This window comes from Diorhabda carinulata, chromosome Y (assembly GCF_026250575.1).
Source record: "Diorhabda carinulata isolate Delta chromosome Y, icDioCari1.1, whole genome shotgun sequence".
Taxonomy (NCBI): Eukaryota; Metazoa; Arthropoda; class Insecta; order Coleoptera; family Chrysomelidae; genus Diorhabda; species Diorhabda carinulata.
In genome coordinates, this window is record NC_079473.1 from 2,736,697 (window position 1) to 2,808,785 (window position 72,089).

Below are 72,089 nucleotides of genomic sequence, written 5' to 3' on the forward strand. Positions count from 1 at the left end.
TCTTAGCAAACTGTGTTTCACAATGACGCAACGGAGAGAGGAAAATCCATAAACGCTCACTTATGACATTGTTTTTTCCTCAAAAAACTAATCAAAAAGTGGGAGAGAATTGTTAGATTTCGAAACGAAGAACAGGAGATGGAGTTCGGTAGGAAATTTGGAAAGGCGTTATATAATTCCGACGATGCCACGTTTCGTGGAAAAAGTCAAGTTTCCGATACTTTGTCATTGAATGTCACCTCCGTAATAATATAATCTGCGGAAAGTGTGTTTCACAATGACGCAACGGAGAGAGGAAAATCCATAAACGCTCACTTATGACCTTGTTTTTTCCTCAAAAAATCTAATCAAAAAGTGGGAGAGAATTGTTAGATTTCGAAAAAAGAAGAGGAGATGGAGTTCGGTAGGGAATTTAGAAACGCGTTATGTAATTCCGACGATGCCACGTTTCGTGAAAAATGTCAAGTCTTCGATGCTTTGTCAATGAATGTCACCTCCGTAATAATATAATCTTCGATAAGTGTGTTTCACAATAACGCAACGGAAAGAGGAAAATCCATAAACGCTCACTTATGACCTTGTTTTTTCCTCAAAAAATCTAATCAAAAAGTGGGAGAGAATTGTTAGATTTCGAAAAAAGAAGAGGAGATGGAGTTCGGTAGGGAATTTAGAAACGCGTTATGTAATTCCGACGATGCCACGTTTCGTGAAAAATGTCAAGTCTTCGATGCTTTGTCAATGAATGTCACCTCCTTAATAATATAGTCATCGGAAAGAGTGTTTCACAATAACGCAACGGAGAGAGGAAAATCCATAAACGCTCACTCATGACTTTGTTTTTTCTTTAGAAAAACTAATCAAAAAGTGGAGGAGAATTCTTAGATTTCGAAACGAAGAAGAGGAGATGGAGTTCGGTAGGAAATTCAGAAACGCGTTATGTAATTCCGACGATGCCACGTTTCATAAAAAAGTCAAGTATTTAATGCTTTGTCATTGAATTTCACCCCAGTAATAATATAATCTTCGGAAAGAGTGTTTCACAATGACGCAACGGAAAGAGGAAAATCCATAAACGCTCACTCATGACCTTGTTTTTTCTTCAAAAAATCTAATCAAAAAGTGGGAGAGAATTTCGAAACAAAGAAGAGGAGATGGAGTTCGGTAGGAAATTTAGAAACGCGTTATGTAATTCCGACGATGCCACGTTTCGTGAAAAATGTCAAGTCTTCGATGCTTTGTCAATGGATGTCACCTCCTTAATAATATAGTCTTCGGAAAGAGTGTTTCACAATAACGCAACGGAGAGAGGAAAATCCATAAACGCTCACTCATGACTTTGTTTTTTCTTTAGAAAAACTAATCAAAAAGTGGAGGAGAATTGTTAGATTTCGAAACGAAGAAGAGGAGATGGAGTTCGGTAGGAAATTTAGAAACGCGTTATGTAATTCCGACGATGCCACGTTTCGTAAAAAAGTCAAGTATTCAATGCTTTGTCATTGAATTTCACCCCAGTAATAATATAATCTTCGGAAAGAGTGTTTCACAATGACGCAACGGAAAGAGGAAAATCCATAAACGCTCACTCATGACCTTGTTTTTTCTTCAAAAAATCTAATCAAAAAGTGGGAGAGAATTTCGAAACAAAGAAGAGGAGATGGAGTTCGGTAGGGAATTTAGAAACGCGTTATGTAATTCCGACGATGCCACGTTTCGTGAAAAATGTCAAGTCTTCGATGCTTTGTCAATGGATGTCACCTCCTTAATAATATAGTCTTCGGAAAGAGTGTTTCACAATAACGCAACGGATAGAGGAAAATCCATAAACGCTCACTCATGACTTTGTTTTTTCTTTAGAAAAACTAATCAAAAAGTGGAGGAGAATTGTTAGATTTCGAAACGAAGAAGAGGAGATGGAGTTCGGTAGGAAATTTAGAAACGCGTTATGTAATTCCGACGATGCCACGTTTCGTAAAAAAGTTAAGTATTTAATGCTTTGTCATTGAATTTCACCCCAGTAATAATATAATCTTCGGAAAGAGTGTTTCACAATGACGCAACGGAAAGAGGAAAATCCATAAACGCTCACTCATGACCTTGTTCTTTCTTCAAAAAATCTAATCAAAAAGTGGGAGAGAATTTCGAAACAAAGAAGAGGAGATGGAGTTCGGTAGGAAATTTAGAAACGCGTTATGTAATTCCGACGATGCCACGTTTCGTCAAAAATGTCAAGTCTTCGATGCTTTGTCATTGAATGTCACCTCCATAATAATATAGTCTTCGGAAAAAGTGTTTCACAATAACGCAACGGAGAGAGGAAAATCCATAAACGCTCACTCATGACCTTGTTTTTTCCTTAGAAAAAATAATCAAAAAGTGGAGGAGAATTGTTAGATTTCGAAACGAAGAAGAGGAGATGGAGTTCGGTAGGAAATTTGAAAATGCGTTATGTAAGTCCGACGATGCCACGTTTCGAAAAAAGTCAAGTATTCGATGCTTTGTCATTGAATTTCACCCCAGTAATAATATAATCTTCGGAAAGTGTGTTTCACAATGACGCAACGGAGAGAGGAAAATCCATAAACACTCACTTATGACATTGTTTTTTCCTCAAAAAACTGATCAAAAAGTGGGAGAGAATTGTTAGATTTCGAAACGAAGAAGAGGAGCTGGTGTTCGGTAGGAAATTTAGAAACTCGTTATGTAATTCCGACGATGCCACGTTTCGTAAAAAAAGTCAAGTCTTCGATGATTTGTCATTGAATGTCACCCACGTAATAATATAATCTTCGATAAGTGTGTTACACAATGGAGCAACGCAGAGAGGAAAATCCATAAACGCTCACTTATGACCTTGTTTTTTCCTCGAAAAATCTAATCGAAAAGTGGGAGAGAATTGTTAGATTTCGGAACGAAGAAGAGGAGATGGAGTTCGGTAGGAAATTTAGAAACTCGTTATGTAATTCCGACGATACCACGTTTCGTAAAAAAAGTCAAGGCTTCGTTGTTTTGTCATTGAATGTCACCACCGTAATAATATAATCTTCGGAAAGTGTGTTTCACAATGACGCAACGGAGAGAGCAAAATCCATAAACACTCACTTATGACATTGTTTTTTCCTCGAAAAATCTAATCGAAAAGTGGGGGAGAATTGTTAGATTTCGGAACGAAGAAGAGGAGATGGAGTTCGGTAGGAAATTTAGAAACGCGTTATGTAATTCCGACGATGCCACGTTTCGTAAAAAAATTCAAGTTTTCGATACTTTGTCATTGAATGTCACCTCCGTAATAATATAATCTTCGATAAGTGTGTTTCACAATAACGCAACGGAAAGAGGAAAATCCATAAACGCTCACTTATGACCTTGTTTTTTCCTCAAAAAATCTAATCAAAAAGTGGGAGAGAATTGTTAGATTTCGAAAAAAGAAGAGGAGATGGAGTTCGGTAGGGAATTTAGAAACGCGTTATGTAATTCCGACGATGCCACGTTTCGTGAAAAATGTCAAGTCTTCGATGCTTTGTCAATGAATGTCACCTCCTTAATAATATAGTCTTCGGAAAGAGTGTTTCACAATAACGCAACGGAGAGAGGAAAATCCATAAACGCTCACTCATGACTTTGTTTTTTCTTTAGAAAAACTAATCAAAAAGTGGAGGAGAATTGTTAGATTTCGAAACGAAGAAGAGGAGATGGAGTTCGGTAGGAAATTCAGAAACGCGTTATGTAATTCCGACGATGCCACGTTTCATAAAAAAGTCAAGTATTTAATGCTTTGTCATTGAATTTCACCCCAGTAATAATATAATCTTCGGAAAGAGTGTTTCACAATGACGCAACGGAAAGAGGAAAATCCATAAACGCTCACTCATGACCTTGTTTTTTCTTCAAAAAATCTAATCAAAAAGTGGGAGAGAATTTCGAAACAAAGAAGAGGAGATGGAGTTCGGTAGGAAATTTAGAAACGCGTTATGTAATTCCGACGATGCCACGTTTCGTGAAAAATGTCAAGTCTTCGATGCTTTGTCATTGAATGTCACCTCCATAATAATATAGTCTTCGGAAAAAGTGTTTCACAATAACGCAACGGAGAGAGGAAAATCCATAAACGCTCACTCATGACCTTGTTTTTTCCTTAGAAAAACTAATCAAAAAGTGGAGGAGAATTGTTAGATTTCGAAACGAAGAAGAGGAGATGGAGTTCGGTAGGAAATTTGAAAATGCGTTATGTAAGTCCGACGATGCCACGTTTCGTAAGAAAAGTCAATTATTCGATGCATTGTCATTGAATTTCACCCAGTAATAATATAATCTTCGATAAGTGTGTTTCACAATAACGCAACGGAGAGAGGAAAATCCATAAACGCTCACTCATGACCTTGTTTTTTCCTCAACAAAACTAATCCAAAAGTGGGAGAGAATTGTTAGATTTCGAAACGAAGAAGAGGAGATGGAGTTCGGTAGAAAATTAAAAAACGCCGTTATGTAATTCCGACGATGCCACGTTTCGTAAAAAAGTCAAGTTTTCGATACTTGACAATGAATGTCACCTCCGTAATAATATAATCTTCGGAAAGAGTGTTTCACAATGACGCAACGGAGAGAGGAAAATCCATAAACACTCACTTATGACATTGTTTTTTCCTCGAAAAATCTAATCGAAAAGTGGGGGAGAATTGTTAGATTTCGGAACGAAGAAGAGGAGATGGAGTTCGGTAGGAAATTTAGAAACGCGTTATGTAATTCCGACGATGCCACGTTTCGTAAAAAAATTCAAGTTTTCGATACTTTGTCATTGAATGTCACCTCCGTAATAATATAATCTTCGATAAGTGTGTTTCACAATAACGCAACGGAAAGAGGAAAATCCATAAACGCTCACTTATGACCTTGTTTTTTCCTCAAAAAATCTAATCAAAAAGTGGGAGAGAATTGTTAGATTTCGAAAAAAGAAGAGGAGATGGAGTTCGGTAGGAAATTTAGAATTTAGAAACGCGTTATGTAATTCCAACGATGCCGTGTTTCGTGAAAAATGTCAAGTCTTCGATGCTTTGTCATTGAATGTCACCTCCTTAATAATATAGTCTTCGGAAAGAGTGTTTCACAATAACGCAACGGAGAGAGGAAAACCCATAAACGCTCACTCATGACCTTGTTTTTTCTTTAGAAAAACTAATCAAAAAGTGGAGGAGAATTGTTAGATTTCGAAACGAAGAAGAGGAGATGGAGTTCGGTAGGAAATTTAGAAACGCGTTATGTAATTCCGACGATGCCACGTTTCGTAAAAAAGTCAAATATTTAATGCTTTGTCATTGAATTTCACCCCAGTAATAATATAATCTTCGATAAGTGTGTTCCACAATGACGCAACCGTGAGAGTAAAATCCATAAACGCTCACTTATGACATTGTTTTTTCCTCAAAAAATCTATTCAAAAAGTGGGAGAGAATTGTTAGATTTCGAAACAAAGAAGAGAAGATGGAATTCGGTAGGAAATTTAGAAACGCGTTATGTAATTCCGACGATGCCACGTTTCGTAAAAAATGTCAAGTTTTCGATACTTGTCATTGAATGTCACCTCCGTAATAATATAATCTTCGGAAAGAGTGTTTCACAATGACGCAACGGAAAGAGGAAAATCCATAAACGCTCACACATGACCTTGTTTTTTCTTCAAAAAATCTAATCAAAAAGTGAGAGAGAATTTCGAAACAAAGAAGAGGAGATGGAGTTCGGTAGGAAATTTAGAAACGCGTTATGTAATTCCGACGATGCCACGTTTCGTGAATAATGTCAAGTCTTCGATGCTTTGTCATTGAATTTCACCCCAGTAATAATATAATCTTCGGAAAGTGTGTTTCACAATGACGCAACGGAGAGAGGAAAATCCATAAACACTCACTTATGACATTGTTTTTTCCTCAAAAAACTGATCAAAAAGTGGGAGAGAATTGTTAGATTTCGAAAAAAGAAGAGGAGATGGAGTTCGGTAGAGAATTTAGAAACGCGTTATGTAATTCCGACGATGCCACGTTTCGTGAAAAATGTCAAGTCTTCGATGCTTTGTCAATGAATGTCACCTCCTTAATAATATAGTCTTCGGAAAGAGTGTTTCACAATAACGCAACGGAGAGAGGAAAATCCATAAACGCTCACTCATGACTTTGTTTTTTCTTTAGAAAAACTAATCAAAAAGTGGAGGAGAATTGTTAGATTTCGAAACGAAGAAGAAGAGATGGAGTTCGGTAGGAAATTTGAAAATGCGTTATGTAATTCCGACGATGCCACGTTTCGAAAAAAGTCAAGTATTCGATGCTTTGTCATTGAATTTCACCCCAATAATAATATAATCTTCGGAAAGTGTGTTTCACAATGACGCAACGGAGAGAGGAAAATCCATAAACACTCACTTATGACATTGTTTTTTCCTCAAAAAACTGATCAAAAAGTGGGAGAGAATTGTTAGATTTCGAAACGAAGAAGAGGAGCTGGTGTTCGGTAGGAAATTTAGAAACGCGTTATGTAATTCCGACGATGCCACGTTTCGTAGAAAAAGTCAAGTCTTCGATGATTTGTCATTGAATGTCACCCACGTAATAATATAATCTTCGATAAGTGTGTTACACAATGGAGCAACGCAGAGAGGAAAATCCATAAACGCTCATTTATGACCTTGTTTTTTCCTCGAAAAATCTAATCGAAAAGTGGGAGAGAATTGTTAGATTTCGGAACGAAGAAGAGGAGATGGAGTTCGGTAGGAAATTTAGAAACTCGTTATGTAATTCCGACGATGCCACGTTTCGTAAAAAAAGTCAAGGCTTCGATGCTTTGTCATTGAATGTCACCACCGTAATAATATAATCTTTGATAAGAGTGTTTCACAATAACGCAACGGAGAGAGGAAAATCCATAAACGCTCACTCATGACCTTGTTTTTTCCTCAAAAAATCTAATCAAAAAGTGGAAGAGAATTGTTACATTTCGAAACGAAGAAGAGGAGATGGAGTTCGGTAGGAAATTTAGAAACGCGTTATGTAATTCCGACGATGCCACGTTTCGTGAAAAATGTCAAGTCTTCGATGCTTTGTCATTGAGTGTCACCTCCATAATAATATAGTCTTCGGAAAGAGTGTTTCACAATAACGCAACGGAGAGAGGAAAATCCATAAACGCTCACTCATGACCTTGTTTTTTCCTTAGAAAAACTAATCAAAAAGTGGAGGAGAATTGTTAGATTTCGAAACGAAGAAGAGGAGATGGAGTTCGGTAGGAAATTTAGAAACGCGTTATGTAATTCCGACGATGCCACGTTTCGTGAAAAATGTCAAGTCTTCGATGCTTTGTCATTGAGTGTCACCTCCATAATAATATAGTCTTCGGAAAGTGTGTTTCACAATGACGCAACGAAGAGAGGAAAATCCATAAACGCTCACTTATGACATTGTTTTTTCCTCAACAAAACTAATAAGAAGTGGGAGAGAATTGTTAGATTTCGAAACAAAGAAGAGGAGATGGAGTTCGGTAGAAAATATAGAAACGCGTTATATAATTCTGACGATGCCACGTTTCGTAAAAAAGTCAAGTATTCGATACTTTGTCAATGAATTTCAACCCAGCAATTATATAATCTTAGCAAACTGTGTTTCACAATGACGCAACGGAGAGAGGAAAATCCATAAACGCTCACTTATGACATTGTTTTTTCCTCAAAAAACTAATCAAAAAGTGGGAGAGAATTGTTAGATTTCGAAACGAAGAACAGGAGATGGAGTTCGGTAGGAAATTTGGAAAGGCGTTATATAATTCCGACGATGCCACGTTTCGTGGAAAAAGTCAAGTTTCCGATACTTTGTCATTGAATGTCACCTCCGTAATAATATAATCTGCGGAAAGTGTGTTTCACAATGACGCAACGGAGAGAGGAAAATCCATAAACGCTCACTTATGACATTGTTTTTTCCTCAAAAAACTAATCAAAAAGTGGGAGAGAATTGTTAGATTTCGAAACGAAGAAGAGGATATCGAGTTCGGTAGGAAATTAAGAAACGCGTTATGTAATTCCGACGATACCACGTTTCGTAAAAATAGTCATGTCTTCGATGCTTTGTCATTGAATTTCACCCCAGTAATAATATAATCTTCGGAGAGTGTGTTTCACAATGTCGCAACGGAGAGAGATAAATCCATAAACTTTCAATTATACTATTGTTTTCTCCTGAAAAAAACTAATCAAAAAGTGGGAGAGAATTGTTAAATTTCGAAACGAAGAAGAGGAGATCGAGTTCGGTAGGAAATTTAGAAACGCGTTATGTAATTCCGACAATGCCACGTTTCGTGAAAAATTTCAAGTCTTCGATGCTTTGTCATTGAATTTCACCCCAGTAATAATATAGTCCTCGGAAAGAGTGTTTCACAATGACGCAACGGAGAGAGGAAAATCCATAAACGCTCACTTATGACATTGTTTTTTCTTCAAAAAAACTAATCAAAAAGTGGGGGAGAATTGTTAGATTTCGAAACGAAGAAGAGGAGATGGAGTTCGGTAGGAAATTTAGAAACGCGTTATGTTATTCCGACAATGCTACGTTTCGTAACAAAAGTCAAGTATTCGATGATTTGTCATTGAATGTCACCCCCGTAATAATATAATCTTCGATAGATGTGTTTCACAATGACGCAACAGAGAGAGGAAAATCCATAAACGCTCACTTATGACATTATTTTTTCTTCAAAAAAACTGATCAAAATTAGGGGAGAATTGTTAGATTTCGAAACGAAGAAGGGGAGATGGAATTCGGTAGGACATTTAGAAACGCGTTATGTAATTCCAACAATGCCACATTTCGAAAAATAAGTCAAATCTTCGATGTTTTGGCGCTGAATGTGTTACATTCTCAATAATATAGTCTTCGGAAAGTGTGTTACACAATGACGCAACGTAGAGAGGAAAATCTATAAACGCTCACTCATGACCTTGTTTTTTCCTCAACAAAACTAATAAAAAGTGGGAGAGAATTGTTAGATTTCGAAACAAAGAAAAGGAGATGGAGTTCGGTAGGAAATTTGGAAAGACGTTATACAATTCCGACGATGCCACGTTTCGTGAAAAATTTCAAGTCTTCGATGCTTTGTCATTGAATTTCACCCCAGTAATAATATAGTCTTCGGAAAGAGTGTTTCACAATGACGCAACGGAGAGAGGAAAATCCATAAACGCTCACTTATGACATAGTTTTTTCTTCAAAAAAACTAATCAAAAAGTGGGGGAGAATTGTTAGATTTCGAAACGAAGAAGAGGAGATGGAGTTCGGTAGGAAATTTAGAAACGCGTTATGTTATTCCGACGATGCCACGTTTCGTAACAAAAGTCAAGTATTCGATGATTTGTCATTGAATGTCACCCCCGTAATAATATAATCTTCGATAGATGTGTTTCACAATGACGCAACAGAGAGAGGAAAATCCATAAACGCTCACTTATGACATTATTTTTTCTTCAAAAAAACTGATCAAAATTAGGGGAGAATTGTTAGATTTCGAAACGAAGAAGGGGAGATGGAATTCGGTAGGACATTTAGAAACGCGTTATGTAATTTCAACAATGCCACATTTCGAAAAATAAGTCAAATCTTCGATGTTTTGGCGCTGAATGTGTTACATTCTCAATAATATAGTCTTCGGAAAGTGTGTTACACAATGACGCAACGTAGAGAGGAAAATCTATAAACGCTCACTCATGACCTTGTTTTTTCCTCAACAAAACTAATAAAAAGTGGGAGAGAATTGTTAGATTTCGAAACAAAGAGAAGGAGATGGAGTTCGGTAGGAAATTTGGAAAGGCGTTATACAATTCCGACGATGCCACGTTTCGTGAAAAAAGTCAAGTTTTCGATACTTTGTCATTGAATGTCACCCCAGTAATAATATAATCTGCGGAAAGTGTGTTTCACAATGACGCAACGGAGAGAGGAAAATCCATAAACGCTCACTTATGACATTGTTTTTTCCTCAACAAAATTAATAAAAAGTGGGAGAGAATTGTTAGATTTCGAAACAAAGAAGAGGAGATGGAGTTCGATAGGAAATTTTTGAACGCGTTATGTAATTCCGACGATGCCAGGTTTCGTAAAAAATGTCAAGTCTTCGATGCTTTGTCATTGAATGTCACCTCCGTAATAATATAGTCTTCGGAAAGAGTGTTTCACAATGACGCAACGGAGAGAGGAAAATGCATAAACGCTCACTTATGACATTGTTTTTTCCTCAAAAAACTAATCAAAAAGTGGGAGAGAATTGTTAGATTTCGGAACGAAGAAGAGGAGATGGAGTTCGGTAGGAAATTTAGAAACTCGTTATGTAATTCCGACGATGCCACGTTTCGTAAAAAAAGTCAAGGCTTCGATGCTTTGTCATTGAATGTCACCACCGTAATAATATAATCTTCGATAAGTGTGTTTCACAATAACGCAACGGAGAGAGGAAAATCCATAAACGCTCACTCATGACCTTGTTTTTTCCTCAACAAAACTAATCCAAAAGTGGGAGAGAATTGTTAGATTTCGAAACGAAGAAGAGGAGATGGAGTTCGGTAGGAAATTTAGAAACGCGTTATGTAATTCCGACGATGCCACGTTTCGTGAAAAATGTCAAGTCTTCGATGCTTTGTCATTGAGTGTCACCTCCATAATAATATAGTCTTCGGAAAGAGTGTTTCACAATAACGCAACGGAGAGAGGAAAATCCATAAACGCTCACTCATGACCTTGTTTTTTCCTTAGAAAAACTAATCAAAAAGTGGAAGAGAATTGTTAGATTTCGAAACGAAGAAGAGGAGATGGAGTTCGGTAGGAAATTTAGAAACGCGTTATGTAATTCCGACGATGCCACGTTTCGTGAAAAAAGTCAAGTTTCCGATACTTTGTTATTGAATGTCACCTCCGTAATAATATAATCTGCGGAAAGTGTGTTTCACAATGACGCAACGGAGAGAGGAAAATCCATAAACGCTCACTTATGACATTGTTTTTTCCTCAACAAAATTAATAAAAAGTGGGAGAGAATTGTTAGATTTCGAAACAAAGAAGAGGAGATGGAGTTCGGTAGAAAATATAGAAACGCGTTATGTAATTCTGACGATACCACGTTTCGTAGAAAAAGTCATGTCTTCGATGATTTGTCATTGAATGTCACCCACGTAATAATATAATCTTCGATAAGTGTGTTACACAATGGAGCAACGCAGAGAGGAAAATCCATGAACGCTCATTTATGACCTTGTTTTTTCCTCGAAAAATCTAATCGAAAAGTGGGAGAGAATTGTTAGATTTCGGAACGAAGAAGAGGAGATGGATTTCGGTAGGAAATTTAGAAACTCGTTATGTAATTCCGACGATGCCACGTTTCGTAAAAAAAGTCAAGGCTTTGATGCTTTGTCATTGAATGTCACCACCGTAATAATATAATCTTCGATAAGTGTGTTTCACAATAACGCAACGGAGAGAGGAAAATCCATAAACGCTCACTCATGACCTTGTTTTTTCCTCAACAAAACTAATCCAAAAGTGGGAGAGAATTGTTAGATTTCGAAACGAAGAAGAGGAGATGGAGTTCGGTAGAAAATTAAAAAACGCCGTTATGTAATTCCGACGATGCCACGTTTCGTAAAAAAGTCAAGTTTTCGATACTTGACATTGAATGTCACCTCCGTAATAATATAATCTTCGGAAAGAGTGTTTCACAATGACGCAACGGAGAGAGGAAAATCTATAAACGCTCACTCATGACCTTGTTTTTTCCTCAACAAAACTAATAAAAAGTGGGAGAGAATTGTTAGATTTCGAAACAAAGAGAAGGAGATGGAGTTCGGTAGGAAATTTGGAAAGGCGTTATATAATTCCGACGATGCCACGTTTCGTGAAAAAAGTCAAGTTTCCGATACTTTGTTATTGAATGTCACCTCCGTAATAATATAATCTGCGGAAAGTGTGTTTCACAATGACGCAACGGAGAGAGGAAAATCCATAAACGCTCACTTATGACATTGTTTTTTCCTCAACAAAACTAATAAGAAGTGGGAGAGAATTGTTAGATTTCGAAACAAAGAAGAGGAGATGGAGTTCGGTAGAAAATATAGAAACGCGTTATATAATTCTGACGATGCCACGTTTCGTAAAAAAGTCAAGTATTCGATACTTTGTCAATGAATTTCAACCTAGCAATAATATAATCTTAGCAAACTGTGTTTCACAATGACGCAACGGAGAGAGGAAAATCCATAAACGCTCACTTATGACATTGTTTTTTCCTCAAAAAACTAATCAAAAAGTGGGAGAGAATTGTTAGATTTCGAAACGAAGAACAGGAGATGGAGTTCGGTAGGAAATTTGGAAAGGCGTTATATAATTCCGACGATGCCACGTTTCGTGAAAAAAGTCAAGTTTCCGATACTTTGTCATTGAATGTCACCTCCGTAATAATATCTGCGGAAAGTGTGTTTCACAATGACGCAACGGAGAGAGGAAAATCCATAAACGCTCACTTATGACATTGTTTTTTTCTCAAAAAACTAATCAAAAAGTGGGAGAGAATTGTTAGATTTCGAAACGAAGAAGAGGATATCGAGTTCGGTAGGAAATTAAGAAACGCGTTATGTAATTCCGACGATACCACGTTTCGTAAAAATAGTCATGTCTTCGATGCTTTGTCATTGAATTTCACCCCAGTAATAATATAATCTTCGGAGAGTGTGTTTCACAATGTCGCAACGGAGAGAGATAAATCCATAAACGCTCAATTATACTATTGTTTTCTCCTGAAAAAAACTAATCAAAAAGTGGGAGAGAATTGTTAAATTTCGAAACGAAGAAGAGGAGATCGAGTTCGGTAGGAAATTTAGAAACGCGTTATGTAATTCCGACAATGCCACGTTCCGTGAAAAATTTCAAGTCTTCGATTCTTTGTCATTGAATTTCACCCCAGTAATAATATAGTCTTCGGAAAGAGTGTTTCACAATGACGCAACGGAGAGAGGAAAATCCATAAACGCTCACTTATGACATTGTTTTTTCTTCAAAAAAACTAATCAAAAAGTGGGGGAGAATTGTTAGATTTCGAAACGAAGAAGAGGAGATGGAGTTCGGTAGGAAATTTAGAAACGCGTTATGTTATTCCGACGATGCCACGTTTCGTAACAAAAGTCAAGTATTCGATGATTTGTCATTGAATGTCACCCCCGTAATAATATAATCTTAGCAAACTGTGTTTCACAATGACGCAACGGAGAGAGGAAAATGCATAAACGCTCACTTATGACATTGTTTTTTCCTCAAAAAACTAATCAAAAAGTGGGAGAGAATTGTTAGATTTCGAAACGAAGAAGGGGAGATGGAATTCGGTAGGACATTTAGAAACGCGTTATGTAATTCCAACAATGCCACATTTCGAAAAATAAGTCAAATCTTCGATGTTTTGGCGCTGAATGTGTTACATTCTCAATAATATAGTCTTCGGAAAGTGTGTTACACAATGACGCAACGTAGAGAGAAAAATCTATAAACGCTCACTCATGACCTTGTTTTTTCCTCAACAAAACTAATAAAAAGTGGGAGAGAATTGTTAGATTTCGAAACAAAGAAAAGGAGATGGAGTTCGGTAGGAAATTTGGAAAGGCGTTATACAATTCCGACGATGCCACGTTTCGTGAAAAAAGTCAAGTTTTCGATACTTTGTCATTGAATGTCACCCCAGTAATAATATAATCTGCGGAAAGTGTGTTTCACAATGACGCAACGGAGAGAGGAAAATCCATAAACGCTCACTTATGACATTGTTTTTTCCTCAACAAAATTAATAAAAAGTGGGAGAGAATTGTTAGATTTCGAAACAAAGAAGAGGAGATTGAGTTCGGTAGAAAATATAGAAACGCGTTATGTAATTCTGACGATGCCACGTTTCGTAGAAAAAGTCATGTCTTCGATGATTTGTCATTGAATGTCACCCACGTAATAATATAATCTTCGATAAGTGTGTTACACAATGGAGCAACGCAGAGAGGAAAGTCCATGAACGCTCATTTATGACCTTGTTTTTTCCTCGAAAAATCTAATCGAAAAGTGGGAGAGAATTGTTAGATTTCGGAACGAAGAAGAGGAGATGGAGTTCGGTAGGAAATTTAGAAACTCGTTATGTAATTCCGACGATGCCACGTTTCGTGAAAAAAGCAAGTTTCCGATACTTTGTCATTGAATGTCACCTCCGTAATAATATAATCTGCGGAAAGTGTGTTTCACAATGACGCAACGGAGAGAGGAAAATCCATAAACGCTCACTTATGACATTGTTTTTTCCTCAAAAAACTAATCAAAAAGTGGGAGAGAATTGTTAGATTTCGAAACGAAGAAGAGGATATCGAGTTCGGTAGGAAATTAAGAAACGCGTTATGTAATTCCGACGATACCACGTTTCGTAAAAATAGTCATGTCTTCGATGCTTTGTCATTGAATTTCACCCCAGTAATAATATAATCTTCGGAGAGTGTGTTTCACAATGTCGCAACGGAGAGAGATAAATCCATAAACGCTCAATTATACTATTTTTTTCTCCTGAAAAAAACTAATCAAAAAGTGGGAGAGAATTGTTAAATTTCGAAACGAAGAAGAGGAGATCGAGTTCGGTAGGAAATTTAGAAACGCGTTATGTAATTCCGACAATGCCACGTTTCGTGAAAAATTTCAAGTCTTCGATGCTTTGTCATTGAATTTCACCCCAGTAATAATATAGTCTTCGGAAAGAGTGTTTCACAATGACGCAACGGAGAGAGGAAAATCCATAAACGCTCACTTATGACATTGTTTTTTCTTCAAAAAAACTAATCAAAAAGTGGGGGAGAATTGTTAGATTTCGAAACGAAGAAGAGGAGATGGAGTTCGGTAGGAAATTTAGAAACGCGTTATGTTATTCCGACGATGCCACGTTTCGTAACAAAAGTCAAGTATTCGATGATTTGTCATTGAATGTCACCCCCGTAATAATATAATCTTCGATAGATGTGTTTCACAATGACGCAACAGAGAGAGGAAAATCCATAAACGCTCACTTATGACATTATTTTTTCTTCAAAAAAACTGATCAAAATTAGGGGAGAATTGTTAGATTTCGAAACGAAGAAGGGGAGATGGAATTCGGTAGGACATTTAGAAACGCGTTATGTAATTTCAACAATGCCACATTTTGACAAATAAGTCAAATCTTCGATGTTTTGGCGCTGAATGTGTTACATTCTCAATAATATAGTCTTCGGAAAGTGTGTTACACAATGACGCAACGTAGAGAGGAAAATCTATAAACGCTCACTCATGACCTTGTTTTATCCTCAACAAAACTAATAAAAAGTGGGAGAGAATTGTTAGATTTCGAAACAAAGAAAAGGAGATGGAGTTCGGTAGGAAATTTGGAAAGGCGTTATACAATTCCGACGATGCCACGTTTCGTGAAAAAAGTCAAGTTTTCGATACTTTGTCATTGAATGTCACCCCAGTAATAATATAATCTGCGGAAAGTGTGTTTCACAATGACGCAACGGAGAGAGGAAAATCCATAAACGCTCACTCATGACCTTGTTTTTTCCTTAGAAAAACTAATCAAAAAGTGGAGGAGAATTGTTAGATTTCGAAACGAAGAAGAGGAGATGGAGTTCGGTAGGAAATTTAGAAACGCGTTATGTAATTCCGACGATGCCACGTTTCGTGAAAAATGTCAAGTCTTCGATGCTTTGTCATTGAGTGTCACCTCCATAATAATATAGTCTTCGGAAAGAGTGTTTCACAATAACGCAACGGAGAGAGGAAAATCCATAAACGCTCACTCATGACATTGTTTTTTCCTCAAAAAACTAATCAAAAAGTGGGAGAGAATTGTTAGATTTCGAAACAAAGAAGAGGAGATGGAGTTCGGTAGGAAATTTGGAAAGGCGTTATATAATTCCGACGATGCCACGTTTCGTGAAAAAAGTCAAGTTTCCGATACTTTGTTATTGAATGTCACCTCCGTAATAATATAATCTGCGGAAAGTGTGTTTCACAATGACGCAACGAAGAGAGGAAAATACATAAACGCTCACTTATGACATTGTTTTTTCCTCAACAAAACTAATAAGAAGTGGGAGAGAATTGTTAGATTTCGAAACAAAGAAGAGGAGATGGAGTTCGGTAGAAAATATAGAAACGCGTTATATAATTCTGACGATGCCACGTTTCGTAAAAAAGTCAAGTATTCGATACTTTGTCAATGAATTTCAACCTAGCAATAATATAATCTTAGCAAACTGTGTTTCACAATGACGCAACGAAGAGAGGAAAATCCATAAACGCTCACTTATGACATTGGTTTTTCCTCAAAAAACTAATCAAAAAGTGGGAGAGAATTGTTAGATTTCGAAACGAAGAAGAGGATATCGAGTTCGGTAGGAAATTAAGAAACGCGTTATGTAATTCCGACGATACCACGTTTCGTAAAAATAGTCATGTTTTCGATGCTTTGTCATTGAATTTCACCCCAGTAATAATATAATCTTCGGAGAGTGTGTTTCACAATGTCGCAACGGAGAGAGATAAATCCATAAACGCTCAATTATACTATTGTTTTCTCCTGAAAAAAACTAATCAAAAAGTGGGAGAGAATTGTTAAATTTCGAAACGAAGAAGAGGAGATCGAGTTCGGTAGGAAATTTAGAAACGCGTTATGTAATTCCGACAATGCCACGTTTCGTGAAAAATTTCAAGTCTTCGATGCTTTGTCATTGAATTTCACCCCAGTAATAATATAGTCTTCGGAAAGAGTGTTTCACAATGACGCAACGGAGAGAGGAAAATCCATAAACGCTCACTTATGAGCTTGTTTTTTCCTTAGAAAAACTAATCAAAAAGTGGGAGAGAATTGTTAGATTTCGAAACAAAGAAGAGGAGATGGAGTTCGGTAGGAAATTTAGAAACGCGTTATGTTATTTCGACGATGCCACGTTTCGTAACAAAAGTCAAGTATTCGATGATTTGTCATTGAATGTCACCCCCGTAATAATATAATCTTCGATAGATGTGTTTCACAATGACGCAACAGAGAGAGGAAAATCCATAAACGCTCACTTATGACATTATTTTTTCTTCAAAAAAACTGATCAAAATTAGGGGAGAATTGTTAGATTTCGAAACGAAGAAGGGGAGATGGAATTTGATAGGACATTTAGAAACGCGTTATGTAATTTCAACAATGCCACATTTCGAAAAATAAGTCAAATCTTCGATGTTTTGGCGCTGAATGTGTTACATTCTCAATAATATAGTCTTCGGAAAGTGTGTTACACAATGACGCAACGTAGAGAGGAAAATCTATAAACGCTCACTCATGACCTTGTTTTTTCCTCAACAAAACTAATAAAAAGTGGGAGAGAATTGTTAGATTTCGAAACAAAGAAAAGGAGATGGAGTTCGGTAGGAAATTTGGAAAGGCGTTATACAATTCCGACGATGCCACGTTTCGTGAAAAAAGTCAAGTTTTCGATACTTTGTCATTGAATGTCACCCCAGTAATAATATAATCTGCGGAAAGTGTGTTTCACAATGACGCAACGGAGAGAGGAAAATCCATAAACGCTCACTTATGACATTGTTTTTTCCTCAACAAAATTAATAAAAAGTGGGAGAGAATTGTTAGATTTCGAAACAAAGAAGAGGAGATGGAGTTCGGTAGAAAATATAGAAACGCGTTATGTTATTCTGACGATGCCACGTTTCGTAAAAAAAGTCAAGTATTCGATGCTTTGTCATTGAATTTCACCCCAGCAATAATATAATCTTAGCAAACTGTGTTTCACAATGACGCAACGGAGAGAGAAAAATGCATAAACGCTCACTTATGACATTGTTTTTTCCTCAAAAAACTAATCAAAAAGTGGGAGAGAATTGTTAGATTTCGAAACGAAGAAGGGGAGATGGAATTCGGTAGGACATTTAGAAACGCGTTATGTAATTCCAACAATGCCACATTTCGAAAAATAAGTCAAATCTTCGATGTTTTGGCGCTGAATGTATTACATTCTCAATAATATAGTCTTCGGAAAGTGTGTTACACAATGACGCAACGTAGAGAGAAAAATCTATAAACGCTCACTCATGACCTTGTTTTTTCCTCAACAAAACTAATAAAAATTGGGAGAGAATTGTTAGATTTCGAAACAAAGAAAAGGAGATGGAGTTCGGTAGGAAATTTGGAAAGGCGTTATACAATTCCGACGATGCCACGTTTCGTAAAAAAAGTCAAGTATTCGATGCTTTGTCATTGAATTTCACCCCAGCAATAATATAATCTTAGCAAACTGTGCCTCACAATGACGCAACGGTGAGAGGAAAATGCATAAACGCTCACTTATGACATTGTTTTTTTCTCAAAAAACTAATCAAAAAGTGGGAGAGAATTGTTAGATTTCGAAACGAAGAAGAGGATATGGAGTTCGGTAGGAAATTAAGAAACGCGTTATGTAATTCCGACGATACCACGTTTCGTAAAAATAGTCATGTCTTCGATGCTTTGTCATTGAATTTCACCCCAGTAATAATATAGTCTTCGGAAAGAGTGTTTCACAATGACGCAACGGAGAGAGGAAAATCCATAAACGCTCACTCATGACCTTGTTGTTTCCTCAACAAAACTAATCAAAAAGTGGGAGAGAATTTTCAGATTTCGAAACGAAGAAGAGGATATGGAGTTCGGTAGAAAATTAAGAAACGCGTTATGTAATTCCGACGATACCACGTTTCGTAAAAATAGTCATGTCTTCGATGCTTTGTCATTGAATTTCACCCCAGTAATAATATAGTCTTCGGAAAGAGTGTTTCACAATGACGCAACGGAGAGAGGAAAATCCATAAACGCTCACTTATGACATTGTTTTTTCTGCAACAAAACTAATCAAAAAGTGGGAGAGAATTGTTAGATTTCGAAACGAAGAAGAGGAGATAGAGTTCAGTAGGAATTTAGAAACGCGTTATGTAATTCCGACGATGCCACGTTTCGTAAAAAAAGTCAAGTCTTCGATGCTTTGTCATTGAATGTCACCTCCGTAATAATATTCTTCGGAAAGATTGTTTCACAATGACGCAACAGAGAGAGGAAAATCCATGAACGCTCACATATGACATTGTTTTTTCCTTAGAAAAACTAATCAAAAAGTGGGTTAGAATTGTTAGATTTCGAAACGAAGAAAAGGAGATGGAGTTCGGTAGAAAATAAAGAAACGCGTTATGTAATTCCGACGATGCCAGGTTTCGTAAAAAAAGTCAAGTCTTCGATGCTTTGTCATTGAAAGTCACCTCCGTAATAATATAGTCTTCGGAAAGAGTGTTTCACAATGACGCAACGGAGAGAGGAAAATCCATGAACACTCACTCATGACCTTCTTTTTTCCTCAACAAAACTAATCAAAAAGTGGGAGAGAATTGTAAGATTTCGAAACGAAGAAGAGGAGATGGAGTTCGGTAGAAAATTTAGAAACGAGTTATGTAATTCCAACAATGCCACATTTCGAAAAATAAGTCAAATCTTCGATGCTTTGATGCTGAATGTGTTACATTCTCAATAATATCGTCTTCGGAAAGTGTGTTTCACAATGACGCAACGTAAAGAGGAAAATTTATGAACGCTCACTTATGACATTGATTTTCCTCAAAAAAACTAATCAAAAAGTGAGAGAATTGTTAGATTTCGAAACGAAGAACAGGAGATGGAGTTCGGTGGGAAATTTAGAAACGCGTTATGTAATTCCGACGATGCCACGTTTCGTAAAAAAAGTCAAGTCTTCGATGATTTGTCATAGAATGTCACCTCCGTAATAATATAGTCTTCGGAAAGATTGTTTCACAATGACGCAACAGAGAGAGGAAAATCCATAAACGCTCACATATGACCTTGTTTTTTCCTTAGACAAACTAATCAAAAAGTGGGGTAGAAATGTTAGATTTCGAAACGAAGAAAAGGAGATGGAATTCGGTAGAAAATATAGAAACGCTTTATGTAATTCCGACGATGCCACGTTTCGTAAATAAATTCAAGGCTTCGATGCTTTGTCATCGCATTTTACCCTAGTAATAATATAATCTTCGGAAAGTGTGTTTCACAATGACGCAACGGAAAGAGGAAAATCCATTAACGCTCACTTATGACCTTGTTTTTTCCTTGGAAAAACTAATTAAAAATTGGGTTAGAATTGTTAGATTTCGAAACGAAGGAGAGGAGATGGAGTTCGGTGGGAAATTTAAAAACGCGTTATGTAATTCCGACGATGCCACGTTTCGTAAGAAAAGTCAAGTATTCGATGCTTTGTCATTGAATTTCACCCAGTAATAATATAATCTTCGGAAAGTGTGTTTCACAATGACGGAACGGAGAGAGGAAAATCCATAAACGCTCACTCATGACTTTGTTTTTTCCTTAGAAAAACTAATCAAAAAGTGGGGGAGAATTGTTAGATTTCGAAACGAAGAAGAGGAGATTAAGTTCGGTAGGAAATTTAGAAACGCGTTATGTAATTCCGACGATGCCAGGTTTCGTAAAAAAAGTCAAGTCTTCAATGCTTTGTCATAGAATGTCACCCCCGTAATAATATAATCTTCAATAAGTGTGTTTCGTAATGACAAACGGAGAGAGGAAAATCCATAAACGCTCACTCATGACCTTGTTATTTCCTAAACAAAACTAATCAAAACGTGGGAGAGGATTGTTAGATTTCGAAACACAGAAAAGGAAATGAAGTTCGGTAGGAAATATAGAAACGCGTTATGTAATTCTGACGATGCCACGTTTCATGAAATGAGGCAAGTTTTCGATGCTTTGTCATTGAAAGTCACCTCCGTAATAATATAGTCCTTGGGAAGAGTGTTTCACAATGACGCAACGAAGAGAGGAAAATTCATAGCCGCTCACTCATGACCTTGTTTTTTCCTCAAAAAATATAATCAAAAAGTGGGAGACAATTGTTAGGATTCGAAACGAAGAAGAGGAGATGGATTTTGGTAGGAAATTTAGAAACGCGTTATGTAATTCCGACGATGCCAGGTTTCGTAAAAAAAGTCTAGTCTTCAATGCTTTGTCATAGAATGTCACCCCCGTAATAATATAATCTTCGATAAGTGTTTCTCACAATGACGCAACGGAGAGAGGAAAATCCATAAACGTTCACTCATGACCTTGTTTTTTCTCCAAAAAATATAATCAAAAAGTGGGAGAGAATTGTTAGATTTCGAAACGAAGAAGAGGAGATGGAGTTCGGTAGAAATTATAGAAACGCGTTATGTAATTCCGACGATGCCACGTTTCGTAAGAAAAGTCAAGTATTCGATGCTTTGTCATTGAATTTCACCCAGTAATAATATAATCTTCGGAAAGTGTGTTTCACAATGACGGAACGGAGAGAGGAAAATCCATAAACGCTCACTCATGACCTTGTTTTTTCTCCAAAAAATCTAATCAAAAAGTGGGAGAGAATTGTTAGATTTCGAAACGAAGAAGAGGAGATGGAGTTCGGTAGAAAATTTAGAAACGAGTTATGTAATTCCAACAATGCCACATTTCGAAAAATAAGTCAAATCTTCGATGCTTTGATGCTGAATGTGTTACATTCTCAATAATATCGTCTTCGGAAAGTGTTTCACAATGACGCAACGTAAAGAGGAAAATCTATAAAAGCTCATTTATGACATTGACAAAAAAACTAATCAAAAAGTGAGAGAATTGTTAGATTTCGAAACGAAGAAGAGGAGATGGCGTTCGGTAGAAATTATAGAAACGCGTTATGTAATTCCGACGATGCCACGTTTCGTAAAAAAAGTCAAGTCTTCGATGATTTGTCATAGAATGTCACCCCCGTAATAATATAATCTTCGATAAGTATGTTTCACAATGACGCAACGGAGAGGGGAAAATCCATAAACGCTCACTTATGACATTGTTTTTTCCTCAAAAAACTAATCAAAAAGTGGGAGAGAATTGTTAGATTTCGAAACGGTGAAGGGGAGATGGAGTTCAGTAGGAATTTAGAAATGCATTATGTGATTTCGACGATGCCACGTTTCGTAAAAAAAGTCAAGTCTTCGATGCTTTGTCATTGAATGTCACCTCCGTAATAATATAGTCTTCGGAAAGATTGTTTCACAATGACGCAACAGAGAGAGAAAAATCCATAAACGCTCACATATGTCCTCGTTTTTTCCTTAGACAAACTAATCAAAAAGTGGGGGAGAATTGTTAGATTTCGAAACGAAGAAATGGAGATGGAATTTGGTAGGAAATATAGAAACGCGTTATGTAATTCCGACGATGCTACGTTTCGTAAATAAATTCAAGGCTTCGATGCTTTGTCATCGCATTTTACCTCAGTAATAATATAATCTTCGGAAAGTGTGTTTCACAATGATGCAACGGAGAGAAGAAAATCCATAAACGCTCACTCATGACCTTGTTTTTTCCTTAGAAAAACTAATCAAAAAATGGGGGAGAATTGTTAGATTTCGAAACGAAGAAGAGCAGATTGAGTTCGGTAGGAAATTTAGAAATGCGTTATGTAATTCCGACTAAGCCACGTTTCATTAAAAAAGTCAAGTATTCGATGCTTTGTCATTGAATTTCACGCCAGTAATAATATAATCTTCGGAAAGTGTGTTTCACAATGACGGAACGGAGAGAGGAAAATCCATAAACGCTCCCTCATGACCTTGTTTTTTCCTCAAAAAACTATTCATAAAGTGAGAGAATTGTTGGATTTCGAAACGAAGAAGAGGAGATTGAGTTCGGTAGGAAATTTAGAAACGCGTTATGTAATCCCGACGATGCCACGTTTCGTAAGAAAAGTCAATTATTCGATGCATTGTCATTGAATTTCACCCAGTAATAATATAATCTTCGGAAAGTGTGTTTCACAATGACGGAACGGAGAGAGGAAAATCCATAAACGCTCCCTCATGACCTTGTTTTTTCCTCAACAAAACTAATTAAAAAGTGGGAGAGAATTGCTAGATTTCGAAACGAAGAAGAGGAGATGATGTTCGGTAGAAAATTTAGAAACGAGTTATGTAATTCCAACAATGACACATTTCGGAAAATAAGTCAAATCTTCGATGATTTGATGCTGAATGTGTTACATTCTCAATAATATCGTCTTCGGAAAGTGTGTTTCACAATGACGCAACGTAAAGAGGATAATATATAAACGCTCACTTATGACATTGATTTTCCTCAAAAAAACTAATCAAAAAGTGAGAGAATTGTTAGATTTCGAAACAAAGAAGAGGAGATGGCGTTCGGTAGAAATTATAGAAACGCGTTATGTAATTCCGACGATGCCACGTTTCGTAAAAAATTCAAGGATTCGATGCTTTGTCATAGAATTTCACCCCGGTAATAATATAATCTTCGGAAAGTGTGTTTCACAATGACGCAATGGGGAGAGGAATATCCATAAACGCTCACTCATGACTTTGTTTTTTCCTCAACAAAACTAATCAAAAAGTGGGAGAGAATTATTAGATTTCGAAACGAAGAAGAGGAGATGGAGTTCGGTAGAAAATTTAGAAACGAGTTATGTAATTTCGACAATGCCACATTTCGAAAAATAAGTCAAATCTCCGATGCTTTGATGCTGAATGTGTTACATTCTCAATAATATCGTCTTCGGAAAGTGTGTTTCAAAATGACGCAACGTAGAGAGGAAAATCTATAAACGCTCACTTATGACATTGATTTTCCTCAAAAAAACTAATCAAAAAGTGAGAGAATTGTTAGATTTCGAAACGAAGAACAGGAGATGGAGTTCGGTGGGAAATTTAGAAACGCGTTATGTAATTCCGACGTTGCCACGTTTCGTAAAAAAAGTCAAGTCTTCGATGATTTGTCATAGAATGTCACCCCCGTAATAATATAATCTTCGATAAGTATGTTTCACAATGACGCAACGGAGAGAGGAAAATCCATAAACGCTCACTCATGACCTCGTTTTTTCCCCATAAAAACTAATCAAAAAATGGGGAAGAATTGTTAGATTTCGAAACGAAGAAGAGGAGATGGAGTTCGGTGGGAAATTTAGAAACGCGTTATGTAATTCCGACGATGCCAGGTTCCGTAAAAAAGTCAAGTCTTCGATGCTTTGTCATTGAATGTCACCTCCGTAATAATATAGTCTTCGGAAAGAGTGTTTCACAATGACGCAACGGAGAGAGGAAAATCCATAAACGCTCACTCATGACCTCGTTTTTTCCTTAGAAAAACTAATCAAAAGATGGGGGAGAATTGTTAGATTTCGAAACGAAGAAGAGGAGATGATGTTCGGTAGAAAATTTAGAAACGAGTTATGTAATTCCAACAATGACACATTTCGGAAAATAAGTCAAATCTTCGATGATTTGATGCTGAATGTGTTACATTCTCAATAATATCGTCTTCGGAAAGTGTGTTTCACAATGACGCAACGTAAAGAGGATAATATATAAACGCTCACTTATGACATTGATTTTCCTCAAAAAAACTAATCAAAAAGTGAGAGAATTGTTAGATTTCGAAACAAAGAAGAGGAGATGGCGTTTGGTAGAAATTATAGAAACGCGTTATGTAATTCCGACGATGCCACGTTTCGTAAAAAATTCAAGGATTCGATGCTTTGTCATAGAATTTCACCCCGGTAATAATATAATTTTCGGAAAGTGTGTTTCACAATGACGCAATGGGGAGAGGAATATCCATAAACGCTCACTCATGACTTTGTTTTTTCCTCAACAAAACTAATCAAAAAGTGGGAGAGAATTATTAGATTTCGAAACGAAGAAGAGGAGATGGAGTTCGGTAGAAAATTTAGAAACGAGTTATGTAATTTCGACAATGCCACATTTCGAAAAATAAGTCAAATCTCCGATGCTTTGATGCTGAATGTGTTACATTCTCAATAATATCGTCTTCGGAAAGTGTGTTTCAAAATGACGCAACGTAGAGAGGAAAATCTATAAACGCTCACTTATGACATTGATTTTCCTCAAAAAAACTAATCAAAAAGTGAGAGAATTGTTAGATTTCGAAACGAAGAACAGGAGATGGAGTTCGGTGGGAAATTTAGAAACGCGTTATGTAATTCCGACGATGCCACGTTTCGTAAAAAAAGTCAAGTCTTCGATGATTTGTCATAGAATGTCACCCCCGTAATAATATAATCTTCGATAAGTATGTTTCACAATGACGCAACGGAGAGAGGAAAATCCATAAACGCTCACTCATGACCTCGTTTTTTCCTCATAAAAACTAATCAAAAAATGGGGGAGAATTGTTAGATTTCGAAACGAAGAAGAGAAGATGGAGTTCGGTGGGAAATTTAGAAACGCGTTATGTAATTCCGACGATGCCAGGTTCCGTAAAAAAGTCAAGTCTTCGATGCTTTGTCATTGAATGTCACCTCCGTAATAATATAGTCTTCGGAAAGAGTGTTTCACAATGACGCAACGGAGAGAGGAAAATCCATAAACGCTCACTCATGACCTCGTTTTTTCCTTAGAAAAACTAATCAAAAGATGGGGGAGAATTGTTAGATTTCGAAACGAAGAAGAGGAGATGGAGTTCGATAGGAAATTTTTAAACGCGTTATGTAATTCCGACGATGCCAGGTTTCGTAAAAAATGTCAAGTCTTCGATGCTTTGTTATTGAATGTCACCTCCGTAATAATATAGTCTTCGGAAAGAGTGTTTCGCAATGATGCAACGGAGAGAGGAAAATTCATAAACGCTCACTCATGACCTCGTTTTTTCCTTAGAAAAACTAATCAAAAAATGGGGGAGAATTGTTAGACTTCGAAACGAAGAAGAGGAGATGGAGTTCGATAGGAAATTTTTAAACGCGTTATGTAATTCCGACGATGCCAGGTTTCGTAAAAAAAGTCAAGTCTTCGATGCTTTGTCATTGAAAGTCACCTCCGTAATAATATAGTCTTCGGAAAGAGTGTTTCACAATGACGCAACGGAGAGAGGAAAATCCATAAACGCTCACTCATGACCTCGTTTTTTCCTTGGAAAAACTAATCAAAAAATGGGGGAGAATTGTTAGATTTCGAAACGAAGAAGAGGAGATGGAGTTCGATAGGAAATTTTCAAACGCGTTATGTAATTCCGACAATGCCAGGTTTCGTAAAAAAGTCAAGTCTTCGATGCTTTGTCATAGAATGTCACCTCCGTAATAATATAGTCTTCGGAAAGAGTGTTTCACAATGACGCAACGGAGAGAGGAAAATCCATAAACGCTCACTTATGACATTAATTTTTCTCAAAAAACTAATCAAAAAGTGAGAGAATTGTTAGAATTCGAAACGAAGAAGAGGAGATTGAGTCGGTGGGAAATTTAGGAACGCGTTATGTAATTCCGACGATGCCAGGTTCCGTAAAAAAGTCAAGTCTTCAATGCTTTGTCATGGAATGTCACCTCCGTAATAATATAGTCTTCGGAAAGAGTGTTTCACAATGACGCAACGGAGAGAGGAAAATCGATAAACGCTCTTTCATGACATTGATTTTTCTCAAAAAACTAATCAAAAAGTGGGGGAGAATTGCTAGATTTCGAAACGAAGAAGAGGAGATGGAGTTCGGTAGAAAATTTAGAAACGAGTTATGTAATTCCAACAATGCCACATTTCGAGAAATAAGTCAAATCTTCGATGCTTTGGTGCTGAATGGGTTACATTTTCAATAATATAGTCTTCGGAAAGTGTGTTTCACAATGACGCAACGGAGAGAGGAAAATCCATAAACGCTCACTCATGACCTTGTTTTTTCTTTAGAAAAACTAATCAAAAAATGGGGGAGAATTGTTAGATTTCGAAACGAAGAAGAGGAGATTGAGTTCGGTGGGAAATTTAGAAACGCGTTATGTATTTTCGACGATGCCAGGTTTCGTAAAAAAAGTCAAGTCGTCGATGCTTTGTCATAGAATGTCACCCCCGTAATAATATAATCTTCGATAAGTGTGTTTCACAATGACGCAACGGAGAGAGGAAAATCTATAAACGCTCACTCGTGACCTTGTTTTTTCTTTAGAAAAACTAATCAAAAAATGGGGGAGATTTGTTAGATTTCGAAACGAAGAAGAGGAGATGGAGTTCGGTGGGAAATTTAGAAACGCGTTATGTAATTCCGACGATGCCAGGTTTCGTAAAAAATGTCAAGTCTTCGATGCTTTGTCATTGAATGTCACCTCCGTAATAATATAGTCTTCGGAAAGAGTGTTTCACAATGACGCAACGGAGAGAGAAAAATCCATAAACGCTCACTTATGACATTGATTTTTCTCAGAAAACTAATCAAAAAGTGAGAGAATTGTTAGAATTCGAAACGAGTTCGGTGGGAAATTTAGAAACGCGTTATGTAATTCCGACGATGCCAGGTTCCGTAAAAAAGTCAAGTCTTCAATGCTTTGTCATTGAATGTAACCTCCGTAATAATATAGTCTTCTAAAAGAGTGTTTCACAATGACGCAACGGAGAGAGGAAAATCCATAAACGCTCACTCATGACATTGATTTTTCTCAAAAAACTAATCAAAAAGTGGGGGAGAATTGCTAGATTTCGAAACGAAGAAGAGGAGATGGAGTTCGGTAGAAAATTTAGAAACGAGTTATGTAATTCCAACAATGCCACATTTCGAGAAATAAGTCAAATCTTCGATGCTTTGGTGCTGAATGGGTTACATTTTCAATAATATAGTCTTCGGAAAGTGTGTTTCACAATGACGCAACGTAGAGAGGAAAATCTATAAACGCTCACTTAAGACATTGATTTTCTTCAAAAAACTAATCAAAAAGTGAGAAATTTGACAAAGCCACGTTTCATTAAAAACCCGTTATGTAATTCCAACGATGCCACGTTTCGTAAAAAAAGTCAAGGCCTCGATGCTTTGTCATTGAATGTCACCCCCGTGATAATATAATCTTCGATAAGTGTGTTTCACAATGACGCAACGGAGAGAAGAAAATCCATAAACGCTCACTCATTACCTTGTTTTAACCTCAAAAGAACTAATCAGAAAGTGGGAGAGAATTGTTAGATTTCGAAACGAAGAAGAGGAGATTGATTTCGGTAGGAAATTTAGAAACGCGTTATGTAATTCCGACGATGCCACGTTTCGTAAGAAAAGTCCAGGCTTCGATGCTTTGTCATAGAATGTCACCCCCGTAATAATATAGTCTTCGGAAAGAGTGTTACACAATGACGCAACGGAGAGAGGAAAATCCATAAACGCTCACTTATGACATTGATTTTTCTCAAAAAACTAATCAAAAAATGGAGGAGAATTGTTAGATTTCGAAACGAAGAAGAGGAGATGGAGTTCGATAGGAAATTTTTAAACGCGTTATGTAATTCCGACGATGCCAGGTTTCGTAAAAAATGTCAAGTCTTCGATGCTTTGTCATTGAATGTCACCTCCGTAATAATATAGACTTCGGAAAGAGTGTTTTACAACGACGCAACGGAGAGAGAAAAATCCATAAACGCTCACTCATGACCTCGTTTTTTCCTTAGAAAAACTAATCAAAAAATGGGGGAGAATTGTTAGATTTCGAAACGAAGAAGAGGAGATTGATTTCGGTGGGAAATTTATAAACGCGTTATGTAATTCCGACGATGCCAGGTTTCGTAAAAAAAGTCAAGTCTTCGATGCTTTGTCATTGAATGTCACCTCCGTAATAATATAGTCTTCGGAAAGAGTGTTTCACAATGACTCAACGGAGAGAGGAAAATCCATAAACGCTCACTCATGACCTCGTTTTTTCCTTGGAAAAACTAATCAAAAAATACGGGAGAATTGTTAGATTTCGAAACGAAGAAGAGGAGATTGAGTTCGGTGGGAAATTTATAAACGCGTTATGTAATTCCGACGATGCCAGGTTTCGTAAAAAAAGTCAAGTCTTCGATGCTTTGTCATTGAATGTCACCTCCGTAATAATATAGTCTTCGGAAAGAGTGTTTCACAATGACGCAACGGAGAGAGGAAAATCCATAAACGCTCACTCATGACCTCGTTTTTTTGCTCATAAAAACTAATCAAAAAATGGGGGAGAATTGTTAGATTTCGAAACGAAGAAGAGGAGATTGAGTTTGGTAGGAAATTTAGAAACGCGTTATGTAATTCCGACGATGCCAGGTTTCGTAAAAAAAGTCAAGTCTTCGATGCTTTGTCATTGAATGTCACCTCCGTATTAATATAGTCTTCGGAAAGAGTGTTTCACAATGACGCAACGGAGAGAGGAAAATCCATAAACGCTCACTTATGACATTGATTTTTCTCAAAAACTAATCAAAAAGTGAGAGAATTGTTAGATTTCGAAACGAAGAAGAGGAGATGGAGTTCGATAGGAAATTTTTAAACGCGTTATGTAATTCCGACGATGCCAGGTTCCGTAAAAAAGTCAAGTCTTCAATGCTTTGTCATTGAATGTCACCTCCGTAATAATATAGTCTTCGGAAAGAGTGTTTCACAATGACGCAAAGGAGAGAGGAAAATCCATAAACGCTCACTCATGACCTCGTTTTTTCCTTAGAAAAACTAATCAAAAGATGGGGGAGAATTGTTAGATTTCGAAACGAAGAAGATTGAGATGGAGTTCGATAGGAAATTTTTAAACGCGTTATGTAATTCCGACGATGCCAGGTTTCGTAAAAAATGTCAAGTCTTCAATGCTTTGTTATTGAATGTCACCTCCGTAATAATATAGTCTTCGGAAAGAGTGTTTCACAATGATGCAACGGAGAGAGGAAAATCCATAAACGCTCACTCATGACCTCGTTTTTTCCTTAGAAAAACTAATCAAAAAATGGGGGAGAATTGTTAGATTTCGAAACGAAGAAGAGGAGATGGAGTTCGATAGGAAATTTTTAAACGCGTTATGTAATTCCGACGATGCCAGGTTTCGTAAAAAAAGTCAAGTCTTCGATGCTTTGTCATTGAATGTCTCCTCCGTAATAATATAGACTTCGGAAAGAGTGTTTTACAACGACGCAATGGAGAGAGAAAAATCCATAAACGCTCACTCATGACCTTGTTTTTTCCTTAGAAAAACTAATCAAAAAATGGGGGAGAATTGTTAGATTTCGAAACGAAGAAGAGGAGATTGAGTTCGGTGGGAAATTTAGAAACGCGTTATGTATTTTCGACGATGCCAGGTTTCGTAAAAAAAGTCAAGTCTTCGATGCTTTGTCATAGAATGTCACCCCCGTAATAATATAGTCTTCGGAAAGAGTGTTTCACAATGACGCAACGGAGAGAGGAAAATCCATAAACGCTCACTTATGACATTGATTTTTCTCAAAAAACTAATCAAAAAGTGAGAGAATTGTTAGAATTCGAAACGAAGAAGAGGAGATTGAGTTCGGTGGGAAATTTAGAAACGCGTTATGTAATTCCGACGATGCCAGGTTTCGTAAAAAAAGTCAAGTCGTCGATGCTTTGTCATAGAATGTCACCCCCGTAATAATATAATCTTCGATAAGTGTGTTTCACAATGACGCAACGGAGAGAGGAAAATCTATAAACGCTCACTCGTGACCTTGTTTTTTCTTTAGAAAAACTAATCAAAAAATGGGGGAGATTTGTTAGATTTCGAAACGAAGAAGAGGAGATGGAGTTCGGTGGGAAATTTAGAAACGCGTTATGTAATTCCGACGATGCCAGGTTTCGTAAAAAATGTCAAGTCTTCGATGCTTTGTCATTGAATGTCACCTCCGTAATAATATAGTCTTCGGAAAGAGTGTTTCACAATGACGCAACGGAGAGAGAAAAATCCATAAACGCTCACTTATGACATTGATTTTTCTCAGAAAACTAATCAAAAAGTGAGAGAATTGTTAGAATTCGAAACGAGTTCGGTGGGAAATTTAGAAACGCGTTATGTAATTCCGACGATGCCAGGTTCCGTAAAAAAGTCAAGTCTTCAATGCTTTGTCATTGAATGTAACCTCCGTAATAATATAGTCTTCGAAAAGAGTGTTTCACAATGACGCAACGGAGAGAGGAAAATCCATAAACGCTCACTCATGACATTGATTTTTCTCAAAAAACTAATCAAAAAGTGGGGGAGAATTGCTAGATTTCGAAACGAAGAAGAGGAGATGGAGTTCGGTAGAAAATTTAGAAACGAGTTATGTAATTCCAACAATGCCACATTTCGAGAAATAAGTCAAATCTTCGATGCTTTGGTGCTGAATGGGTTACATTTTCAATAATATAGTCTTCGGAAAGTGTGTTTCACAATGACGCAACGTAGAGAGGAAAATCTATAAACGCTCACTTAAGACATTGATTTTCTTCAAAAAACTAATCAAAAAGTGAGAAATTTGACAAAGCCACGTTTCATTAAAAACCCGTTATGTAATTCCAACGATGCCACGTTTCGTAAAAAAAGTCAAGGCCTCGATGCTTTGTCATTGAATGTCACCCCCGTAATAATATAATCTTCGATAAGTGTGTTTCACAATGACGCAACGGAGAGAAGAAAATCCATAAACGCTCACTCATTACCTTGTTTTAACCTCAAAAGAACTAATCAGAAAGTGGGAGAGAATTGTTAGATTTCGAAACGAAGAAGAGGAGATTGATTTCGGTAGGAAATTTAGAAACGCGTTATGTAATTCCGACGATGCCACGTTTCGTAAGAAAAGTCCAGGCTTCGATGCTTTGTCATAGAATGTCACCCCCGTAATAATATAGTCTTCGGAAAGAGTGTTACACAATGACGCAACGGAGAGAGGAAAATCCATAAACGCTCACTTATGACATTGATTTTTCTCAAAAAACTAATCAAAAAATGGAGGAGAATTGTTAGATTTCGAAACGAAGAAGAGGAGATGGAGTTCGATAGGAAATTTTTAAACGCGTTATGTAATTCCGACGATGCCAGGTTTCGTAAAAAATGTCAAGTCTTCGATGCTTTGTCATTGAATGTCACCTCCGTAATAATATAGACTTCGGAAAGAGTGTTTTACAACGACGCAACGGAGAGAGAAAAATCCATAAACGCTCACTCATGACCTCGTTTTTTCCTTAGAAAAACTAATCAAAAAATGGGGGAGAATTGTTAGATTTCGAAACGAAGAAGAGGAGATTGATTTCGGTGGGAAATTTATAAACGCGTTATGTAATTCCGACGATGCCAGGTTTCGTAAAAAAAGTCAAGTCTTCGATGCTTTGTCATTGAATGTCACCTCCGTAATAATATAGTCTTCGGAAAGAGTGTTTCACAATGACTCAACGGAGAGAGGAAAATCCATAAACGCTCACTCATGACCTCGTTTTTTCCTTGGAAAACTAATCAAAAAATACGGGAGAATTGTTAGATTTCGAAACGAAGAAGAGGAGATTGAGTTCGGTGGGAAATTTATAAACGCGTTATGTAATTCCGACGATGCCAGGTTTCGTAAAAAAAGTCAAGTCTTCGATGCTTTGTCATTGAATGTCACCTCCGTAATAATATAGTCTTCGGAAAGAGTGTTTCACAATGACGCAACGGAGAGAGGAAAATCCATAAACGCTCACTCATGACCTCGTTTTTTTGCTCATAAAAACTAATCAAAAAATGGGGGAGAATTGTTAGATTTCGAAACGAAGAAGAGGAGATTGAGTTTGGTAGGAAATTTAGAAACGCGTTATGTAATTCCGACGATGCCAGGTTTCGTAAAAAAAGTCAAGTCTTCGATGCTTTGTCATTGAATGTCACCTCCGTATTAATATAGTCTTCGGAAAGAGTGTTTCACAATGACGCAACGGAGAGAGGAAAATCCATAAACGCTCACTTATGACATTGATTTTTCTCAAAAACTAATCAAAAAGTGAGAGAATTGTTAGATTTCGAAACGAAGAAGAGGAGATGGAGTTCGATAGGAAATTTTTAAACGCGTTATGTAATTCCGACGATGCCAGGTTCCGTAAAAAAGTCAAGTCTTCAATGCTTTGTCATTGAATGTCACCTCCGTAATAATATAGTCTTCGGAAAGAGTGTTTCACAATGACGCAAAGGAGAGAGGAAAATCCATAAACGCTCACTCATGACCTCGTTTTTTCCTTAGAAAAACTAATCAAAAGATGGGGGAGAATTGTTAGATTTCGAAACGAAGAAGATTGAGATGGAGTTCGATAGGAAATTTTTAAACGCGTTATGTAATTCCGACGATGCCAGGTTTCGTAAAAAATGTCAAGTCTTCAATGCTTTGTTATTGAATGTCACCTCCGTAATAATATAGTCTTCGGAAAGAGTGTTTCACAATGATGCAACGGAGAGAGGAAAATCCATAAACGCTCACTCATGACCTCGTTTTTTCCTTAGAAAAACTAATCAAAAAATGGGGGAGAATTGTTAGATTTCGAAACGAAGAAGAGGAGATGGAGTTCGATAGGAAATTTTTAAACGCGTTATGTAATTCCGACGATGCCAGGTTTCGTAAAAAAAGTCAAGTCTTCGATGCTTTGTCATTGAATGTCTCCTCCGTAATAATATAGACTTCGGAAAGAGTGTTTTACAACGACGCAATGGAGAGAGAAAAATCCATAAACGCTCACTCATGACCTTGTTTTTTCCTTAGAAAAACTAATCAAAAAATGGGGGAGAATTGTTAGATTTCGAAACGAAGAAGAGGAGATTGAGTTCGGTGGGAAATTTAGAAACGCGTTATGTATTTTCGACGATGCCAGGTTTCGTAAAAAAAGTCAAGTCTTCGATGCTTTGTCATAGAATGTCACCCCCGTAATAATATAGTCTTCGGAAAGAGTGTTTCACAATGACGCAACGGAGAGAGGAAAATCCATAAACGCTCACTTATGACATTGATTTTTCTCAAAAAACTAATCAAAAAGTGAGAGAATTGTTAGAATTCGAAACGAAGAAGAGGAGATTGAGTTCGGTGGGAAATTTAGAAACGCGTTATGTAATTCCGACGATGCCAGGTTTCGTAAAAAAAGTCAAGTCGTCGATGCTTTGTCATAGAATGTCACCCCCGTAATAATATAATCTTCGATAAGTGTGTTTCACAATGACGCAACGGAGAGAGGAAAATCCATAAACGCTCACTCATGACCTTGTTTTTTCTTTAGAAAAACTAATCAAAAAATGGGGGAGAATTGTTAGATTTCGAAACGAAGAAGAGGAGATGGAGTTCGGTAGAAAATTTAGAAACGAGTTATGTAATTCCAACAATGCCACATTTCGAGAAATAAGTCAAATCTTCGATGCTTTGGTGCTGAATGGGTTACATTTTCAATAATATAGTCTTCGGAAAGTGTGTTTCACAATGACGCAACGTAGAGAGGAAAATCTATAAACGCTCACTTAAGACATTGCTTTTCCTCAAAAAACTAATCAAAAAGTGAGAAAATTGACAAAGCCACGTTTCATTAAAAAAGTCAAGTCTTCGATGCTTTGTCATTGAATGTCACCTCCGTAATAATATAGTCTTCGGAAAGAGTGTTTCACAATGACGCAACGGAGAGAGGAAAATCCATAAACGCTCACTCATGACCTCGTTTTGTCCTTAGAAAAACTAATCAAAAAATGGGGGAGAATTGTTAGATTTCGAAACGAAGAAGAGGAGATTGATTTCGGTGGGAAATTTATAAACACGTTATGTAATTCCGACGATGCCAGGTTTCGTAAAAAAAGTCAAGTCTTCGATGCTTTGTCATTGAATGTCACCTCCGTAATAATATAGTCTTCGAAAAGAGTGTTTCACAATGACTCAACGGAGAGAGGAAAATCCATAAACGCTCACTCATGACCTCGTTTTTTCCTTGGAAAAACTAATCAAAAAATACGGGAGAATTGTTAGATTTCGAAACGAAGAAGAGGAGATTGAGTTCGGTGGGAAATTTATAAACGCGTTATGTAATTCCGACGATGCCAGGTTTCGTAAAAAAAGTCAAGTCTTCGATGCTTTGTCATTGAATGTCACCTCCGTAATAATATAGTCTTCGGAAAGAGTGTTTCACAATGACGCAACGGAGAGAGGAAAATCCATAAACGCTCACTCATGACCTCGTTTTTTCCTCATAAAAACTAATCAAAAAATGGGGGAGAATTGTTAGATTTCGAAACGAAGAAGAGGAGATTGAGTTTGGTAGGAAATTTAGAAACGCGTTATGTAATTCCGACAAAGCCACGTTTCATTAAAAAAGTCAAGTATTCTATGCTTTGGTGCTGAATGGGTTACTTTCTCAATAATATAGTCTTTGGAAAGTGTGTTTCATAATGACGCAACGTAGAGAGGAAAATCTATAAACGCTCACTTAAGACATTGATTTTCCTCAAAAAACTGATCAAAAAGTGGGAGAGAATTGTTAGATTTCGAAACGAAGAGGAGATGGAGTTCGGTAGAAAATATAGAAACCCGTTATGTAATTCCAACGATGCCACGTTTCGTAAAAAAAGTCAAGGCCTCGATGCTTTGTCATTGAATGTCACCCCCGTAATAATATAATCTTCGAAAAGTGTGTTTCACAATGACGCAACGGAGAGAAGAAAATCCATAAACGCTCACTCATTACCTTGTTTTAACCTCAAAAGAACTAATCAGAAAGTGGGAGAGAATTGTTAGATTTCGAAACGAAGAAGAGGAGATTGATTTCGGTAGGAAATTTAGAAACGCGTTATGTAATTCCGACGATGCCACGTTTCGTAAGAAAAGTCCAGGCTTCGATGCTTTGTCATTGAATGTCACCCCCGTAATAATATAGTCTTCGGAAAGAGTGTTTCACAATGACGCAACGGAGAGAGGAAAATCCATAAACGCTCACTCATGACCTCGTTTATTCCTCAAAAAATCCAATCAAAAAGTAGGGGAGAATTGTTAGATTTCGAAACGAAGAAGAGGAGATTGAGTTCGGTGGGAAATTTAGAAACGCGTTATGTAATACCGACGATGCCACGTTTATAGAAAAAAGTCAAGTCTTCGATGCTTTGTCATAGAATGTCACCCCCGTAATAATATAGTCTTCGGAAAGAGTGTTTCACAATGACGCAACGGAGAGAGGAAAATCCATAAACGCTCACTTATGACATTGATTTTTCTCAAAAAACTAATCAAAAAATGGAGGAGAATTGTTAGATTTCGAAACGAAGAAGAGGAGATGGAGTTCGATAGGAAATTTTTAAACGCGTTATGTAATTCCGACGATGCCAGGTTTCGTAAAAAAAGTCAAGTCTTCGATGCTTTGTCATTGAATGTCACCTCCGTAATAATATAGTCTTCGGAAAGAGTGTTTCACAATGACGCAACGGAGAGAGAAAATCCATAAACGCTCACTCATGACCTCGTTTTTTCCTTAGAAAAACTAATCAAAAAATGGGGGAGAATTGTTAGATTTCGAAACGAAGAAGAGGAGATGGAGTTCGATAGGAAATTTTTAAACGCGTTATGTAATTCCGACGATGCCAGGTTTCGTAAAAAAAGTCAAGTCTTCGATGCTTTGTCATAGAATGTCACCCCCGTAATAATATAGTCTTCGGAAAGAGTGTTTCACAATGACGCAACGGAGAGAGGAAAATCCATAAACGCTCACTCATGACCTCGTTTTTTCCTTAGAAAAACTAATCAAAAAATGGGGGAGAATTGTTAGATTTTGAAACAAAGAAGAGGAGATGGAGTTCGGTGGGAAATTTAGAAACGCGTTATGTAATTCCGACGATGCCAGGTTTCGTAAAAAAAGTCAAGTCTTCGATGCTTTGTCATTGAATGTCACCTCCGTATTAATATAGTCTTCGGAAAGAGTGTTTCACAATGACGCAACGGAGAGAGGAAAATCCATAAACGCTCACTTATGACATTGATTTTTCTCAAAAAACTAACAAAAAGTGAGAGAATTGTTAGATTTCGACACGAAGAAGAGGAGATGGAGTTCGATAGGAAATTTTTAAACGCGTTATGTAATTCCGACGATGCCAGGTTCCGTAAAAAAGTCAAGTCTTCAATGCTTTGTCATTGAATGTCACCTCCGTAATAATATAGTCTTCGGAAAGAGTGTTTCACAATGACGCAAAGGAGAGAGGAAAATCCATAAACGCTCACTCATGACCTCGTTTTTTCCTTAGAAAAACTAATCAAAAGATGGGGGAGAATTGTTAGATTTCGAAACGAAGAAGAGGAGATGGAGTTCGATAGGAAATTTTTAAACGCGTTATGTAATTCCGACGATGCCAGGTTTCGTAAAAAATGTCAAGTCTTCGATGCTTTGTTATTGAATGTCACCTCCGTAATAATATAGTCTTCGGAAAGAGTGTTTCACAATGATGCAACGGAGAGAGGAAAATCCATAAACGCTCACTCATGACCTCGTTTTTTCCTTAGAAAAACTAATCAAAAAATGGGGGAGAATTGTTAGATTTCGAAACGAAGAAGAGGAGATGGAGTTCGATAGGAAATTTTTAAACGCGTTATGTAATTCCGACGATGCCAGGTTTCGTAAAAAAAGTCAAGTCTTCGATGCTTTGTCATTGAATGTCACCTCCGTAATAATATAGACTTCGGAAAGAGTGTTTTACAACGACGCAACGGAGAGAGAAAAATCCATAAACGCTCACTCATGACCTCGTTTTTTCCTTAGAAAAACTAATCAAAAAATGGGGGAGAAATGTTAGATTTCGAAACGAAGAAGAGGAGATGGAGTTCGATAGGAAATTTTTGAAAACGCGTTATGTAATTCCGACGATGCCAGGTTTCGTAAAAAAAGTCAAGTCTTCGATGCTTTGTCATAGAATGTCACCCCCGTAATAATATAGTCTTCGGAAAGAGTGTTTCACAATGACGCAACGGAGAGAGGAAAATCCATAAACGCGCACTGATGACCTCGTTTTTTCCTTAGAAAAACTAATCAAAAAATGGGGGAGAATTGTTAGATTTCGAAACGAAGAAGAGGAGATTGAGTTCGGTGGGAAATTTAGAAACGCGTTATGTAATTCCGACGATGCCAGGTTCCGTAAAAAAGTCAAGTCTTCAATGCTTTGTCATTGAATGTCACCTCCGTAATAATATAGTCTTCGGAAAGAGTGTTTCACAATGACGCAACGGAGAGAGGAAAATCCATAAACGCTCACTCATGACCTCGTTTTTTCCTTAGAAAAACTAATCAAAAGATGGGGGAGAATTGTTAGATTTCGAAACGAAGAAGAGGAGATGGAGTTCGATAGGAAATTTTTAAACGCGTTATGTAATTCCGACGATGCCAGGTTTCGTAAAAAATGTCAAGTCTTCGATGCTTTGTTATTGAATGTCACCTCCGTAATAATATAGTCTTCGGAAAGAGTGTTTCACAATGACGCAACGGAGAGAGGAAAATCCATAAACGCTCACTCATGACATTGATTTTTCTCAAAAAACTAATCAAAAAGTGGGGGAGAATTGCTAGATTTCGAAACGAAGAAGAGGAGATTGAGTTCGGTGGGAAATTTAGAAACGCGTTATGTATTTTCGACGATGCCAGGTTTCGTAAAAAGAGTCAAGTCGTCGATGCTTTGTCATAGAATGTCACCCCCGTAATAATATAATCTTCGATAAGTGTGTTTCACAATGACGCAACGGAGAGAGGAAAATCCATAAACGCTCACTCATGACCTTGTTTTTTCTTTAGAAAAACTAATCAAAAAATGGGGGAGAATTGTTAGATTTCGAAACGAAGAAGAGGAGATGGAGTTCGGTAGAAATTTTAGAAACGAGTTATGTAATTCCAACAATGCCACATTTCGAGAAATAAGTCAAATCTTCGATGCTTTGGTGCTGAATGGGTTACATTTTCAATAATATAGTCTTGGGAAAGTGTGTTTCACAATGACGCAACGTAGAGAGGAAAATCTATAAATGCTCATTTAAGACATTGATTTTCCTCAAAAAACTAATCAAAAAGTGAGAAAATTGACAAAGCCACGTTCCATTAAAAAAGTCAAGTCTTCGATGCTTTGTCATTGAATGTCACCTCCGTAATAATATAGTCTTCGGAAAGAGTGTTTCACAATGACGCAACGGAGAGAGGAAAATCCATAAACGCTCACTCATGACCTCGTTTTGTCCTTAGAAAAACTAATCAAAAAATGGGGGAGAATTGTTAGATTTCGAAACGAAGAAGAGGAGATTGAGTTCGGTGGGAAATTTATAAACGCGTTATGTAATTCCGACGATGCCAGGTTTCGTAAAAAAAGTCAAGTCTTCGATGCTTTGTCATTGAATGTCACCTCCGTAATAATATAGTCTTCGGAAAGAGTGTTTCACAATGACGCAACGGAGAGAGGAAAATCCATAAACGCTCACTTATGACATTGATTTTTCTCAAAAAACTTATCAAAAAGTGAGAGAATTGTTAGATTTCGAAACGAAGAAGAGGAGATGGAGTTCGGTGGGAAATGTAGAAACGCGTTATGTAATTCCGACGATGCCAGGTTCCGTAAAAAAGTCAAGTCTTCGATGCTTTGTCATTGAATGTCACCTCCGTAATAATATAGTCTTCGGAAAGAGTGTTTCACAATGACGCAACGGAGGGAGGAAAATCCATAAACGCTCACTCATGACCTCGTTTTTTCCTTAGAAAAACTAATCAAAAGATGGGGGAGAATTGTTAGATTTCGAAACGAAGAAGAGGAGATGGAGTTCGATAGGAAATTTTTAAACGCGTTATGTAATTCCGACGATGCCAGGTTTCGTAAAAAATGTCAAGTCTTCGATGCTTTGTTATTGAATGTCACCTCCGTAATAATATAGTCTTCGGAAAGAGTGTTTCACAATGACGCAACGGAGAGAGGAAAATCCATAAACGCGCACTGATGACCTCGTTTTTTCCTTAGAAAAACTAATCAAAAAATGGGGGAGAATTGTTAGATTTCGAAACGAAGAAGAGGAGATTGAGTTCGGTGGGAAATTTAGAAACGCGTTATGTAATTCCGACGATGCCAGGTTCCGTAAAAAAGTCAAGTCTTCAATGCTTTGTCATTGAATGTCACCTCCGTAATAATATAGTCTTCGGAAAGAGTGTTTCACAATGACGCAACGGAGAGAGGAAAATCCATAAACGCTCACTCATGACCTCGTTTTTTCCTTAGAAAAACTAATCAAAAGATGGGGGAGAATTGTCAGATTTCGAAACGAAGAAGAGGAGATGGAGTTCGATAGGAAATTTTTAAACGCGTTATGTAATTCCGACGATGCCAGGTTTCGTAAAAAATGTCAAGTCTTCGATGCTTTGTTATTGAATGTCACCTCCGTAATAATATAGTCTTCGGAAAGAGTGTTTCACAATGACGCAACGGAGAGAGGAAAATCCATAAACGCTCACTCATGACATTGATTTTTCTCAAAAAACTAATCAAAAAGTGGGGGAGAATTGCTAGATTTCGAAACGAAGAAGAGTGGATTGAGTTCGGTGGGAAATTTAGAAACGCGTTATGTATTTTCGACGATGCCAGGTTTCGTAAAAAGAGTCAAGTCGTCGATGCTTTGTCATAGAATGTCACCCCCGTAATAATATAATCTTCGATAAGTGTGTTTCACAATGACGCAACGGAGAGAGGAAAATCCATAAACGCTCACTCATGACCTTGTTTTTTCTTTAGAAAAACTAATCAAAAAATGGGGGAGAATTGTTAGATTTCGAAACGAAGAAGAGGAGATGGAGTTCGGTAGAAATTTTAGAAACGAGTTATGTAATTCCAACAATGCCACATTTCGAGAAATAAGTCAAATCTTCGATGCTTTGGTGCTGAATGGGTTACATTTTCAATAATATAGTCTTGGGAAAGTGTGTTTCACAATGACGCAACGTAGAGAGGAAAATCTATAAATGCTCATTTAAGACATTGATTTTCCTCAAAAAACTAATCAAAAAGTGAGAAAATTGACAAAGCCACGTTTCATTAAAAAAGTCAAGTCTTCGATGCTTTGTCATTGAATGTCACCTCCGTAATAATATAGTCTTCGGAAAGAGTGTTTCACAATGACGCAACGGAGAGAGGAAAATCCATAAACGCTCACTCATGACCTCGTTTTGTCCTTAGAAAAACTAATCAAAAAATGGGGGAGAATTGTTAGATTTCGAAACGAAGAAGAGGAGATTGAGTTCGGTGGGAAATTTATAAACGCGTTATGTAATTCCGACGATGCCAGGTTTCGTAAAAAAAGTCAAGTCTTCGATGCTTTGTCATTGAATGTCACCTCCGTAATAATATAGTCTTCGGAAAGAGTGTTTCACAATGACGCAACGGAGAGAGGAAAATCCATAAACGCTCACTTATGACATTGATTTTTCTCAAAAAACTTATCAAAAAGTGAGAGAATTGTTAGATTTCGAAACGAAGAAGAGGAGATGGAGTTCGGTGGGAAATGTAGAAACGCGTTATGTAATTCCGACGATGCCAGGTTCCGTAAAAAAGTCAAGTCTTCGATGCTTTGTCATTGAATGTCACCTCCGTAATAATATAGTCTTCGGAAAGAGTGTTTCACAATGACGCAACGGAGGGAGGAAAATCCATAAACGCTCACTCATGACCTCGTTTTTTCCTTAGAAAAACTAATCAAAAGATGGAGGAGAATTGTTAGATTTCGAAACGAAGAAGAGGAGATGGAGTTCGATAGGAAATTTTTAAACGCGTTATGTAATTCCGACGATGCCAGGTTTCGTGAAAAATGTCAAATCTTCGATGCTTTGTTATTGAATGTCATCTCCGTAATAATATATTCTTCGGAAAGAGTGTTTCACAATGACGCAACGGAGAGAGGAAAATCCATAAACGCTCACTCATGACCTCGTTTTTTCCTTAGAACAACTAATCAAAAATGGGGGAGAATTGTTAGATTTCGAAACGAAGAATAGGAGATGGAGTTCGGTGGGAAATTTAGAAACGCGTTATGTAATTCCGACGATGCCAGGTTTCGTAAAAAATGTCAAGTCTTCGATGCTTTGTCATTGAATGTCACCTCCGTAATAATATAGTCTTCGGAAAGAGTGTTTCACAATGACGCAACGGAGAGAGGAAAATCCATAAACGCTCACTCATGACCTCGTTTTTTCCTTAGAAAAACTAATCAAAAGATGGGGGAGAATTGTTAGATTTCGAAACGAAGAAGAGGAGATGGAGTTCGATAGGAAATTTTTAAACGCGTTATGTAATTCCGACGATGCCAGGTTTCGTAAAAAATGTCAAGTCTTCGATGCTTTGTTATTGAATGTCACCTCCGTAATAATATAGTCTTCGGAAAGAGTGTTTCACAATGACGCAACGGAGAGAGGAAAATCCATAAACGCTCACTCATGACCTCGTTTTTTCCTTAGAAAAACTAATCAAAAAATGGGGGAGAATTGTTAGATTTCGAAACGAAGAAGAGGAGATGGAGTTCGATGGGAAATTTAGATACGCGTTATGTAATTCCGACGATGCCAGGTTTCGTAAAAAATGTCAAGTCTTCGATGCTTTGTCATTGAATGTCACCTCCGTAATAATATAGTCTTCGGAAAGAGTGTTTCACAATGACGCAACGGAGAGAGGAAAATCCATAAACGTTCACTCATGACCCCATTTTTTCGTTAGAAAAACTAATCAAAAAATGGGGGAGAATTGTTAGATTTCGAAACGAAGAAGAGGAGATGGAGTTCGATAGGAAATTTTTGAAAACGCGTTATGTAATTCCGACGATGCCAGGTTTCGTAAAAAAAGTCAAGTCTTCGATGCTTTGTCATAGAATGTCACCCCCGTAATAATATAGTCTTCGGAAAGAGTGTTTCACAATGACGCAACGGAGAGAGGAAAATCCATAAACGCTCACTCATGACCTCGTTTTTTCCTTAGAAAAATTAATCAAAAAATGGGGGAGAATTGTTAGATTTCGAAAGGAAGAAGAGGAGATGGAGTTCGGTGGGAAATTTAGAAACGCGTTATGTAATTCCGACGATGCCAGGTTTCGTAAAAAAAGTCAAGTCTTCGATGCTTTGTCATTGAATGTGCCCTCCGTAATAATATAGTCTTCGGAAAGAGTGTTTCACAATGACGCAACGGAGAGAGGAAAATCCATAAACGCTCACTTATGACATTGATTTTTTTCAAAAAACTAATCAAAAAGTGAGAGAAATGTTAGAAGCCACGTTTCGTAAGAACAGTCCAGGCTTCGATGCTTTGTCATTGAATGTCACCTCCGTAATAATATAGTCTTCGATAAGTGTGTTTCACAATGACGTAACGGAGAGAGGAAAATCCATAAACGCTCACTCATGACCTCGTTTATTCCTCAAAAAATCCAATCAAAAGATGGGGGAGAATTGTTAGATTTCGAAACGAAGAAGAGGAGATGGAGTTCGATAGGAAATTTTTGAAAACGCGTTATGTAATTCCGACGATGCCAGGTTTCGTAAAAAATGTCAAGTCTTCGATGCTTTGTTATTGAATGTCACCTCCGTAATAATATAGTCTTCGGAAAGAGTGTTTCACAATGACGCAACGGAGAGAGGAAAATCCATAAACGCTCACTCATGACCTCGTTTTTTCCTTAGAAAAACTAATCAAAAAATGGGGGAGAATTGTTAGATTTCGAAACGAAGAAGAGGAGATGGAGTTCGATAGGAAAATTTTAAACACGTTATGTAATTCTGACGATGCCAGGTTTCGTAAAAAAAGTAAGGTCTTCGATGCTTTATCATTGAATGTCACCTCCGTAATAATATAGTCTTCGGAAAGAGTGTTTCACAATGACGCAACGGAGAGAGGAAAATCCATAAACGCTCACTCATGACCTCGTTTTTTCCTTAGAAAAACTAATCAAAAAATGGGGGAGAATTGTTAGATTTCGAAACGAAGAAGAGGAGATGGAGTTCGATGGGAAATTTAGATACGCGTTATGTAATTCCGACGATGCCAGGTTTCGTAAAAAATGTCATGTCTTCGATGCTTTGTCATTGAATGTCACCTCCGTAATAATATAGTCTTCGGAAAGAGTGTTTCACAATGACGCAACGGAGAGAGGAAAATCCATAAACGTTCACTCATGACCCCGTTTTTTCCTTAGAAAAACTAATCAAAAAATGGGGGAGAATTGTTAGATTTCGAAACGAAGAAGAGGAGATGGAGTTCGATAGGAAATTTTTGAAAACGCGTTATGTAATTCCGACGATGCCAGGTTTCGTAAAAAAAGTCAAGTCTTCGATGCTTTGTCATAGAATGTCACCCCCGTAATAATATAGTCTTCGGAAAGAGTGTTTCACAATGACGCAACGGAGAGAGGAAAATCCTCAAACGCTCACTCATGACCTCGTTTTTTCCTCAGAAAAACTAATCAAAAAATGGGGGAGAATTGTTAGATTTCGAAAGGAAGAAGAGGAGATGGAGTTCGGTGGGAAATTTAGAAACGCGTTATGTAATTCCGACGATGCCAGGTTTCGTAAAAAAAGTCAAGTCTTCGATGCTTTGTCATTGAATATGCCCTCCGTAATAATATAGTCTTCGGAAAGAGTGTTTCACAATGACGCAACGGAGAGAGGAAAATCCATAAACGCTCACTTATGACATTGATTTTTTTCAAAAAACTAATCAAAAAGTGAGAGAATTGTTAGAAGCCACGTTTCGTAAGAACAGTCCAGGCTTCGATGCTTTGTCATTGAATGTCACCTCCGTAATAATATAGTCTTCGATAAGTGTGTTTCACAATGACGTAACGAAGAGAGGAAAATCCATAAACGCTCACTCATGACCACGTTTTTTCCTTAGAAAAACTTATCAAAAAATGGGGGAGAATTGTTAGATTTCGAAACGAAGAAGAGGAGATGGAGTTCGATAGGAAATTTTTAAACACGTTATGTAATTCCGACGATGCCAGGTTTCGTAAAAAAAGTCAAGTCTTCGATGCTTTGTCATTGAATGTCACCTCCGTAATAATATAGTCTTCGGAAAGAGTGTATCACAATGACGCAACGGAGAGGGGAAAATCCATAAACGCTCACTCATGACCTCGTTTTTTCCTTAGAAAAACTAATCAAAAGATGGGGGAGAATTGTTAGATTTCGAAACGAAGAAGAGGAGATGGAGTTCGGTAGGAAATTTATAAACTCGTTATGTAATTCCGACAATGCCAGGTTTCATAAAAAATGTCAAGTCTTCGATGCTTTGTCATTGAATGTCACCTCCGTAATAATATAGTCTTCGGAAAGAGTGTTTCACAATGACGCAACGGAGAGAGGAAAATCCATAAACGCTCACTCATGACCTCGTTTTTTCCTTAGAAAAACTAATCAAAAAATGGGGGAGAATTGTTAGATTTCCAAACAAAGAAGAGGAGATGGAGTTCGGTAGGAAATTTATAAACTCGTTATGTAATTCCGACAATGCCAGGTTTCATAAAAAATGTCAAGTCTTCGATGCTTTGTCATTGAATGTCACCTCCGTAATAATATAGTCTTCGGAAAGAGTGTTTCACAATGACGCAACGGAGAGAGGAAAATCCATAAACGCTCACTCATGACCTCGTTTTTTCCTTAGAAAAACTAATCAAAAAATGGGGGAGAATTGTTAGATTTCGAAACGAAGAAGAGGAGATGGAGTTCGGTGGGAAATTTAGAAACGCGTTATGTAATTCCGACGATGCCAGGTTTCGTAAAAAAAGTCAAGTCTTCGATGCTTTGTCATTGAATGTGCCCTCCGTAATAATATAGTCTTCGGAAAGAGTGTTTCACAATGACGCAACGGAGAGAGGAAAATCCATAAACGCTCACTTATGACATTGATTTTTCTCAAAAAACTAATCAAAAAGTGAGAGAATTGTTAGAATTCGAAACGAAGAAGAGGAGATTGAGTTCGGTGGGAAATTTAGAAACGCGTTATGTAATTCCGACGATGCTAGGTTCCGAAAAAAAGTCAAGTCTTCAATGCTTTGTCATTGAATGTCACCTCCGTAATAATATAGTCTTCGGAAAGAGTGTTTCACAATGACGCAACGGAGAGAGGAAAATCCATAAACGCTCACTCATGACCTCGTTTTTTCCTTAGAAAAACTAATCAAAAGATGGGGGAGAATTGTTAGATTTCGAAACGAAGAAGAGGAGATGGAGTTCGATAGGAAATTTTTAAACGCGTTATATAATTCCGACGATGCCAGGTTTCGTAAAAAATGTCAAGTCTTCGATGCTTTGTTATTGAATGTCACCTCCGTAATAATATAGTCTTCGGAAAGAGTGTTTCAAAATGATGCAACGGAGAGAGGAAAATCCATAAACGCTCACTCATGACCTCGTTTTTTCCTTAGAAAAACTAATCAAAAAATGGGGGAGAATTGTTAGATTTCGAAACGAAGAAGAGGAGATGGAGTTCGGTAGGAAATTTATAAACGCGTTATGTAATTCCGACAATGCCAGGTTTCATAAAAAATGTCAAGTCTTCGATGCTTTGTCATTGAATGTCACCTCCGTAATAATATAGTCTTCGGAAAGAGTGTTTCACAATGACGCAACGGAGAGAGGAAAATCCATGAACGCTCACTCATGACCTCGTTTTTTCCTTAGAAAAACTGATCAAAAAATGGGGGAGAATTGTTAGATTTCGAAACGAAGAAGAGGAGATGGAGTTCGATAGGAAATTTTTGGAAACGCGTTATGTAATTCCGACGATGCCAGGTTTCGTGAAAAATGTCAAGTCTTCGATGCTTCGTTATTGAATGTCACCTCCGTAATAATATAGTCTTCGGAAAGAGTGTTTCACAATGACACAACGGAGAGAGGAAAATCCATAAACGCTCACTCATGACCTCGTTTTTTCCTTAGAAAAACTAATCAAAAAATGGGGGAGAATTGTTAGATTTCGAAACGAAGAAGAGGAGATGGAGTTCGGTGGGAAATTTAGAAACGCGTTATGTAATTCCGACGATGCCAGGTTTCGTAAAAAAAGTCAAGTCTTCCATGCTTTGTCATTGAATGTGCCCTCCGTAATAATATAGTCTTCGGAAAGAGTGTTTCACAATGACGCAACGGAGAGAGGAAAATCCATAAACGCTCACTCATGACCTCGTTTTTTCCTTAGAAAAACTAATCAAAAAATGGGGGAGAATTGTTAGATTTCGAAACGAAGAAGAGGAGATGGAGTTCGGTAGGAAATTTATAAACGCGTTATGTAATTCCGACAATGCCAGGTTTCATAAAAAATGTCAAGTCTTCGATGCTTTGTCATTGAATGTCACCTCCGTAATAATATAGTCTTCGGAAAGAGTGTTTCACAATGACGCAACGGAGAGAGGAAAATCCATAAACGCTCACTCATGACCTCGTTTTTTCCTTAGAAAAACTAATCAAAAGATGGGGGAGAATTGTTAGATTTCGAAACGAAGAAGAGGAGATGGAGTTCGGTGGGAAATTTAGAAACGCGTTATGTAATTCCGACGATGCCAGGTTTCGTAAAAAAAGTCAAGTCTTCGATGCTTTGTCATTGAATGTGCCCTCCGTAATAATATAGTCTTCGGAAAGAGTGTTTCACAATGACGCAACGGAGAGAGGAAAATCCATAAACGCTCACTTATGACCTCGTTTATTCCTCAAAAAATCCAATCAAAAGATGGGGGAGAATTGTTAGATTTCGAAACGAAGAAGAGGAGATGGAGTTCGATAGGAAATTTTTGAAAACGCGTTATGTAATTCCGACGATGCCAGGTTTCGTAAAAAATGTCAAGTCTTCGATGCTTTGTTATTGAATGTCACCTCCGTAATAATATAGTCTTCGGAAAGAGTGTTTCACAATGACGCAACGGAGAGAGGAAAATCCATAAACGCTCACTCATGACCTCGTTTTTTCCTTAGAAAAACTAATCAAAACATGGGGGAGAATTGTTAGATTTCGAAACGAAGAAGAGGAGATGGAGTTCGATAGGAAATTTTTAAACACGTTATGTAATTCCGACGATGCCAGGTTTCGTAAAAAAAGTCAAGTCTTCGATGCTTTGTCATTGAATGTCACCTCCGTAATAATATAGTCTTCGGAAAGAGTGTTTCACAATGACGCAACGGAGAGAGGAAAATCCATAAACGCTCACTCATGACCTCGTTTTTTCCTTAGAAAAACTAATCAGAAAATGGGGGAGAATTGTTAGATTTCGAAACGAAGAAGAGGAGATGGAGTTCGGTAAGAAATTTATAAACTCGTTATGTAATTCCGACAATGCCAGGTTTCATAAAAAATGTCAAGTCTTCGATGCTTTGTCATTGAATGTCACCTCCGTAATAATATAGTCTTAGGAAAGAGTGTTTCACAATGACGCAACGGAGAGAGGAAAATCCATAAACGCTCACTCATGACGTCGTTTTTTCCTTAGAAAAACTAATCAAAAAATGGGGGAGAATTGTTAGATTTCGAAACAAAGAAGAGGGGATGGAGTTCGGTGGGAAATTTAGAAACGCGTTATGTAATTCCGACGATGCCAGGTTTCGTAAAAAAAGTCAAGTCTTCGATGCTTTGTCATTGAATGTCACCTTTTGTAATAATATAGTCTTCGGAAAGAGTGTTTCACAATGACGCAACGGAGAGAGAAAAATCCATAAACGCTCACTTATGACATTGATTTTTCTCAAAAAACTAATCAAAAAGTGAGAGAATTGTTAGATTTCGAAACGAAGAAGAGGAGATTGAGTTCGGTGGGAAATTTAGAAACGCGTTATGTAATTCCGACGATGCCAGGTTCCGTAAAAAAGTCAAGTCTTCAATGCTTTGTCATTGAATGTCACCTCCGTAATAATATAGTCTTCGGAAAGAGTGTTTCACAATGACGCAACGGAGAGAGGAAAATCCATAAACGCTCACTCATGACCTCGTTTTTTCCTTAGAAAAACTAATCAAAAGATGGGGGAGAATTGTTAGATTTCGAAACGAAGAAGAGGAGATGGAGTTCGATAGGAAATTTTTAAACGCGTTATGTAATTCCGACGATGCCAGGTTTCGTAAAAAAAGTCAAGTCTTCGATGCTTTGTCATTGAATGTCACCTCCGTAATAATATAGTCTTCGGAAAGAGTGTTTCACAATGACGCAACGGAGAGAGGAAAATCCATGAACGCTCACTCATGACCTCGTTTTTTCCTTAGAAAAACTAATCAAAAAATGGGGGAGAATTGTTAGATTTCGAAACAAAGAAGAGGAGATGGAGTTCGATAGGAAATTTTTGGAAACGCGTTATGTAATTCCGACGATGCCAGGTTTCGTGAAAAATGTCAAGTCTTCGATGCTTCGTTATTGAATGTCACCTCCGTAATAATATAGTCTTCGGAAAGAGTTTTTCACAATGACGCAACGGAGAGAGGAAAATCCATAAACGCTCACTCATGACCTCGTTTTTTCCTTAGAAAAACTAATCAAAAAATGGGGGAGAATTGTTAGATTTCGAAACGAAGAAGAGGAGATGGAGTTCGGTGGGAAATTTAGAAACGCGTTATGTAATTCCGACGATGCCAGGTTTCGTAAAAAAAGTCAAGTCTTCGATGCTTTGTCATTGAATGTGCCCTCCGTAATAATATAGTCTTCGGAAAGAGTGTTTCACAATGACGCAACGGAGAGAGGAAAATCCATAAACGCTCACTCATGACCTCGTTTTTTCCTTAGAAAAACTAATCAAAAAATGGGGGAGAATTGTTAGATTTCGAAACGAAGAAGAGGAGATGGAGTTCGGTGGGAAATTTAGAAACGCGTTATGTAATTCCGACGATGCCAGGTTTCGTAAAAAAAGTCAAGTCGTCGATGCTTTGTCATTGAATGTGCCCTCCGTAATAATATAGTCTTCGGAAAGAGTGTTTCACAATGACGCAACGGAGAGAGGAAAATCCATAAACGCTCACTTATGATATTGATTTTTCTCAAAAAACTAATCAAAAAGTGAGAGAATTGTTAGAAGCCACGTTTCGTAAGAACTGTCCAGGCTTTGATGCTTTGTCATTGAATGTCACCTCCGTAATAATATAGTCTTCGATAAGTGTGTTTCACAATGACGTAACGGAGAGAGGAAAATCCATAAACGCTCACTCATGACCTCGTTTATTCCTCAAAAAATCCAATCAAAAGATGGGGGAGAATTGTTAGATTTCGAAACGAAGAAGAGGAGATGGAGTTCGATAGGAAATTTAGAAACGCGTTATGTAATTCCGACGATGCCAGGTTTCGTAAAAAATGTCAAGTCTTCGATGCTTTGTTATTGAATGTCACCTCCGTAATAATATAGTCTTCGGAAAGAGTGTTTCATAATGACGCAACGGAGAGAGGAAAATCCATGAACGCTCACTCATGACCTCGTTTTTTCCTTAGAAAAACTAATCAAAAGATGGGGGAGAATTGTTAGATTTCGAAATGAAGAAGAGGAGATGGAGTTTGATAGGAAATTTTTAAACGCGTTATGTAATTCCGACGATGCCAGGTTTCGTAAAAAATGTCAAGTCTTCGATGCTTTGTTATTGAATGTCACCTCCGTAATAATATAGTCTTCTGAAAGAGTGTTTCACAATGACGCAACGGAGAGAGGAAAATCCATAAACGCTCACTCATGACCTCGTTTTTTCCTTAGAAAAACTAATCAAAAAATGGGGGAGAATTGTTAGATTTCGAAACAAAGAAGAGGAGATGGAGTTCGGTGGGAAATTTAGAAACGCGTTATGTAATTCCGACGATGCCAGGTTTCGTAAAAAAAGTCAAGTCTTCGATGCTTTGTCATTGAATGTCACCTTTTGTAATAATATAGTCTTCGGAAAGAGTGTTTCACAATGACGCAACGGAGAGAGAAAAATCCATAAACGCTCACTTATGACATCGATTTTTCTCAAAAAACGAATCAAAAAGTGAGAGAATTGTTAGAATTCGAAACGAAGAAGAGGAGATTGACTTCGGTAGGAAATTTAGAAACGCGTTATGTAATTCCGACGATGCCAGGTTCCGTAAAAAAGTCAAGTCTTCCATGCTTTGTCATTGAATGTCACCTCCGTAATAATATAGTCTTCGGAAAGAGTGTTTCACAATGACGCAACGGAGAGAGGAAAATCCATAAACGCTCACTCATGACCTCGTTTTTTCCTTAGAAAAACTAATCAAAAGATGGGGGAGAATTGTTAGATTTCGAAACGAAGAAGAGGAGATGGAGTTCGATAGGAAATTTTTAAACACGTTATGTAATTCCGACGATGCCAGGTTTCGTAGAAATATCAAGTCTTCGATGCTTTGTCATTGAATGTCACCTCCGTAATAATATAGTCTTCGGAAAGAGTGTTTCACAATGACGCAACGGAGAGAGGAAAATCCATAAACGCTCACTCATGACCTCGTTTTTTCCTTAGAAAAACTAATCAAAAAATGGGGGAGAATTGTTAGATTTCGGAACGAAGAAGAGGAGATGGAGAACGATAGGAAATTTTTGAAAACGCGTTATGTAATTCCGACGATGCCAGGTTTCGTAAAAAATGTCAAGTCTTCGATGTTTTGTTATTGAATGTCACCTCCGTAATAATATAGTCTTCGGAAAGAGTGTTTCACAATGACGCAACGGAGAGAGGAAAATCCATAAACGCTCACTCATGACCTCGTTTTTTCCTTAGAAAAACTAATCAAAAAATGGGGGAGAATTGTTAGATTTCGAAACGAAGAAGAGGAGATGGAGTTCGATAGGAAATTTTTAAACACGTTATGTAATTCCGACGATGCCAGGTTTCGTAAAAAAAGTCAAGTCTTCGATGCTTTGTCATTGAATGTCACCTCCGTAATAATATAGTCTTCGGAAAGAGTGTTTCACAATGACGCAACGGAGAGAGGAAAATCCATAAACGCTCACTCATGACCTCGTTTTTTCCTTAGAAAAACTAATCAAAAAATGGGGGAGAATTGTTAGATTTCGAAACGAAGAAGAGGAGATGGAGTTCGGTAGGAAATTTATAAACACGTTATGTAATTCCGACAATGCCAGGTTTCATAAAAAATGTCAAGTCTTCGATACTTTGTCATTGAATGTCACCTCCGTAATAATATAGTCTTCGGAAAGAGTGTTTCACAATGACGCAACGGAGAGAGGAAAATCCATAAACGCTCACTCATGACCTCGTTTTTTCCTTAGAAAAACTAATCAAAAAATGGGGGAGAATTGTTAGATTTCGAAACGAAGAAGAGGAGATGGAATTCGTTGGGAAATTTAGAAACGCGTTATGTAATTCCGACGATGCCAGGTTTCGTAAAAAAAGTCAAGTCTTCGATGCTTTGTCATTGAATGTGCCCTCCGTAATAATATAGTCTTCGGAAAGAGTGTTTCACAATGACGTAACGGAGAGAGGAAAATCCATAAACGCTCACTCATGACCTCGTTTTTCCTCAAAAAATACAATCAAAAGATGGGGGAGAATTGTTAGATTTCGAAACGAAGAAGAGGAGATGGAGTTCGATAGGAAATTTAGAAACGCGTTATGTAATTCCGACGATGCCAGGTTTCGTAAAAAATGTCAAGTTTTCGATGCTTTGTCATTCAATGTCACCTCCGTAATAATATAGTCTTCGGAAAGAGTGTTTCATAATGACGCAACGGAGAGAGGAAAATCCATAAACGCTCACTCATAACCTCGTTTTTTCCTTAGAAAAACTAATCAAAAGATGGGGGAGAATTGTTAGATTTCGAAACGAAGAAGAGGAGATGGAGTTCGATAGGAAATTTTTAAACGCGTTATGTAATTCCGACGATGCCAGGTTTCGTAAAAAATGTCAAGTCTTCGATGCTTTGTCATTGAATGTCACCTCCGTAATAATATAGTCTTCTGAAAGAGTGTTTCACAATGACGCAACGGAGAGAGGAAAATCCATAAACGCTCACTCATGACCTCGTTTTTTCCTTAGAAAAACTAATCAAAAAATGGGGGAGAATTGTTAGATTTCGAAACAAAGAAGAGGAGATGGAGTTTGATGGGAAATTTAGAAACGCGTTATGTAATTCCGACGATGCCAGGTTTCTTAAAAAAAGTCAAGTCTTCGATGCTTTGTCATTGAATGTCACCTCCGTAATAATATAGTCCTCGGAAAGAGTGTTTCACAATGACGCAACGGAGAGAGGAAAATCCATAAACGCTCACTTATGACATTGATTTTTCTCAAAAAACTAATCAAAAAGTGAGAGAATTGTTAGAATTCGAAACGAAGAAGAGGAGATTGAGTTCGGTGGGAAATTTGGAAACGCGTTATGTAATTCCGACGATGCCAGGTTCCGTAAAAAAGTCAAGTCTTCAATGCTTTGTCATTGAATGTCACCTCCGTAATAATATAGTCTTCGGAAAAGGTGTTTCACAATGACGCAACGGAGAGAGGAAAATCCATAAACGCTCACTCATGACCTCGTTTTTTCCTTAGAAAAACTAATCAAAAGATGGGGGAGAATTGTTAGATTTCGAAACGAAGAAGAGGAGATGGAGTTCGATAGGAAATTTTTAAACACGTTATGTAATTCCGACGATGCCAGGTTTCGTAAAAAATGTCAAGTCTTCGATGCTTTGTCATTGAATGTCACCTCCGTAATAATATAGTCTTCGGAAAGAGTGTTTCACAATGACGCAACGGAGAGAGGAAAATCCATGAACGCTCACTCATGACCTCGTTTTTTCCTTAGAAAAACTAATCAAAAAATGGGGGAGAATTGTTAGATTTCGAAACGAAGAAGAGGAGATGGAGTTCGGTAGGAAATTTATAAACACGTTATGTAATTCCGACAATGCCAGGTTTCATAAAAAATGTCAAGTCTTCGATGCTTTGTCATTGAATGTCACCTCCGTAATAATATAGTCTTCGGAAAGAGTGTTTCACAATGACGCAACGGAGAGAGGAAAATCCATAAACGCTCACTCATGACCTCGTTTTTTCCTTAGAAAAACTAATCAAAAAATGGGGGAGAATTGTTAGATTTCGAAACGAAGAAGAGGAGATGGAGTTCGATAGGAAATTTTTAAACACGTTATGTAATTCCGACGATGCCAGGTTTCGTAAAAAAAGTCAAGTCTTCGATGCTTTGTCATTGAATGTCACCTCCGTAATAATATAGTCTTCAGAAAGAGTGTTTCACAATGACGCAACGGAGAGAGGAAAATCCATAAACGCTCACTCATGACCTCGTTTTTTCCTTAGAAAAACTAATCAAAAAATGGGGGAGAATTGTTAGATTTCGAAACGAAGAAGAGGAGATGGTGTTCGGTAGGAAATTTAGAAACGCGTTATGTAATTCCGACGATGCCAGGTTTCGTAAAAAATGTCAAGTCTTCGATGCTTTGTCATTGAATGTCACCTCCGTAATAATATAGTCTTCGGAAAGAGTGTTTCACAATGACGCAACGGAGAGAGGAAAATCCATAAACGCTCACTTATGACATTGATTTTTCTCAAAAAACTAATCAAAAAGTGAGAGAATTGTTAGAATTCGGAACGAAGAAGAGGAGATTGAGTTCGGTGGGAAATTTAGAAACGCGTTATGTAATTCCGACGATGCCAGGTTCCGTAAAAAAGTCAAGTCTTCAATGCTTTGACATTGAATGTCACCTCCGTAATAATATAGTCTTCGGAAAGAGTGTTTCACAATGACGCAACGGAGAGAGGAATATCCATAAACGCTCACTCATGACCTCGTTTTTTCCTTAGAAAAACTAATCAAAAGATGGGGGAGAATTGTTAGATTTCGAAACGAAGAAGAGGAGATGGAGTTCGATAGGAAATTTTTAAACGCGTTATGTAATTCCGACGATGCCAGGTTTCGTAAAAAATGTCAAGTCTTCGATGCTTTGTCATTGAATGTCACCTCCGTAATAATATAGTCTTCGGAAAGAGTGTTTCACAATGACGCAACGGAGAGAGGAAAATCCATAAACGCTCACTCATGACCTCGTTTTATCCTTAGAAAAACTAATCAAAAGATGGGGGAGAATTGTTAGATTTCGAAACGAAGAAGAGGAGATGGAGTTCGATAGGAAATTTTTAAACACGTTATGTAATTCCAACGATGCCAGATTTCGTAAAAAAAGTCAAGTCTTCGATGCTTTGTCATTGAATGTCACCTCCGTAATAATATAGTCTTCGGAAAGAGTGTTTCACAATGACGCAACGGAGAGAGGAAAATCCATAAACGCTCACTCATGACCTCGTTTTTTCCTTAGAAAAACTAATCAAAAAATGGGGGAGAATTGTTAGATTTCGAAACGAAGAAGAGGAGATGGAGTTCGGTAGGAAATTTAGAAACGCGTTATGTAATTCCGACGATGCCAGGTTTCGTAAAAAATGTCAAGTCTTCGATGCTTTGTCATTGAATGTCACCTCCGTAATAATATAGTCTTCGGAAAGAGTGTTTCACAATGACGCAACGGAGAGAGGAAAATCCATAAACGCTCACTTATGACATTGATTTTTCTCAAAAAACTAATCAAAAAGTGAGAGAATTGTTAGAATTCGGAACGAAGAAGAGGAGATTGAGTTCGGTGGGAAATTTAGAAACGCGTTATGTAATTCCGACGATGCCAGGTTCCGTAAAAAAGTCAAGTCTTCAATGCTTTGTCATTGAATGTCACCTCCGTAATAATATAGTCTTCGGAAAGAGTGTTTCACAATGACGCAACGGAGAGAGGAAAATCCATAAACGCTCACTCATGACCTCGTTTTTTCCTTAGAAAAACTAATCAAAAGATGGGGGAGAATTGTTAGATTTCGAAACGAAGAAGAGGAGATGGAGTTCGATAGGAAATTTTTAAACGCGTTATGTAATTCCGACGATGCCAGGTTTCGTAAAAAATGTCAAGTCTTCGATGCTTTGTTATTGAATGTCACCTCCGTAATAATATAGTCTTCGGAAAGAGTGTTTCACAATGACGCAACGGAGAGAGGAAAATCCATAAACGCTCACTCTTGACATTGATTTTTCTCGAAAAACTAATCAAAAAGTGGAGGAGAATTGCTAGATTTCGAAACGAAGAAGAGGAGATTGAGTTCGGTGGGAAATTTAGAAACGCGTTATGTATTTTCGACGATGCCAGGTTTCGTAAAAAAAGTCAAGTCGTCGATGCTTTGTCATATAATGTCACCCCCGTAATAATATAATCTTCGATAAGTGTGTTTCACAATGACGCAACGGAGAGAGAAAAATCCATAAACGCTCACTCATGACCTTGTTTTTTCTTTAGAAAAACTAATCAAAAAATGGGGGAGAATTGTTAGATTTCGAAACGAAGAAGAGGAGATGGAGTTCGGTAGAAAATTTAGAAACGAGTTATGTAATTCCAACAATGCCACATTTCGAGAAATAAGTCAAATCTTCGATGCTTTGGTGCTGAATGGGTTACATTTTCAATAATATAGTCTTCGGAAAGTGTGTTTCACAATGACGCAACGTAGAGAGGAAAATCTATAAACGCTCACTTAAGACATTGATTTTCCTCAAAAAACTAATCAAAAAGTGAGAAAATTGACAAAGCCACGTTTCATTAAAAAAGTCAAGTCTTCGATGCTTTGTCATTGAATGTCACCTCCGTAATAATATAGTCTTCGAAAAGAGTGTTTCATAATGACGCAACGGAGAGAGGAAAATCCATGAACGCTCACTCATGACCTCGTTTTTTCCTTAGAAAAACTAATCAAAAGATGGGGGAGAATTGTTAGATTTCGAAACGAAGAAGAGGAGATGGAGTTCGATAGGAAATTTTTAAACGCGTTATGTAATTCCGACGATGCCAGGTTTCGTAAAAAATGTCAAGTCTTCGATGCTTTGTCATTGAATGTCACCTCCGTATTAACATAGTCTTCGGAAAGAGTGTTTCACAATGACGCAACGGAGAGAGGAAAATCCATAAACGCTCACTCATGACCTCGTTTTTTCCTTAGAAAAACTAATCAAAAAATGGGGGAGAATTGTTAGATTTCGAAACGAAGAAGAGGAGATGGAGTTCGATAGGAAATTTTTGAACGCGTTATGTAATTCCGATGATGCCAGGTTTCGTAAAAAACGTCAAGTCTTCTATGCTTTGTTATTGAATGTCACCTCCGTAATAATATAGTCTTCGGAAAGAGTGTTTCACAATGACGCAACGGAGAGAGGAAAATCCATAAACGCTCACTCATGACCTCGTTTTTTCCTTAGAAAAACTAATCAAAAAATGGGGGAGAATTGTTAGATTTCGAAACGAAGAAGAGGAGATGGAGTTCGGTAGGAAATTTATAAACACGTTATGTAATTCCGACAATGCCAGGTTTCATAAAAAATGTCAAGTCTTCGATGCTTTGTCATTGAATGTCACCTCCGTAATAATATAGTCTTCGGAAAGAGTGTTTCACAATGACGCAACGGAGAGAGGAAAATCCATAAACGCTCACTCATGACCTCGTTTTTTCCTTAGAAAAACTAATCAAAAAATGGGGGAGAATTGTTAGATTTCGAAACGAAGAAGAGGAGATGGAATTCGGTGGGAAATTTAGAAACGCGTTATGTAATTCCGACGATGCCAGGTTTCGTAAAAAACGTCAAGTCTTCTATGCTTTGTTATTGAATGTCACCTCCGTAATAATATAGTCTTCGGAAAGAGTGTTTCACAATGACGCAACGGAGAGAGGAAAATCCATAAACGCTCACTCATGACCTCGTTTTCTCCTTGGAAAAACTAATCAAAAAATGGGGGAGAATTGTTAGATTTCGAAACGAAGAAGAGGAGATGGAGTTCGGTAGGAAATTTATAAACACGTTATGTAATTCCGACAATGCCAGGTTTCATAAAAAATGTCAAGTCTTCGATGCTTCGTTATTGAATGTCACCTCCGTAATAATATAGTCTTCGGAAAGAGTTTTTCACAATGACGCAACGGAGAGAGGAAAATCCATAAACGCTCACTCATGACCTCGTTTTTTCCTTAGAAAAACTAATCAAAAAATGGGGGAGAATTGTTAGATTTCGAAACGAAGAAGAGGAGATGGAGTTCGGTAGGAAATTTATAAACGCGTAATGTAATTCCGACAATGCCAGGTTTCATAAAAAATGTCAAGTCTTCGATGCTTTGTCATTGAATGTCACCTCCGTAATAATATAGTTTTCGGAAAGAGTGTTTCACAATGACGCAACGGAGAGAGGAAAATCCATAAACGCTCACTCATGACCTCGTTTTTTCCTTAGAAAAACTTATCAAAAAATGGGGGAGAATTGTTAGATTTCGGAACGAAGAAGAGGAGATGGAGTTCGGTGGGAAATTTAGAAACGCGTTATGTAATTCCGACGATGCCAGGTTTCGTAAAAAAAGTCAAGTCGTCGATGCTTTGTCATTGAATGTGCCCTCCGTAATAATATAGTCTTCGGAAAGAGTGTTTCACAATGACGCAACGGAGAGAGGAAAATCCATAAACGCTCACTTATGATATTGATTTTTCTCAAGAAACTAATCAAAAAGTGAGAGAATTGTTAGAAGCCACGTTTCGTAAGAACAGTCCAGGCTTCGATGCTTTGTCATTGAATGTCACCTCCGTAATAATATAGTCTTCGATAAGTGTGTTTCACAATGACGTAACGGAGAGAGGAAAATCCATAAACGCTCACTCATGACCTCGTTTATTCCTCAAAAAATCCAATCAAAAGATGGGGGAGAATTGTTAGATTTCGAAACGAAGAAGAGGAGATGGAGTTCGATAGGAAATTTAGAAACGCGTTATGTAATTCCGACGATGCCAGGTTTCGTAAAAAATGTCAAGTCTTCGATGCTTTGTCATTGAATGTCACCTCCGTAATAATATAGTCTTCGGAAAAAGTGTTTCATAATGACGCAACGGAGAGAGGAAAATCCATGAACGCTCACTCATGACCTCGTTTTTTCCTTAGAAAAACTAATCAAAAGATGGGGGAGAATTGTTAGATTTCGAAACGAAGAAGAGGAGATGGAGTTCGATAGGAAATTTTTAAACGCGTTATGTAATTCCGACGATGCCAGGTTTCGTAAAAAATGTCAAGTCTTCGATGCTTTGTTATTGAATGTCACCTCCGTAATAATATAGTCTTCTGAAAGAGTGTTTCACAATGACGCAACGGAGAGAGGAAAATCCATAAACGCTCACTCATGACCTCGTTTTTTCCTTAGAAAAACTAATCAAAAAATGGGGGAGAATTGTTAGATTTCGAAACAAAGAAGAGGAGATGGAGTTCGGTGGGAAATTTAGAAACACGTTATGTAATTCCGACGATGCCAGGTTTCGTAGAAATATCAAGTCTTCGATGCTTTGTCATTGAATGTCACCTCCGTAATAATATAGTCTTCGGAAAGAGTGTTTCACAATGACGCAACGGAGAGAGGAAAATCCATAAACGCTCACTCATGACCTCGTTTTTTCCTTAGAAAAACTAATCAAAAAATGGGGGAGAATTGTTAGATATCGGAACGAAGAAGAGGAGATGGAGTACGATAGGAAATTTTTGAAAACGCGTTATGTAATTCCGACGATGCCAGGTTTCGTAAAAAATGTCAAGTCTTCGATGCTTTGTTATTGAATGTCACCTCCGTAATAATATAGTCTTCGGAAAGAGTGTTTCACAATGACGCAACGGAGAGAGGAAAATCCATAAACGCTCACTCATGACCTCGTTTTTTCCTTAGAAAAACTAATCAAAAAATGGGGGAGAATTGTTAGATTTCGAAACGAAGAAGAGGAGATGGAGTTCGATAGGAAATTTTTAAACACGTTATGTAATTCCGACGATGCCAGGTTTCGTAAAAAAAGTCAAGTCTTCGATGCTTTGTCATTGAATGTCACCTCCGTAATAATATAGTCTTCGGAAAGAGTGTTTCACAATGACGCAACGGAGAGAGGAAAATCCATAAACGCTCACTCATGACCTCGTTTTTTCCTTAGAAAAACTAATCAAAAAATGGGGGAGAATTGTAAGATTTCGAAACGAAGAAGAGGAGATGGAGTTCGGTAGGAAATTTATAAACACGTTATGTAATTCCGACAATGCCAGGTTTCATAAAAAATGTCAAGTCTTCGATACTTTGTCATTGAATGTCACCTCCGTAATAATATAGTCTTCGGAAAGAGTGTTTCACAATGACGCAACGGAGAGAGGAAAATCCATAAACGCTCACTCATCACCTCGTTTTTTCCTTAGAAAAACTAATCAAAAAATGGGGGAGAATTGTTAGATTTCGAAACGAAGAAGAGGAGATGGAATTCGGTGGGAAATTTAGAAACGCGTTATGTAATTCCGACGATGCCAGGTTTCGTAAAAAAAGTCAAGTCTTCGATGCTTTGTCATTGAATGTGCCCTCCGTAATAATATAGTCTTCGGAAAGAGTGTTTCACAATGACGCAACGGAGAGAGGAAAATCCATAAACGCTCACTTATGACATTGATTTTTCTCAAAAAACTAATCAAAAAGTGAGAGAATTGTTAGAAGCCACGTTTCGTAAGAACAGTCCAGGCTTCGATGCTTTGTCATTGAATGTCACCTCCGTAATAATATAGTCTTCGATGAGTGTGTTTCACAATGACGTAACGGAGAGAGGAAAATCCATAAACGCTCACTCATGACCTCGTTTTTCCTCAAAAAAAACAATCAAAAGATGGGGGAGAATTCTTAGATTTCGAAACGAAGAAGAGGAGATGGAGTTCGATAGGAAATTTAGAAACGCGTTATGTAATTCCGACGATGCCAGGTTTCGTAAAAAATGTCAAGTTTTCGATGCTTTGTCATTCAATGTCACCTCCGTAATAATATAGTCTTCGGAAAGAGTGTTTCATAATGACGCAACGGAGAGAGGAAAATCCATAAACGCTCACTCATGACCTCGTTTTTTCCTTAGAAAAACTAATCAAAAGATGGGGGAGAATTGTTAGATTTCGAAACGAAGAAGAGGAGATGGAGTTCGATAGGAAATTTTTAAACGCGTTATGTAATTCCGACGATGCCAGGTTTCGTAAAAAATGTCAAGTCTTCGATGCTTTGTTATTGAATGTCACCTCCGTAATAATATAGTCTTCGGAAAGAGTGTTTCACAATGACGCAACGGAGAGAGGAAAATCCATAAACGCTCACTTATGATATTGATTTTTCTCAAAAAACTAATCAAAAAGTGAGAGAATTGTTAGAAGCCACGTTTCGTAAGAACAGTCCAGGCTTCGATGCTTTGTCATTGAATGTCACCTCCGTAATAATATAGTCTTCGATAAGTGTGTTTCACAATGACGTAACGGAGAGAGGAAAATCCATAAACGCTCACTCATGACCTCGTTTATTCCTCAAAAAATCCAATCAAAAGATGGGGGAGAATTGTTAGATTTCGAAACGAAGAAGAGGAGATGGAGTTCGATAGGAAATTTAGAAACGCGTTATGTAATTCCGACGATGCCAGGTTTCGTAAAAAATGTCAAGTTTTCGATGCTTTGTCATTCAATGTCACCTCCGTAATAATATAGTCTTCGGAAAGAGTGTTTCATAATGACGCAACGGAGAGAGGAAAATCCATAAAAGCTCACTCATGACCTCGTTTTTTCCTTAGAAAAACTAATCAAAAGATGGGGGAGAATTGTTAGATTTCGAAACGAAGAAGAGGAGATGGAGTTCGATAGGAAATTTTTAAACGCGTTATGTAATTCCGACGATGCCAGGTTTCGTAAAAAAAGTCAAGTCTTCGATGCTTTGTCATTGAATGTCACCTCCGTAATAATATAGTCTTCGGAAAGAGTGTTTCACAATGACGCAACGGAGAGATGAAAATCCATAAACGCTCACTCATGACCTCGTTTTTTCCTTTGAAAAACTAATCAAAAAATGGGGGAGAATTGTTAGATTTCGAAACGAAGAAGAGGAGATGGAGTTCGGTAGGAAATTTATAAACACGTTATGTAATTCCGACAATGCCAGGTTTCATAAAAAATGTCAAGTCTTCGATACTTTGTCATTGAATGTCACCTCCGTAATAATATAGTCTTCGGAAAGAGTGTTTCACAATGACGCAACGGAGAGAGGAAAATCCATAAACGCTCACTCATGACCTCGTTTTTTCCTTAGAAAAACTAATCAAAAAATGGGGGAGAATTGTTAGATTTCGAAACGAAGAAGAGGAGATGGAATTCGGTGGGAAATTTAGAAACGCGTTATGTAATTCCGACGATGCCAGGTTTCGTAAAAAAAGTCAAGTCTTCGATGCTTTGTCATTGAATGTGCCCTCCGTAATAATATAGTCTTCGGAAAGAGTGTTTCACAATGACGCAACGGAGAGAGGAAAATCCATAAACGCTCACTTATGACATTGATTTTTCTCAAAAAACTAATCAAAAAGTGAGAGAATTGTTAGAAGCCACGTTTCGTAAGAACAGTCCAGGCTTCGATGCTTTGTCATTGAATGTCACCTCCGTAATAATATAGTCTTCGATGAGTGTGTTTCACAATGACGTAACGGAGAGAGGAAAATCCATAAACGCTCACTCATGACCTCGTTTTTCCTCAAAAAATACAATCAAAAGATGGGGGAGAATTGTTAGATTTCGAAACGAAGAAGAGGAGATGGAGTTCGATAGGAAATTTAGAAACGCGTTATGTAATTCCGACGATGCCAGGTTTCGTAAAAAAAGTCAAGTCTTCGATGCTTTGTCATTGAATGTCACCTCCGTAATAATATAGTCTTCGGAAAGAGTGTTTCACAATGACGCAACGGAGAGAGAAAATCCATAAACGCTCACTCATGACCTCGTTTTTTCCTTAGAAAAACTAATCAAAAAATGGGGGAGAATTGTTAGATTTCGAAACGAAGAAGAGGAGATGGAGTTCGATAGGAAATTTTTAAACGCGTTATGTAATTCCGACGATGCCAGGTTTCGTAAAAAAAGTCAAGTCTTCGATGCTTTGTCATAGAATGTCACCCCCGTAATAATATAGTCTTCGGAAAGAGTGTTTCACAATGACGCAACGGAGAGAGGAAAATCCATAAACGCTCACTCATGACCTCGTTTTTTCCTTAGAAAAACTAATCAAAAAATGGGGGAGAATTGTTAGATTTTGAAACAAAGAAGAGGAGATGGAGTTCGGTGGGAAATTTAGAAACGCGTTATGTAATTCCGACGATGCCAGGTTTCGTAAAAAAAGTCAAGTCTTCGATGCTTTGTCATTGAATGTCACCTCCGTATTAATATAGTCTTCGGAAAGAGTGTTTCACAATGACGCAACGGAGAGAGGAAAATCCATAAACGCTCACTTATGACATTGATTTTTCTCAAAAAACTAACAAAAAGTGAGAGAATTGTTAGATTTCGACACGAAGAAGAGGAGATGGAGTTCGATAGGAAATTTTTAAACGCGTTATGTAATTCCGACGATGCCAGGTTCCGTAAAAAAGTCAAGTCTTCAATGCTTTGTCATTGAATGTCACCTCCGTAATAATATAGTCTTCGGAAAGAGTGTTTCACAATGACGCAAAGGAGAGAGGAAAATCCATAAACGCTCACTCATGACCTCGTTTTTTCCTTAGAAAAACTAATCAAAAGATGGGGGAGAATTGTTAGATTTCGAAACGAAGAAGAGGAGATGGAGTTCGATAGGAAATTTTTAAACGCGTTATGTAATTCCGACGATGCCAGGTTTCGTAAAAAATGTCAAGTCTTCGATACTTTGTTATTGAATGTCACCTCCGTAATAATATAGTCTTCGGAAAGAGTGTTTCACAATGATGCAACGGAGAGAGGAAAATCCATAAACGCTCACTCATGACCTCGTTTTTTCCTTAGAAAAACTAATCAAAAAATGGGGGAGAATTGTTAGATTTCGAAACGAAGAAGAGGAGATGGAGTTCGATAGGAAATTTTTAAACGCGTTATGTAATTGCGACGATGCCAGGTTTCGTAAAAAAAGTCAAGTCTTCGATGCTTTGTCATTGAATGTCACCTCCGTAATAATATAGACTTCGGAAAGAGTGTTTTACAACGACGCAACGGAGAGAGAAAAATCCATAAACGCTCACTCATGACCTCGTTTTTTCCTTAGAAAAACTAATCAAAAAATGGGGGAGAAATGTTAGATTTCGAAACGAAGAAGAGGAGATGGAGTTCGATAGGAAATTTTTGAAAACGCGTTATGTAATTCCGACGATGCCAGGTTTCGTAAAAAAAGTCAAGTCTTCGATGCTTTGTCATAGAATGTCACCCCCGTAATAATATAGTCTTCGGAAAGAGTGTTTCACAATGACGCAACGGAGAGAGGAAAATCCATAAACGCGCACTGATGACCTCGTTTTTTCCTTAGAAAAACTAATCAAAAAATGGGGGAGAATTGTTAGATTTCGAAACGAAGAAGAGGAGATTGAGTTCGGTGGGAAATTTAGAAACGCGTTATGTAATTCCGACGATGCCAGGTTCCGTAAAAAAGTCAAGTCTTCAATGCTTTGTCATTGAATGTCACCTCCGTAATAATATAGTCTTCGGAAAGAGTGTTTCACAATGACGCAACGGAGAGAGGAAAATCCATAAACGCTCACTCATGACCTCGTTTTTTCCTTAGAAAAACTAATCAAAAGATGGGGGAGAATTGTTAGATTTCGAAACGAAGAAGAGGAGATGGAGTTCGATAGGAAATTTTTAAACGCGTTATGTAATTCCGACGATGCCAGGTTTCGTAAAAAATGTCAAGTCTTCGATGCTTTGTTATTGAATGTCACCTCCGTAATAATATAGTCTTCGGAAAGAGTGTTTCACAATGACGCAACGGAGAGAGGAAAATCCATAAACGCTCACTCATGACATTGATTTTTCTCAAAAAACTAATCAAAAAGTGGGGGAGAATTGCTAGATTTCGAAACGAAGAAGAGGAGATTGAGTTCGGTGGGAAATTTAGAAACGCGTTATGTATTTTCGACGATGCCAGGTTTCGTAAAAAGAGTCAAGTCGTCGATGCTTTGTCATAGAATGTCACCCCCGTAATAATATAATCTTCGATAAGTGTGTTTCACAATGACGCAACGGAGAGAGGAAAATCCATAAACGCTCACTCATGACCTTGTTTTTTCTTTAGAAAAACTAATCAAAAAATGGGGGAGAATTGTTAGATTTCGAAACGAAGAAGAGGAGATGGAGTTCGGTAGAAATTTTAGAAACGAGTTATGTAATTCCAACAATGCCACATTTCGAGAAATAAGTCAAATCTTCGATGCTTTGGTGCTGAATGGGTTACATTTTCAATAATATAGTCTTGGGAAAGTGTGTTTCACAATGACGCAACGTAGAGAGGAAAATCTATAAATGCTCATTTAAGACATTGATTTTCCTCAAAAAACTAATCAAAAAGTGAGAAAATTGACAAAGCCACGTTCCATTAAAAAAGTCAAGTCTTCGATGCTTTGTCATTGAATGTCACCTCCGTAATAATATAGTCTTCGGAAAGAGTGTTTCACAATGACGCAACGGAGAGAGGAAAATCCATAAACGCTCACTCATGACCTCGTTTTGTCCTTAGAAAAACTAATCAAAAAATGGGGGAGAATTGTTAGATTTCGAAACGAAGAAGAGGAGATTGAGTTCGGTGGGAAATTTATAAACGCGTTATGTAATTCCGACGATGCCAGGTTTCGTAAAAAAAGTCAAGTCTTCGATGCTTTGTCATTGAATGTCACCTCCGTAATAATATAGTCTTCGGAAAGAGTGTTTCACAATGACGCAACGGAGAGAGGAAAATCCATAAACGCTCACTTATGACATTGATTTTTCTCAAAAAACTTATCAAAAAGTGAGAGAATTGTTAGATTTCGAAACGAAGAAGAGGAGATGGAGTTCGGTGGGAAATGTAGAAACGCGTTATGTAATTCCGACGATGCCAGGTTCCGTAAAAAAGTCAAGTCTTCGATGCTTTGTCATTGAATGTCACCTCCGTAATAATATAGTCTTCGGAAAGAGTGTTTCACAATGACGCAACGGAGGGAGGAAAATCCATAAACGCTCACTCATGACCTCGTTTTTTCCTTAGAAAAACTAATCAAAAGATGGGGGAGAATTGTTAGATTTCGAAACGAAGAAGAGGAGATGGAGTTCGATAGGAAATTTTTAAACGCGTTATGTAATTCCGACGATGCCAGGTTTCGTAAAAAATGTCAAGTCTTCGATGCTTTGTTATTGAATGTCACCTCCGTAATAATATAGTCTTCGGAAAGAGTGTTTCACAATGACGCAACGGAGAGAGGAAAATCCATAAACGCGCACTGATGACCTCGTTTTTTCCTTAGAAAAACTAATCAAAAAATGGGGGAGAATTGTTAGATTTCGAAACGAAGAAGAGGAGATTGAGTTCGGTGGGAAATTTAGAAACGCGTTATGTAATTCCGACGATGCCAGGTTCCGTAAAAAAGTCAAGTCTTCAATGCTTTGTCATTGAATGTCACCTCCGTAATAATATAGTCTTCGGAAAGAGTGTTTCACAATGACGCAACGGAGAGAGGAAAATCCATAAACGCTCACTCATGACCTCGTTTTTTCCTTAGAAAAACTAATCAAAAGATGGGGGAGAATTGTCAGATTTCGAAACGAAGAAGAGGAGATGGAGTTCGATAGGAAATTTTTAAACGCGTTATGTAATTCCGACGATGCCAGGTTTCGTAAAAAATGTCAAGTCTTCGATGCTTTGTTATTGAATGTCACCTCCGTAATAATATAGTCTTCGGAAAGAGTGTTTCACAATGACGCAACGGAGAGAGGAAAATCCATAAACGCTCACTCATGACATTGATTTTTCTCAAAAAACTAATCAAAAAGTGGGGGAGAATTGCTAGATTTCGAAACGAAGAAGAGGAGATTGAGTTCGGTGGGAAATTTAGAAACGCGTTATGTATTTTCGACGATGCCAGGTTTCGTAAAAAGAGTCAAGTCGTCGATGCTTTGTCATAGAATGTCACCCCCGTAATAATATAATCTTCGATAAGTGTGTTTCACAATGACGCAACGGAGAGAGGAAAATCCATAAACGCTCACTCATGACCTTGTTTTTTCTTTAGAAAAACTAATCAAAAAATGGGGGAGAATTGTTAGATTTCGAAACGAAGAAGAGGAGATGGAGTTCGGTAGAAATTTTAGAAACGAGTTATGTAATTCCAACAATGCCACATTTCGAGAAATAAGTCAAATCTTCGATGCTTTGGTGCTGAATGGGTTACATTTTCAATAATATAGTCTTGGGAAAGTGTGTTTCACAATGACGCAACGTAGAGAGGAAAATCTATAAATGCTCATTTAAGACATTGATTTTCCTCAAAAAACTAATCAAAAAGTGAGAAAATTGACAAAGCCACGTTTCATTAAAAAAGTCAAGTCTTCGATGCTTTGTCATTGAATGTCACCTCCGTAATAATATAGTCTTCGGAAAGAGTGTTTGACAATGACGCAACGGAGAGAGGAAAATCCATAAACGCTCACTCATGACCTCGTTTTGTCCTTAGAAAAACTAATCAAAAAATGGGGGAGAATTGTTAGATTTCGAAACGAAGAAGAGGAGATTGAGTTCGGTGGGAAATTTATAAACGCGTTATGTAATTCCGACGATGCCAGGTTTCGTAAAAAAAGTCAAGTCTTCGATGCTTTGTCATTGAATGTCACCTCCGTAATAATATAGTCTTCGGAAAGAGTGTTTCACAATGACGGAACGGAGAGAGGAAAATCCATAAACGCTCACTTATGACATTGATTTTTCTCAAAAAACTTATCAAAAAGTGAGAGAATTGTTAGATTTCGAAACGAAGAAGAGGAGATGGAGTTCGGTGGGAAATGTAGAAACGCGTTATGTAATTCCGACGATGCCAGGTTCCGTAAAAAAGTCAAGTCTTCGATGCTTTGTCATTGAATGTCACCTCCGTAATAATATAGTCTTCGGAAAGAGTGTTTCACAATGACGCAACGGAGGGAGGAAAATCCATAAACGCTCACTCACGACCTCGTTTTTTCCTTAGAAAAACTAATCAAAAGATGGAGGAGAATTGTTAGATTTCGAAACGAAGAAGAGGAGATGGAGTTCGATAGGAAATTTTTAAACGCGTTATGTAATTCCGACGATGCCAGGTTTCGTGAAAAATGTCAAATCTTCGATGCTTTGTTATTGAATGTCATCTCCGTAATAATATATTCTTCGGAAAGAGTGTTTCACAATGACGCAACGGAGAGAGGAAAATCCATAAACGCTCACTCATGACCTCGTTTTTTCCTTAGAACAACTAATCAAAAATGGGGGAGAATTGTTAGATTTCGAAACGAAGAATAGGAGATGGAGTTCGGTGGGAAATTTAGAAACGCGTTATGTAATTCCGACGATGCCAGGTTTCGTAAAAAATGTCAAGTCTTCGATGCTTTGTCATTGAATGTCACCTCCGTAATAATATAGTCTTCGGAAAGAGTGTTTCACAATGACGCAACGGAGAGAGGAAAATCCATAAACGCTCACTCATGACCTCGTTTTTTCCTTAGAAAAACTAATCAAAAGATGGGGGAGAATTGTTAGATTTCGAAACGAAGAAGAGGAGATGGAGTTCGATAGGAAATTTTTAAACGCGTTATGTAATTCCGACGATGCCAGGTTTCGTAAAAAATGTCAAGTCTTCGATGCTTTGTTATTGAATGTCACCTCCGTAATAATATAGTCTTCGGAAAGAGTGTTTCACAATGACGCAACGGAGAGAGGAAAATCCATAAACGCTCACTCATGACCTCGTTTTTTCCTTAGAAAAACTAATCAAAAAATGGGGGAGAATTGTTAGATTTCGAAACGAAGAAGAGGAGATGGAGTTCGATGGGAAATTTAGATACGCGTTATGTAATTCCGACGATGCCAGGTTTCGTAAAAAATGTCAAGTCTTCGATGCTTTGTCATTGAATGTCACCTCCGTAATAATATAGTCTTCGGAAAGAGTGTTTCACAATGACGCAACGGAGAGAGGAAAATCCATAAACGTTCACTCATGACCCCATTTTTTCCTTAGAAAAACTAATCAAAAAATGGGGGAGAATTGTTAGATTTCGAAACGAAGAAGAGGAGATGGAGTTCGATAGGAAATTTTTGAAAACGCGTTATGTAATTCCGACGATGCCAGGTTTCGTAAAAAAAGTCAAGTCTTCGATGCTTTGTCATAGAATGTCACCCCCGTAATAATATAGTCTTCGGAAAGAGTGTTTCACAATGACGCAACGGAGAGAGGAAAATCCATAAACGCTCACTCATGACCTCGTTTTTTCCTTAGAAAAATTAATCAAAAAATGGGGGAGAATTGTTAGATTTCGAAAGGAAGAAGAGGAGATGGAGTTCGGTGGGAAATTTAGAAACGCGTTATGTAATTCCGACGATGCCAGGTTTCGTAAAAAAAGTCAAGTCTTCGATGCTTTGTCATTGAATGTGCCCTCCGTAATAATATAGTCTTCGGAAAGAGTGTTTCACAATGACGCAACGGAGAGAGGAAAATCCATAAACGCTCACTTATGACATTGATTTTTTTCAAAAAACTAATCAAAAAGTGAGAGAAATGTTAGAAGCCACGTTTCGTAAGAACAGTCCAGGCTTCGATGCTTTGTCATTGAATGTCACCTCCGTAATAATATAGTCTTCGATAAGTGTGTTTCACAATGACGTAACGGAGAGAGGAAAATCCATAAACGCTCACTCATGACCTCGTTTATTCCTCAAAAAATCCAATCAAAAGATGGGGGAGAATTGTTAGATTTCGAAACGAAGAAGAGGAGATGGAGTTCGATAGGAAATTTTTGAAAACGCGTTATGTAATTCCGACGATGCCAGGTTTCGTAAAAAATGTCAAGTCTTCGATGCTTTGTTATTGAATGTCACCTCCGTAATAATATAGTCTTCGGAAAGAGTGTTTCACAATGACGCAACGGAGAGAGGAAAATCCATAAACGCTCACTCATGACCTCGTTTTTTCCTTAGAAAAACTAATCAAAAAATGGGGGAGAATTGTTAGATTTCGAAACGAAGAAGAGGAGATGGAGTTCGATAGGAAAATTTTAAACACGTTATGTAATTCTGACGATGCCAGGTTTCGTAAAAAAAGTCAGGTCTTCGATGCTTTATCATTGAATGTCACCTCCGTAATAATATAGTCTTCGGAAAGAGTGTTTCACAATGACGCAACGGAGAGAGGAAAATCCATAAACGCTCACTCATGACCTCGTTTTTTCCTTAGAAAAACTAATCAAAAAATGGGGGAGAATTGTTAGATTTCGAAACGAAGAAGAGGAGATGGAGTTCGATGGGAAATTTAGATACGCGTTATGTAATTCCGACGATGCCAGGTTTCGTAAAAAATGTCATGTCTTCGATGCTTTGTCATTGAATGTCACCTCCGTAATAATATAGTCTTCGGAAAGAGTGTTTCACAATGACGCAACGGAGAGAGGAAAATCCATAAACGTTCACTCATGACCCCGTTTTTTCCTTAGAAAAACTAATCAAAAAATGGGGGAGAATTGTTAGATTTCGAAACGAAGAAGAGGAGATGGAGTTCGATAGGAAATTTTTGAAAACGCGTTATGTAATTCCGACGATGCCAGGTTTCGTAAAAAAAGTCAAGTCTTCGATGCTTTGTCATAGAATGTCACCCCCGTAATAATATAGTCTTCGGAAAGAGTGTTTCACAATGACGCAACGGAGAGAGGAAAATCCTCAAACGCTCACTCATGACCTCGTTTTATCCTCAGAAAAACTAATCAAAAAATGGGGGAGAATTGTTAGATTTCGAAAGGAAGAAGAGGAGATGGAGTTCGGTGGGAAATTTAGAAACGCGTTATGTAATTCCGACGATGCCAGGTTTCGTAAAAAAAGTCAAGTCTTCGATGCTTTGTCATTGAATATGCCCTCCGTAATAATATAGTCTTCGGAAAGAGTGTTTCACAATGACGCAACGGAGAGAGGAAAATCCATAAACGCTCACTTATGACATTGATTTTTTTCAAAAAACTAATCAAAAAGTGAGAGAATTGTTAGAAGCCACGTTTCGTAAGAACAGTCCAGGCTTCGATGCTTTGTCATTGAATGTCACCTCCGTAATAATATAGTCTTCGATAAGTGTGTTTCACAATGACGTAACGAAGAGAGGAAAATCCATAAACGCTCACTCATGACCACGTTTTTTCCTTAGAAAAACTTATCAAAAAATGGGGGAGAATTGTTAGATTTCGAAACGAAGAAGAGGAGATGGAGTTCGATAGGAAATTTTTAAACACGTTATGTAATTCCGACGATGCCAGGTTTCGTAAAAAAAGTCAAGTCTTCGATGCTTTGTCATTGAATGTCACCTCCGTAATAATATAGTCTTCGGAAAGAGTGTATCACAATGACGCAACGGAGAGGGGGAAATCCATAAACGCTCACTCATGACCTCGTTTTTTCCTTAGAAAAACTAATCAAAAGATGGGGGAGAATTGTTAGATTTCGAAACGAAGAAGAGGAGATGGAGTTCGGTAGGAAATTTATAAACTCGTTATGTAATTCCGACAATGCCAGGTTTCATAAAAAATGTCAAGTCTTCGATGCTTTGTCATTGAATGTCACCTCCGTAATAATATAGTCTTCGGAAAGAGTGTTTCACAATGACGCAACGGAGAGAGGAAAATCCATAAACGCTCACTCATGACCTCGTTTTTTCCTTAGAAAAACTAATCAAAAAATGGGGGAGAATTGTTAGATTTCCAAACAAAGAAGAGGAGATGGAGTTCGGTAGGAAATTTATAAACTCGTTATGTAATTCCGACAATGCCAGGTTTCATAAAAAATGTCAAGTCTTCGATGCTTTGTCATTGAATGTCACCTCCGTAATAATATAGTCTTCGGAAAGAGTGTTTCACAATGACGCAACGGAGAGAGGAAAATCCATAAACGCTCACTCATGACCTCGTTTTTTCCTTAGAAAAACTAATCAAAAAATGGGGGAGAATTGTTAGATTTCGAAACGAAGAAGAGGAGATGGAGTTCGGTGGGAAATTTAGAAACGCGTTATGTAATTCCGACGATGCCAGGTTTCGTAAAAAAAGTCAAGTCTTCGATGCTTTGTCATTGAATGTGCCCTCCGTAATAATA